This window comes from Aquarana catesbeiana, linkage group LG11, assembly GCF_042186555.1.
Source record: "Aquarana catesbeiana isolate 2022-GZ linkage group LG11, ASM4218655v1, whole genome shotgun sequence".
In the NCBI taxonomy this organism is placed as follows: domain Eukaryota; kingdom Metazoa; phylum Chordata; class Amphibia; order Anura; family Ranidae; genus Aquarana; species Aquarana catesbeiana.
Genome location: NC_133334.1, coordinates 218,104,863 through 218,176,547, shown reverse-complemented (window position 1 = coordinate 218,176,547; position 71,685 = coordinate 218,104,863). Strand labels below are relative to the sequence as shown.

The 71,685-nt window shown below is 42.2% G+C and overlaps 1 protein-coding gene, 3 long non-coding RNA genes and 10 other non-coding genes across 14 annotated transcripts in view; 1 reads left to right on the top strand and 13 right to left on the bottom strand.

The window, feature by feature from the left end:
- The window catches only part of LOC141112458 (uncharacterized), a 14,151-nt gene extending 11,210 nt beyond the window's left edge, over window positions 1-2,941 (bottom strand). Inside the window, exons 1-2 of the long non-coding RNA XR_012236604.1 lie at window positions 2,836-2,941; window positions 2,614-2,663 (exon numbers count right to left, since the gene is read on the bottom strand). This is a non-coding gene — a long non-coding RNA (uncharacterized lncRNA). The remainder of the gene's footprint in view (window positions 1-2,613; window positions 2,664-2,835) is intronic.
- An 11,150-nt stretch (window positions 2,942-14,091) lies between these two features.
- LOC141113091 (small nucleolar RNA SNORD31) lies at window positions 14,092-14,159 on the bottom strand. The gene has a single exon (XR_012236719.1). It is a non-coding gene; the product is annotated as a small nucleolar RNA SNORD31 (small nucleolar RNA).
- A 13,499-nt stretch (window positions 14,160-27,658) lies between these two features.
- Window positions 27,659-38,643, bottom strand: LOC141112457 (uncharacterized). The gene is made up of 7 exons (XR_012236602.1): window positions 38,422-38,643; window positions 38,059-38,106; window positions 37,844-37,869; window positions 31,655-31,698; window positions 31,068-31,129; window positions 30,800-30,829; window positions 27,659-27,896 (listed from the first exon to the last, which is right to left on the bottom strand). It is a non-coding gene; the product is annotated as an uncharacterized lncRNA (long non-coding RNA).
- LOC141113100 (small nucleolar RNA SNORD22) lies at window positions 27,964-28,089 on the bottom strand. The gene has a single exon (XR_012236727.1). It is a non-coding gene; the product is annotated as a small nucleolar RNA SNORD22 (small nucleolar RNA).
- Window positions 31,194-31,262, bottom strand: LOC141113089 (small nucleolar RNA SNORD30). Its single transcript, XR_012236717.1, has one exon. It is a non-coding gene; the product is annotated as a small nucleolar RNA SNORD30 (small nucleolar RNA).
- On the bottom strand, window positions 37,945-38,013 carry LOC141113093 (small nucleolar RNA SNORD31). The gene has a single exon (XR_012236721.1). It is a non-coding gene; the product is annotated as a small nucleolar RNA SNORD31 (small nucleolar RNA).
- Window positions 38,644-45,282: 6,639 nt separating the features above from the next.
- Window positions 45,283-55,875, bottom strand: LOC141112455 (uncharacterized). Its single transcript, XR_012236601.1, has 12 exons — window positions 55,791-55,875; window positions 54,689-54,713; window positions 51,605-51,644; window positions 51,377-51,426; window positions 49,735-49,782; window positions 49,505-49,544; window positions 49,144-49,191; window positions 48,928-48,953; window positions 48,706-48,749; window positions 48,133-48,194; window positions 47,860-47,889; window positions 45,283-45,517 (listed from the first exon to the last, which is right to left on the bottom strand). It is a non-coding gene; the product is annotated as an uncharacterized lncRNA (long non-coding RNA).
- Window positions 45,585-45,710, bottom strand: LOC141113098 (small nucleolar RNA SNORD22). The gene has a single exon (XR_012236726.1). It is a non-coding gene; the product is annotated as a small nucleolar RNA SNORD22 (small nucleolar RNA).
- Window positions 48,263-48,334, bottom strand: LOC141113090 (small nucleolar RNA SNORD30). The gene has a single exon (XR_012236718.1). It is a non-coding gene; the product is annotated as a small nucleolar RNA SNORD30 (small nucleolar RNA).
- LOC141113085 (small nucleolar RNA SNORD29) lies at window positions 48,817-48,882 on the bottom strand. The gene has a single exon (XR_012236715.1). It is a non-coding gene; the product is annotated as a small nucleolar RNA SNORD29 (small nucleolar RNA).
- On the bottom strand, window positions 49,030-49,098 carry LOC141113092 (small nucleolar RNA SNORD31). Its single transcript, XR_012236720.1, has one exon. It is a non-coding gene; the product is annotated as a small nucleolar RNA SNORD31 (small nucleolar RNA).
- LOC141113095 (small nucleolar RNA SNORD31) lies at window positions 49,282-49,349 on the bottom strand. Its single transcript, XR_012236723.1, has one exon. It is a non-coding gene; the product is annotated as a small nucleolar RNA SNORD31 (small nucleolar RNA).
- Window positions 54,548-54,618, bottom strand: LOC141113086 (small nucleolar RNA SNORD26). Its single transcript, XR_012236716.1, has one exon. It is a non-coding gene; the product is annotated as a small nucleolar RNA SNORD26 (small nucleolar RNA).
- A 7,645-nt stretch (window positions 55,876-63,520) lies between the features above and the next one.
- Window positions 63,521-71,685, top strand: part of LOC141112454 (amino acid transporter heavy chain SLC3A2-like) — a 16,792-nt gene continuing 8,627 nt past the window's right edge. Inside the window, exons 1-9 of the mRNA XM_073605315.1 lie at window positions 63,521-63,656; window positions 63,909-64,366; window positions 65,922-66,095; window positions 67,578-67,681; window positions 69,451-69,522; window positions 69,617-69,681; window positions 69,809-69,995; window positions 70,786-70,926; window positions 71,166-71,273. Of these exons, the coding sequence (XP_073461416.1) occupies window positions 63,937-64,366; window positions 65,922-66,095; window positions 67,578-67,681; window positions 69,451-69,522; window positions 69,617-69,681; window positions 69,809-69,995; window positions 70,786-70,926; window positions 71,166-71,273 (1,281 nt within the window). The 5' untranslated portion in view covers window positions 63,521-63,656; window positions 63,909-63,936. The remainder of the gene's footprint in view (window positions 63,657-63,908; window positions 64,367-65,921; window positions 66,096-67,577; window positions 67,682-69,450; window positions 69,523-69,616; window positions 69,682-69,808; window positions 69,996-70,785; window positions 70,927-71,165; window positions 71,274-71,685) is intronic.

Here is a 71,685-nt window from a genome sequence, read left to right as displayed (position 1 = left end):
TTTGGGGGTTCCAAGTAATTTTCTAGCAAAAAATATTGATTTTAACAGAAGTGTCAGAAAAATATATACACTTTAAGTGGTTAAACTTCCTGCATTTACACCTTGTTGAAAACTTGGCAGACTGCCCAGATTATTTAAACACAAGTTTATCCCTTTGATCTAAGAAGGAAGCTTAGTTACAATGTTTCAAGTTAAAAGAAAGGATCTGGGCATGCTGCCAAGTGAGCCAATAAAGTCTCTCCACATGTTTATATGAAAGAATCGGCAACCTCTGCAGGAGAGATAGTCAGGGGAGGTGAATGGAGATCAATTTTTTAACAATTGTGCAGCTCTAATGTCTTTTATTTTCTAATTGCTCCCACAGTTGATTTCTTCACACCAAGCTGCTTGCCTATTGCAGATTCAGTCTTCCCAGGCTGGTGCAGGTCTACAATTTTGTTTCTGGTGTCCTTCGACAGCTCTTTGGTCTTCACCATAGTGGAGTTTGGAGTGTGACTGTTTGAACTTGTAATCAGTATAAAAGACACCTGTCCACAACCTCAAACAGGTGCCATTAATACAGGTAATGAGTGGAGGACAGAAGATACATGTCTGGGAGCCAGAAATCTTGCTTGTTTGTAGGTGACCAAATACTTAATTTCCACCATAATTCGCCAATAAATTCTTTCACAAATCAGACAATGATTGTCTGGATTTGTTTCCACATGTTGTCTCTCATAGCTGAGGTAAACCTATGACGACAATTACAGGCCTCTCATCTTTAGGCGGGAGAACCTACGCAATTGGTGGCTGACTAAATACTTTATTGCCCCACTGTAGCTTTGTAATAGCAGCAAGTTAGCATTTTAACCTACACTCCATCAGAACTCCACCATGCTAGGAATATTCTTCAGAATATTTCAGACGAACAAGACTTAAGTCATCATTTGGAGCAAGACTGAACATACAAGCCTAGGGCAAGGTTTGGCAAGTTTCCATACATGTCAAATAGAATTTGCAGTACTGAACCAAGTATAGTGGCCAGAACTGAAGTATACATATTTAAACACCAACAGGTGCAAAAGTAGGACCTTCTGTCAAGCATATTAACAGGACATCTATAAAGAAATTGAAAGGGGCAGTTTTGCTGGTCTGTCATTCAGATTTACATGGTCCTATTCAAGAGCCTGTTACTGCTTTAGACCCCTAGAAATATTGGTCAAGTCTAGATTTATCCACCAAAACAATTTCATGGCAGAGAGCACCTGTTTGTTCACAAAACCAGATTAGGGCTCAGTTCACCAAGACTCACATTTCAGGTTATGGTTTTGCCACAGTGAAGATTTTGAGTCTAGAATTGATTTAAAGCAATTGTAAAGCCTGAATTGCCCTTCATTATATGTTCTATTTATCTGATCTGAGTAATGGTATTATTACAGAGCAGCTCCAATCCTTCAAAAGTCCCCTTGCTGGCACACCTGGCACCTCCCTACACAGGAAGCTTCCTAAGGCAGGCGTCTCAAACTGGTGGCTCTCCAGCTGATGCGAAACTACATGTCCCATGAGGCATTGCAAGGCTGACAGTTACAAGCATGAATCCGACAGGCAGAGGCATGATGGGACTTGTAGTTTCACAACAGCTGGAGGGCCACCAGTTTGGGACACCTGCCCTAAGAGGAGCACTTGTGAATGCATAATTCTGAGCCAGGCTGTTTGCATCCAGACTGCCTGGCTCAGCCCCACCCATGCTCAGGTTTTGACTGATGGCAGCAGGAGCCATGCCTGTGAGACAGGAGAGCGTCTTCACAGTGCACAGCACTAAACCAAGATCAGGCTGAGGTTGAATATTTAGGAGGCTGGAAGGTAAGCTACTAACATTTACATTAATGCAGAGAATGCATTAAAGTGAATATAAAAAAAAAAAAAAAACCCCACACACACTACCTTTACACCCTGGTCACACAGATCACGACATTGAAATCATGCTACCTCACTGGATGTAGCAGAATTTCAAAGTTGCATTTCAGTGCTACTTCAGGTGCAACTTGGACGACATCTGAGACACTTCATGCAGATTTCTATGTAAGTCACACCCGAACTAGCTAAAAGTAGTGCAGGAACTTTCAAAAATCGGTGTGACGCCAACGCACCTATTTGACTGCTTCCAACGCGAATAGGGTGCGATTTGAAAGGGTCAAATTGCAGTGTGACCAGGGGCATAGAACCACTTTATGGATGCAGAGGATACAATCCTATGTAACAGCGTGAGACAAGTCAGTAACTAATACTCACTACGTCATCAGCCATTACATTGTATGTTACAGCGCTTTTCATTATACACCATCTCTTGACCTCAATGTAATCCAGTAATCTAATCAAAGGCAGGAGTGGGTAGCATGTACCTAGTCAACTAATCGGTACCTGAGGCTGGAATTAAAAAAAGGTGCCTAGATTATCAGATGTGAAGCAGTGTTGTGTACCTTATTTAGCACATTTTACTGGTCAAAACTAGATTTTAGGTTCAGCTCTACCTCATAGTGACTGGGGGACTTGCTGTTCATTTCTACAAGCAAATATGCCCTCTCAAAAAGCCTTGTCGTAGCCACTTAAACATTGGCGAGTCATGACACCTACCCAATTGATGTAGTCTTTATTTTCACCATACATCAAAATGAAAAGGCACCCTGAGGAGAGAAACTAGTTAAGTGTTGAAATTTAAAACAGAATGAGGCCTTTCTAGTCTTTATCATCTCAAGACAAAAGGTTACATTCACAGGCAAGTCAGATATATGCTTGTCTAAATAGATCACTGATGACCACCACATTGTACCCTACATTCAAGTCTTTACTGCTCACCTGTAATGCCATGGGGAGCCATCTTCAGATCGTAGTAACCTTGAAGAATGTTAGAATGAATAAATGTAAGTTACCACATCTTAATCTGGTACAGATTAAACTGCTCAGACATGCAGTTTACATGTACATTACCTCCTGATAGTGCTCCTAGTCTACAGCAGTACAGGGATTAAAGTAGAACTATAAGCAACAACTCATTTTAGATAGCGTAAGGGAGGGTTGTAACCCCTGTGAGGTTTATTTTGTCCCATGGGGTGATTTCCCTTCACTTCCTGTCCCAAAGAACAAGTCCCCATTGGAAGATATTCCCCTCTATTACTTTCCTGGGGAGAACTCAAAATGTGGGATTCTCTGACTTTCATTGATAATTGTAAACAGAAGAAAGGTTGAATGGGGGCACAGACAGCAATAAAAACTGAGGTGTTCTAATCAAATCTCCCCTCTACACAAAATTAAAAAGTTGCCAATAGTTACAATTTAAGTTCTTACAGTATTCCAAGGTAAAGTTCTAAAAAACTGCATTTGAGCTAAAACAGCATGCAAAGGTCTCAAGGAAACATTAATGAACTAGAGAAAACCTGCAGAGATGCCTTCCAACATGGAGAATAGTAAGCCTATACCCACCTCCTGTGCATTCAATTCAGATAGGTTGTACAAGCTGGTTCCATGACAGATTAACCAGCCAGATACACTTAACTAGATTGTGGAAGGTATACTAAGCCCACATTCACACCAGTGACTTGTCATGTAATAAGTCGAACCCCATTGCCAGCAATGAAACTGTTCATATTGCATCAATGAAAAAGTTTCCTGCACTACTTTACTGATTTCATTGCGATTTGTACAGACTTCTGTTGAAGTACTAAATGCCTTCCCCTCAGTTTTTACGCAGGAAAAGGAGGGGTATACGAATCACGACAGTACTGTTAGTGACACATCACAGGACGTACCCTCGTGGCCAACAGAGGCCTGAGTCAAGACTAGATAAACCTAATACAAATAAGTCACCAGGATCGGACCGCTTACACCTGAGAGTCCTCAGAACTCAGTCAGGTTATAGCCAGACCATTGTTCATAATCTTTGCAGACAGCATATACACAGAAATTGTACCAGCTGATTAGAGAAAAGCCAATGTGGTACCAATATTCAAAAAAGGACAAATGCCTTTTAACTACAGGACAGTCAGCCTAACATCAATCATAGGTAAATTGGAGGGATAATAAAGGGACTATATCTAAAAAAAAAAAAAAAATCAGTAGTTAGCATGGGTTTACAAAAGGTTGTTCCTGCCAGACCAATTCCAACATTCTACGAGGAAGTGAGCTGCCATCTAGACAGGGGAAGGCCTGTGGATTTAGTGTACCTTGATTTTGCAAAAGCATTCGATAGTCACCCATAAGCGCTTAAATTACAAGCTGAGGTCTACAGGCATGGAACATAAGGTTTGTTCTTGGATTAAAAAACTGGTTACAGGGGAAGGGCCAAAGGGGACCAGTTCTTTAATATTTTTATAAATGATATAGGAGAAGGAAGGGATAAATAGCTGTTTTTGCAGATGACAAAATTAAGATGGGTAATAACTTCACATCAGGATATAGAAATTTTACATTAACCTCCCTGATGGTTTTCCCGAGTGTGGCTCGGGGTTAAATTTCAGTCCCATTAGCGGTAACCCCGAGCCACTCGGGATTACATTGCAGGATCCTGTTGCAGCTTTACTTACCTTGTCCCCAGGATCCTGCGATGTCCCCGCCATCTGCGGGCTCCATCCTCCTCCGAAGCCTCTGTGCCAGGCTCCGTTCCCTGCGAGCGTTGCGACCCACGGTGGTGGAGCCTGGCGGCAAATTCAAAAAAAATTTAAAAACCATAACATACAGTACTGTAATCTTACAGATTACAGTACTGTATGAAATTTTTTCACATTCCTTTTGTCCCCAGTGCTTTGGTCCATGCCGTGCATGCAGTTTTATGTTATATATACTGTTCTGCCTGGAAACTGGAGATTGTCCATAGCAACTAAAAAGTATCCCTTTACGTCAAAAGTGGTTTTAGACCAGCTAGAAAACAGCGATAGTAAATTAGAACACTTGCAGAATTGAGCGATAGTGAATCGTGTGGAAATTTTTTTTTTTTAATTATATTTATTATATTATAATTTATGTTTTTATGTTTCAAACTTCATCATACTCGGGATATCTACTAGACTCTTGTTTGGACAGATTTAAGTGTGTTATTGCTAAGAATTACAGGCCTACAATATAAAACGCCAAATTTCCATGCAAAATAATTGTACCGCTTTCAGCACCTAAAATCCGAAATAATCATACCGCCAGGGAGGTTAAGACCTGAACAAAATGGAGTGGAGAAATGTAAAAGTATGTACTGGGGGCGAAAAAAAAGGCAAACTACTCACTAGGGGGAGAACCTCTAGCGAATCAAGGATGGAGAAAGATCTGTCCTAGTAGATGACTGATTGAGCAATAGCATGCAATGTCAAGCTGCAGCTACCAAAGCCGGCAGATTAACATGCATAAAGGGGATATACTCCAGAGAAAATGATAATCCTACCACTTCATAAACTGGTAATACCACATCTGGAGTATTCTGTCCAGTTCTGATCACCAGTCCTCAGAAGGGATGTGCTGGAACGAGAGTCCAAAGAAGGGCAACAAAACTAATAAGGGGACTGATGGACCTCAAATATGAGGAAAGCCTACAAGCACTAAATGTATTCTCGCTGGAAAAAGGATGCTTGAGAGGAGATACGATAGCGATTTACAAATACCTCAATGGTGATCCCAGCATAGAAAAAAAATGTTTCTCAAGCAGTGCATGAGGACATGGGGCCACACAATGAGATTGGAGAAGTGGTTTAACCTTCAACTGCGCAGGGAGACATAACTTACCGTTACAACCCGAAGGTGACATATTTGGCCAGAGGGTTGTCCGAACATTCTCCGGTGCAGCTTAGCCTAAACCTACAAAAAACAAGTCTGCCTATACATTGGAAGTTGAACCCATTTTGGCTTCAATTGTTCGCGGACACAGAGAATATGCATATGAGAATTAAACATTTTTTCGAAGTCAAACTTTCAGCTGCACGTGGGGTGGTATGGGACGCCCTAAAAGCTTTTATTAGAGGGCTGTGTATAAAAGAAATTAGTACAATTAAAATTAGGAGCAAATGGGCTAGTGATGTTGCTCGCGAGGTGGATAAAGCAGAGGAATTATATCTGCGGAATCCCACACCTGAACATGAAAGGCAATGGACAGACGCACAGAAACTATACCGTACACTTACAACAAGCTAATGAAAGATTTTTCACATCCCAAAACATACTTTGAAGGGGAGAAAACTGGCCACATGTTGGCCATGATAGCTAGGTCACAACAGCCACCTCAAGTAATACATGGCATTACAACAGCGTCGACATTAACGGTCACTGACACACCCTCCATTCTGCAGTAGTTTTGCTCCTTATACTTTTATATACTCTTCTAAAGTCTCTTACCCCGTAGAGGAACTGACAATTCCTGGACTCAATTACATTACCCAAACTTCAGGAAATAGATCAAAATCTTTTAAATGCGCCTCTCACCCTTGAGGAACTGCAACTTGCACTAGCCACGTTCCCGAACTCAAAGGCCCCAGGTAACGATGGCCTACAATTGAATTATATAAAAAATTTGGAGGAATACTTCTACCAGAGTTACTCTGTACACTTAAGAGGCGTTTAATTTAGATTCCTTGCTGAGATCTATGTATGAAGCAGTGGTTCTATAGACCCATCTCACTTCTAAATACAGATTTGAAACTCCTCCCGAAAATTATCGCCATGAGGCTTTCAAAGGTGGTGTCTAAACTGGTACACCCGGATCAATCCGGCTTCATACCAAACAAGTCCACGGCAAATAATCTACGACGTCTCTATCTTAACATGCAAATACCCACCGATAATCAGGGACAAAGAACTATCCTTTCGTTAGATGCCGCTAAGGCGTTTGATAGCGTTGAGTGGGAATATTTATGGAAAGTACTGGAAAAACTTATAATTTCTTGGATTAAACTATTGTACAAAGTGCCAAAAGCCTGCATTAGGATTACCACATTATCACCCTCATTTGATTTACACAGGGGAACCCGACAGGGCTGCCCCCTATCGCCCTTACTTTTTGCCCTGGCCATTGGCAGCTGCCATACGGGGGAACCCAGAGATAGTTGGATTTAGGCGGGGTGAAATGGAAGATAAATTGGCACTCTATGCTGATGATGCACTTCTATTCCTAGGTAACATGTCCACCTCTTTGATTAAGCTCATGGAACTGATTCAAACATTCGGAAACTTTTCCGGATTTAAAATAAACTGGGACAAATACTACCCTTAGATCCCCTGACAGGGCCCCTGCCTCAAACAGCTGAGCAAATTAAAGTAGTGGATAAGTTCAAATATTTGGGCATAGTTATACACCCTAACTTGGATCAATATTATAAAGCTAAATATAGACCCACTCCTTAAAAGATTTAAAGAAAAAATGTCCAGCCGGACTAAGTTGCCCCTCTCCGTTGTCAGCAGGTGCAACTTGGTAAAGATGATCTGGAACCCACAACTACTGTATGCACTCCACAATGCTCCTCTATGGATCCCTATCCATGTGTTTAGGAAGTGAAATACTATCTAACATGCATTGATATGGAGGAAACAGGTTCCAAGGATTAAATTGGAAACCCTGCAGGAAGCAAAGGACTTGGGTGGATTGGCAGTTCCAAACCCATTTTACTATTTTATGGCGGCTCAGCTGCAACACCTAACGGGCTGGCTTTACCCTGAGTCCTCTGATCCTATTCGGAACATCATGCGCGCACAGCTGTCTGGAGGTGGGCTTGTGGAGTGCATAGAGGCGGGTGAACTGGGAGCTCTGACACAATACCCCACACTAATACTAATAGACAAAGTATGGAACAAAACCAAACAGCACCTGCAATACACAGGATACACAAATTGGTCACGCATATGGAATAACCGTAACTACCCAGAACTAAACAAACTTAAAAAATTTCTCCAATTGGTCAAGGAACGGAGAAAACTACATCCCACAATTATATTGTGGGGGGGTTCTCCAAGACTTCCAATCAGTACGCTCAGAATTTAATTTGCCAAATACCTAATTTTTCCAGTACCTACAGCTTAGGCATGCCATAGCGGCACAGGCCACAATATCCACCTGGGAGTTTAACTAGACCCGCGGTACCTACACAACTAATCATGTCATCATCCCGGCAGGGACAAATTTCCTCCATATATGGCTCTTTGTCATGTATCTAAAGCAATGACTGAATTGTAGAGCTAGATGGGGAGAAGACATAGGGGGAATTTCAGACGAAGAATGGAACACCATACTAGATAACGTACCTAAAGTGTCCATCTTCCTCTCAAAAACGTACCCAATTATTCACCATACATACCGCACACCTGAGAAGCTACACAAATGATCCATTATTCCCTCGATGCCTTATTGACAATGGTACACTTATTCACATATGCTTTGGAAATGCCAGAAATTACAGAGGTATTGGGCAGCAGTGATAAACACTATCAATTACATATGGAACATGAAACTTACAACTGACCCTAAAAATGTGTTTATTGGGATGGCTGGATGAGGAACAATACATGCCCCATACGTACATCGCCATTTTAAGGGTACTATATCTAGCTAGGAAACTTATTGCCAGACAATGGTTATCTACAACAACACCCACACGGGCAGAGTGGATTGCGTCTGTAAATGACTATTAGAGAACAACTCATGTACAAAGACCGAGGTAGCCCGAGAAAATTTGAGAATATATGGGATCCCTGGTTGGACACCCCTGGACTGGCTCCATTGCGCCTGGTCCACAATAGAATCCTAGGGGGCAGAACCATTTCATCAAATACACCATCTTACAATTTAACACCAAGGGGGATTTAATAGAGGAGAAAAACATCACCCCATTCATGCAATGGCTTTAGATGGGAAGTTGCTATGCAAATGATGGGTACTGCAGAGGTTGAACTGTATATAGTTTGTTTTGTCTGATGGTTAACGGGGGAAAAAAAAAAAAAAAAAAAAAAAAAAAAGTACACCACTCCCCACTGGTTAGGGGATGTTGGTACCCTACTCTGCTTGTTGGCCTTGTTGGGTCTGAGAGTAGAAAAAGGAGGAAAAATGAAAAATGACCCTTAGAAGACGCGCAGGATAAGTAACGAGATTAAGGAATCACATAGTAACTATCATACAAATATATCTATATTTTCAAATGTGAGGATTCGTTTGCCTTATAGAAAACATGGTAGACCGTTAAGTCATGTAATAATGATATTATATGTCCTCACAAACTATAGAATTTGATTTGTATGATGGAACGTTAACCGCTGTTGCTCTGTTATTTTGGTTATTTTCAATAAAAAAGATCTGATTTAAAAAAAAAAAAAAAAAAAAAAAAAAAACACTGCGCAGGGAATTTCACTGTCAAGGCAATAAGGATGTGGAACTCCCACGATTTGTGGTGTCAGCAGGGAGTATGAATATTTTTAAGACTCTTGGATGTGCATCTTAAACACAACACAGGGATATTGGAAATTAGACATTGGCACAAGTACACCTACACAGGTTGAACTGAATGTACTATTGTCTTTATTCAACCTTACCTACTAGGTCACAATGAAATCAGCAGTGCAAATTGCACTGATGTGCGGCTTTGAAATCATACTGAAGTCGATAGCAAAGCCACACTGGTGTGAACCAGGGCTTACGCTTACAAAAATCACATGACCAGAGGAACCTTCTAAACGTCAATAGCATGTATGAGTTGTGCTGTAAAAGCTGCTGAAGATTAACTTTTTGAATATTAGGCAATTATATGGCTGCAGTTTACTAAACAGGGATGAAAACCGACAGACATGTCTTGGATGGTGTGACTTCTTATTACAGCTGCCACTCAGCCAGTGAAGTCATCTCCACTGTCAATACAGACAGTTCAAGTCTATCATCCTCGTGGCAGGGCTACTTACACATTGACTAGAGACCTTGTCACCTCAAAATAGAACACCAACCAATTCTGCTACACATGGCTGGCACCTAAAAGAGGAAGAAATATGAAAACTTTATACACCAATTACATTTACTAGCCTTGCCATCAGCTGTTGCTCAGCCAAAAGCCGTCATTGGAGAATTCTCAGAACAAGTCTGTGATAAGTCATCGACAAGACAAGGACTGCACCCTCCACACGGCCCACACCCAGCCATGTGCTCAGTCAGCAAGGGAAAGCATGGCAGAGACCCACACCCAATCACGAAGACAAAGCCCACCCAGTAATAAGACAAAGGGTGACATGCCATGAGCTTAGAAATCCTCACGTCACGAGCCCAGTGAAAGAACTGATTTTTATTTAAATCATGAATGCCATTTAGCTTCCACCCATTAGTGTCCAGGAAGAATTAGAATAGACTAACAAGCTAAATACAAAAGCTGATTGTCTCAGAACAGTTGCTCTCGTTTTAATAACAACCAATATTTCTCTCCTGGAAGGCAATGCTTTGTGAATAAAGGCACAGAAGAATGACAGTCCATCTATTTGCAGATCACATTGCATTCTGAAGACTACTAGTCTAGTGAATAACCCATGGGAGGTGGTGGGATAGTAATCACAGGCTAGGTTCACATGCAGGCACACAGGTACATCAGCTCATTCATTTAAGTGGTCTGCTATACCCAGGGGAAATACAGAAAAGTCTGCAGGCCTCTTAAAAGTGCACTGCATGGAACCACAGTGCTGCACCAACATACAAAGTCACACCGCACAAACACAGGGGTGACGATGAGGGCAACAGATACAGAGCATCATGTTTTGGGATCATGCACACACACATTCCCAACCCACACGCATTACCCACAGCTCCTAGGAGGGGGTCCAGCATTACTAGATGACTGGTTACAGCAAGAACATGAGGCACACAACTACAGGTAATCACACTGATGCCCATCTAAGCTTCACCATCTCACCCCTTCCTCCCATCACACTGGATCCCATATCCCCCCTTCCTTTTATCACACATTGGAAGCTCTGCAGATGACAGCTGGGAAATGGGGAGACGTCACCCATAGAGTTCCTATAGTGCTTCTGTTAGCCACCTGCCTCCACAGCAAAGCCACCACTGAAAGCTCAGTGCAGGACCGGACCTGCTTCAAAAGCTATGTATATCGATTGCTTTACAGGGATAGGTTAGTCAGTAGATGCGTTGGGGTGAATTTAAAGTGGCATTAAAAGGCTTTTAAAAAAGTCACTTACCTGCTTTTGTGTGAGTAGCCCCGATGCTCTTCAGGTCCCCTGCTAGCACTTATGGCCCCTCCCTCATGGCAAGTGCTAAAGCTCAGCTCCACCCCCTCTTGGCTCACTGGCTATGATTGGCAGGAGCCAATGGCTCCTACAGCTGTCTCTGCCAACGAGGAGAGTCCCCAGAGAGCCAAGACTTGTGCCCATTGCTGGATCTTGATGGTGCTTAAGTATTTGGAGGCACCTGCTGCAGAGAGGTTTTTACTTTGATGCATGAATGCAAAAAAGGACCTTGAATCGTTACCACTTCAAACACTGAAGGATGAATTAAAAAAAAAAAAAAATCTTAAATCAAGGGCACAGCGTTGGAAGCTACGATATCACAGCCTAAACCACACATCAAGCCATTACCAAGAAGCAGGACCATCACTGTCTAGTTTGACCCCCATCTCAGCAGAGCCAGTGCTGTGGACATGAATGGAAACAGGGAGCTGAAGCTCGACTGCCCCATAGCAAGCTGCTTGCCTTGACAGGGGGCACTTGACAGGAGGGAGTGGGCCAGGAGCAGCAAAGAGGGACCTGAGAAGATCAGGTCCCAAGCCTTAAACTGGTTCACATATGCAAATCAGATGCGTTTTGAAACCCATCTGATTCACATAACATGTGAAAACAGACATGTTTGCAATGGAGCTGGTGGTTCACATGTCCAGGACGGCTGCAGTCAGTTTTTGAAATTACTGTCAGATTAGGTTTGGTTCAGGTGCGCATTCAAGTGAACAAAGCTGAACTGGACTCCTTTCAAAAGTGACTGCAACTACAGTTGGCATGCATGAGCCTAGTTTAACATTTTGCAAAAAAGCACCTTGAACATACTAGACACTACTGTACACAGCAGGCATGGAGGATTTGGTGTTTTTGCATAATTCTTTACTTTGTATAGCCTTAGGCAAATCACTTGTTATCCTGTTGCAATAAGGTTGGCCTTAGATCTTGCCAGTAACAGCACTTTAAGCCAACAATGCTAGCCACTGCTTTGAAATCAGAAACCCTGGTCAGCTGGCATGTTCAGACCCAATATGTAGAAGCCCAGCAGTCAAGGCAGACTTAACACTACTGCCAACTGTAAAGCAGTGTCACATCACTGCCAGCCTAAAACTACTGGTAGGGATCTCCCAAGTGGATTCATACATTTGCACATGGTGCAATTAGGCAGAATGACTGCGTGCAAACGTAATCCAGTTTTCAAGTCTTACCTTAAACCAAATTTTCCTCCAATTGAAAGCTGAAAAAAGTGAAATATGTAAAACACATGTCTTTACAAAAACCAGTCTGACTACTGATAAAGGGGATCTCTTCAGCATAGCGACAATCCTTGTCACAGCCAGCAGAATGCCAGCTCAGGATATAGTGGATGATTCATCACTGTGTCCCCCAAAAATTTCTCTGTTAATAAACTGTTGGGGCATGTTAACCTATTTTTGCCCTATTCACATCACATATTTAAGGTGTATACCTTCTTCCATGTCATGTCTTCTCCAGTTCTGGCCATCCCCATGTAGTACCAACCATCGATACCTAATAAAGATTTAGCAGGTCAGACATTGCAACATCAAGCAAAGCAAGAATACAAAGCCAAATTTTTAAACAAATAAGGTCTCAGCAGAACTTCAGACGAACGAGATTCCAAGAGATAAATCATCAGTTTTTTTTTTTTTTTTAAATTCTCTTTATTATTTTAATAGGTTTACAGAGACAGAACCTTGGGGCATTCCCCGGCTCAAAAAGTACCATGTAAATCGGTACCCAACAACAGGTTATCTGCCTATTACATTGCTGTTTGACAGAAAAACAGATAAAATACAAAACAAAAGCTAAAATACAAAACAAAAACTAGATATTACTGCTCAACCACTCCAATTGGAGAGATTATGAAAAGGAGAATGTGCAACTCGTCTTCGATGAAAGTGGGATTTCCCAAGAGGGGATAAATCATCAGTTTTAAGAAAGTTTATACACTAGCTTTTCTACACTGTCATGAGCAAAGCCTTCATACAACTACCAGCTATGCAAACCAGTTTATGCACTTTTACACAAGCATTTAGCTGATCCCCTTACCCGAGGCAGTTGGACCCACTGCTACACAAGACCACCAACTAGAGATTTGTAGGCAACACTGAAGCCCCATTCCATAAATGGGTTGTATTGATCACTGGGAAGCAGTGGTAACATCTACTAAGTAAATTACAGCACCTCTACAAAGTTGCAGATCAATTGTTCAGATGTGCAGTCAAGTATTGCAATGTCTATTTCTCAGGTTACCTAGTTTTACACTCAATGCTAGCATTTTATAGTCAACTGAAGTTTTCCCCATTTTGCCATCACTTCACCTACCATTAATTTCCTTCAAGAGATCTGCAAATCCATTTGAGACCCTGAAATCAAAAATATTCAGTTGAACTTTTTATAAAAAGACACAAACCACATCTTTACAGTAGCTACTGCTCAGTTCGAAGAGTTTCATTGTTTTTTCAAAGTGAGCTAGTATGACTCATCACTGCAATGAACCCCAACTCCACATGCCCCCCAAAAATTGAATTTTACTTACCCCACAGGATGGAGCAGCTTCATTTTCTGTGAAGAGAAAGATATCTTTAGGACAGGGAAAGGATTTTAGAGGACCTCTTTAGACAAACTCAATATATTACTCAGTCACAGAATATATTACTCAATCACTAAATATGAGACTGGGGTGGGTAAGATGTCATCACAAAATACTAAAACGTACAATATTTGAACCTGGAGCAAGGTTACTCAACTTACCTGTACATAAAACCCATTCGGTGTCACCATTCAGAGTTTGACTGTCAGAAACTCCCAGCAAGTGTACATATGTAAAGCAGTTTATAGCCTAAATTTTAGAGCACATCCCTTAATGTAGGCTAATCAGAACAAACCACTCAGTCACCAAACATCAGACTGGGGCGGTAAGGAGTCATCATAAAGTCAATTATGCTCAGTATCACATTTCTGCTAAAGTTATTTCAGTTCATTAGCTGTGTAGCTTCTAGGATAGGCCAACTCCATAAGCTTTCAGCAATTTTATTGCAAATATGAGCAAATGCAGCTTTAGGGTCAAAGTAACAATTAGTTAAAATACTGCATTTACCTGTCTCATACCATCAAGGTCTTCTTCAGGCCGCAGAGATCTGTAACAAATGCATAGTTAAGTTAAAGGGGTTGTAAAGGTTTATGTTTTTTCACCTGAATGCATACTAAAAAACATCTTACGATCACTGGCCCCCCCATTTTACTTACTTGAGCCCTGAAAAGTCCTGCGCCGCGAACGCGCTCTTCCCGGCTCTTCATTGGATAGATTGATAACAGCACAGCCATTGGCTCACGCTGCTGTCAATAAAAATCCAATGACGCAAGGGCGGGGCCGAGTCCTGTAGTCGGCAGCTATGGATGCTGACTACAGGACTCGTGATCGCGCCCGCAAGGTAACCCCCCTTGGGAAAGAGCTTCCCAGAGGGGGTTATCAGAAGCGGGGAGGAGCCGAGACAGAAGACGAGGAACTGGGCCACTGCAAAATGAGCTGCACAGTGGAGGTAGGTATGACGTGTTTAGTAATATATATATATATATATATATATATATATATATATATAATTTTCGAACCTTTAGTGTCACTAAGTGTGCAAAGCCAAGCTTGCTGTACCTTGGTACATTTGGTATGATCAGGGCTTTGGTGACTATCTGCCAAGAGACTTTGGTCGTCCATACACTTAGGTTAAAGCTTTCATCCTTTCAGACCAGAAGCACTTTAAAAAAAAAAACACACAACATGCAGCAGACCGTGCCTACCTTGATTTATCCCACTGAAATCTTGTCTTCATATGTTCCACCGTGTTTAACCTGTGAACACAGGGCCATTAGCTTTGTAATAGCAGCAACAAGTTACCATTTTAACCTACACTCCATCAGAACTCCACCATGCTAGGAATATTCTTCAGAATATTTCAGACGAACGAGACTTTCAAGTCATCATTTGGAGCAAGACTGAACATACAAGCCTAGGGGGGCAAGGTTTGGAAAGTTTCCATACAAAGAACTAGTGTCCCCATTGGAAGATATTCTCCTTACTTTGCTGGGGACAAATCAAAATTTGGGATTCTGACATTCAATGATAATTGTAAACAGGAGAAAGGTTGAATGGGGGCACAGACAGCAATAAAAACAGGTGTCCTAATCACCTGCCTCTACACAAAATTAAAAAGCTGCAATTTAAGTTCTTACAGTATTCCAAGGTAAAGTTCTAAATAACTGCATTAGAGCTAAAACAGCATGCAAATGGTCCCTAGTACACGTTAATGAACTTGAGAAAATCTGCAGATATGCCTTCCATCATGGAGAATAGTAAGCCTATACCCACCTCCTGTGCATTCAATTCACAGATTGGTTGTATAAACTGGTTTCATGACAGATTGACCAGCCAGATACACTTAACTAGATTATGGAAGGTATACTAATGCCACTTACACATGAGCGGACTTTACGGCAGACTTTACCCGGCGGACTTTGACGTACTTTACGGCGGACTTTCTGAATGAACGGACTTGCCTACACACAATCCACCAAAGTCCGTCGAATTCGTACGTGATGACGTATGACCGGACTAAAACAAGGAAGTTCATAGCCAGTAGCCAATAGCTGCCCTAGCGTGGCTTTATGTCCGTCGAACTAGCATACAGACGGCGGAATTTTCGACTGGACTCGATTTCGACGGATTAATTTAAAACATGTTTCAAATCTAAGTCCGTCCAACTTTTGAGAAAACAGTCCGCTGGAGCCCACACACGATCGAATTGTCCGACCAAATCCCGTCCGCCGGGCAAAGTCATACATTTGCACATAGTGCAATTAGGCAGAATGACTGCGTGTAAACGTAATCCAGTTTTCAAGTCTTACCTTAAACCAAATTTTCCTCCAGTTGAAAGCTGAAAAAGTGAAATATGTAAAACACATGTCTTTACAAAAAAAAAAAAAGTGACTACAGATAAAGGGGATCTCTTCAGCATAGCGACAATCCTTGTCACAGCCAGCAGAATGCCAGCTCAGGTATAGTGGATGATTCATCACTGTGTCCCCCACAAGTTTCAGTGTTAATAAACTGTTGGAGCATGTTAACCTATTTTTGCCCTATTCACATCACATATCCACTTGCCGACCGCCGCACGACTATATACGTCGGCAGAATGGCACGGGCAGGCAAAAGGACGTGTATGTACGTCCTTGCCTGCCCGCGGGTGGGGGGTCCGATCGGACCCCCCCCCGGTGCCTGCGGCGGTCGGCAAATCTTCTCCGGCGATCGGAGGTGAGGGGGAGGCCATCCATTCGTGGCCCCCCCCTCGCGATCGCTCTCAGCCAATGGCATCATTTCCCTGCCTCTGTATTGTACACAGAGGCAGAGGAAATGATGTCATCTCTCCTCGGCTCGGTATTTTCCGTTCCGGGCCGAGGAGAGAAGACTGCAATGTAAGTGCACAACACACACACACACAGTAGAACATGCCAGGCACACAAAACACCCCGATCCCCCCCCCGATCGCCCCCCGATCCCCCCCCAATCACCCCCCCCCTGTCACAAACTGACACCAAGCAGGTTTTTTTTTTTTTTTTTTTTTTTTTTTTCTGATTACTGCATGGTGTCAGTTTGTGACAGTTACAGTGTTAGGGCAGTGAGTGTTAGGCCCCCTGTAGGTCTAGGGTACCCCCCTAACCCCCCCTAATAAAGTTTTAACCCCTTGATCACCCCCTGTCACCAGTGTCGCTAAGCGATCATTTTTCTGATCGCTGTATTAGTGTCGCTGGTGACGCTAGTTAGGGACGTAAATATTTAGGTTCACCGTCAGCGTTTTATAGCGACAGGGACCCCCATATACTACCTAATAAATGTTTTAACCCCTTGATTGCCCCCTAGTTAACCCTTTCACCACTGATCACCGTATAAGTGTTACGGGTGACGCTGGTTAGTTTGTTTATTTTTTATAGTGTCAGGGCACCCGCCGTTTATTACCGAATAAAGATTTAGCCCCCTGATCACCCGACGGTGATATGCGTCGCCCCAGGCAGCGTCAGATTAGCGCCAGTACCGCTAACACCCACGCACGCAGCATACGCCTCCCTTAGTGGTATAGTATCTGTACAGATCAATATCTGATCCGATCAGATCTATACTAGCGTCCCCAGCAGTTTAGGGTTCCCAAAAACACAGTGTTAGCGGGATCAGCCCAGATACCTGCTAGCACCTGCATTTTGCCCCTCCGCCCAGCTCGGCCCAGCCCACCCAAGTGCAGTATCGATCGATCACTGTCACTTACAAAACACTAAACGCATAACTGCAGCGTTCGCAGAGTCAGGCCTGATCCCTGCGATCGCTAACAGTTTTTTTGGTAGCATTTTGGTGAAATGGCAAGCACCAGCCCCAGGCAGCGTCAGGTTAGTGCCAGTACCGCTAACACCCACGCACGCACCGTACACCTCCCTTAGTGTATAGTATCTGAACGGATCAATATCTGATCCGATCAGATCTATACTAGCGTCCCCAGCAGTTTAGGGTTCCCAAAAACGCAGTGTTAGCGGGATCAACCCAGATACCTGCTAGCACCTGTGTTTTGCCCCTCCGCCCGCCCCAGCCCAGCCCACCCAAGTGCAGTATCGATCGATCACTGTCACTTACAAAACACTAAACGCATAACTGCAGCGTTCGCAGAGTCAGGCCTGATCCCTGCGATCGCTAACAGTTTTTTTTGGTAGCGTTTTGGTGAACTGGCAAGCACCAGCCCCAGGCAGCGTCAGGTTAGTGCCAGTAGCGCTAACACCCACGCACGCACCGTACACCTCCCTTAGTGGTATAGTATCTGAACTGATCAATATCTGATCCGATCAGATCTATACTGGCGTCCCCAGCAGTTTAGGGTTCCCAAAAACGCAGTGTTAGCGGGATCAACCCAGATACCTGCTAGCACCTGCGTTTTGCCCCTCCGCCCGGCCCAGCCCAGCCCACCCAAGTGCAGTATCGATCGATCACTGTCACTTACAAAACACTAAATGCATAACTGCAGCGTTCGCAGAGTCAGGCCTGATCCCTGCGATCGTTAACAGTTTTTTTGGTAGCGTTTTGGTGAACTGGCAAGCGCCAGCGGCCTAGTACACCCCGGTCGTAGTCAAACCAGCACTGCAGTAACACTTGGTGACGTGGCGAGTCCCATAAGTGCAGTTCAAGCTGGTGAGGTGGCAAGCACAAATAGTGTCCCGCTGCCACCAAGAAGACAAACACAGGCCCGTCATGCCCATAGTGCCCTTCCTGCTGCATTCGCCAATCCTAATTGGGAACCCACCACTTCTGCAGCGCCCGTACTTCCCCCATTCACATCCCCAACCAAATGCAGTCGGCTGCATGAGAGGCATTTTTATGTCCTCCCGAGTACCCCTACCCAACGAACCCCCCCAAAAAAGATGTTGTGTCTGCAGCAAGTGCGGATATAGGCGTGACACCCGCTATTATTGTCCCTCCTGTCCTGACAATCCTGGTCTTTGCATTGGTGAATGTTTTGAACGCTACCATTCACTAGTTGAGTATTAGCGTAGGGTACAGCATTGCACAGACTAGGACACACTTTCACAGGGTCTCCCAAGATGCCATCGCATTTTGAGAGACCCGAACCTGGAACCGGTTACAGTTATAAAAGTTACAGTTACAAAAAAAGTGTAAAAAAAAAAAAAAAAAAAAAAAAACACAAACAAAAATATAAAATAAAAAATAATAGTTGTAGTTTTATTGTTCTCTCTCTATTCTCTCTCTCTCTCTCTATTCTCTCTATTGTTCTGCTCTTTTTTACTGTATTCTATTCTGCAATGTTTTATTGTTATTATGTTTTATCATGTTTGCTTTTCAGGTCTGCAATTTTTTATACTTTACCGTTTACTGTGCTTTATTGTTAACCATTTTTTTGTCTTCAGGTACGCCATTCACGACTTTGAGTGGTTATACCAGAATGCCTGCAGGTTTAGGTATCATCTTGGTATCATTCTTTTCAGCCAGCGGTCGGCTTTCATGTAAAAGCAATCCTAGCGGCTAATTAGCCTCTAGACTGCTTTTACAAGCAGTGGGAGAGAATGCCCCCCCCCCCCCACCGTCTTCCGTGTTTTTCTCTGGCTCTCCTGTCTCAACAGGGAACCTGAGAATGCAGCTGGTGATTCAACCAGCTGACCATAGAGCTGATCAGAGACCAGAGTGGCTCCAAACATCTCTATGGCCTAAGAAACCGGAAGCTACGAGCATTTTATGACTTAGATTTCGCCGGATGTAAATAGCGCCATTGGGAAATTGGGAAAGCATTTTATCATACCGATCTTGGTGTGGTCAGATGCTTTGAGGGCAGAGGAGAAATCTAGGGTCTAATAGACCCCAATTTTTTCAAAAAAGAGTACCTGTCACTACCTATTGCTATCATAGGGGATATTTACATTCCCTGAGATAACAATAAAAATGATTAAAAAAAAAAAAAAAAATGAAAGGAACAGTTTTAAAATAAGATAAAAAAGCAAAAAAATAATAAAGAAAAAAAAAAAAAAAAAAAAAAGCACCCCTGTCCCCCCTGCTCTCGCGCTAAGGCGAACGCAAGCGTCGGTCTGGCGTCAAATGTAAACAGCAATTGCACCATGCATGTGAGGTATCACCGCGACGGTCAGATCGAGGGCAGTAATTTTAGCAGTAGACCTCCTCTGTAAATCTAAAGTGGTAACCTGTAAAGGCTTTTAAAGGCTTTTAAAAATGTATTTATTTTGTTGTCACTGCACGTTTGTGCGCAATTGTAAAGCATGTCATGTTTGGTATCCATGTACTCGGCCTAAGATCATCTTTTTTATTTCATCAAATATTTGGGCAATATAGTGTGTTTTAGTGCATTAAAATGTAAAAAAGTGTGTTTTTTCCCCAAAAAATGCGTTTGAAAAATCGCTGCGCAAATACTGTGTGAAAAAAAAAAATGAAACACCCACCATTTTAATCTGTAGGGCATTTGCTTTAAAAAAATATATAATGTGTGGGGGTTCAAAGTAATTTTCTTGCAAAAAAAAAATAATTTTTTCATGTAATCAAAAAGTGTCAGAAAGGGCTTTGTCTTCAAGTGGTTAGAAGAGTGGGTGATGTGTGACATAAGCTTCTAAATGTTGTGCATAAAATGCCAGGACAGTTCAAACCCCCCCAAATGACCCCATTTTGGAAAGTAGACACCCCAAGCTATTTGCTGAGAGGCATGTCGAGTCCATGGAATATTTTATATTGTGACACAAGTTGCGGGAAAGAGACAAATTATTTTTTTTTTTTTTTTTTTTTTGCACAAAGTTGTCACTAAATTATATATTGCTCAAACATGCCATGGGAATATGTGAAATTACACCCCAAAATACATTCTGTTGCTTCTCCTGAGTACGGGGATACCACATGTGTGAGACTTTTTGGGAGCCTAGCCACGTATGGGACCCCGAAAACCAAGCACCGCCTTCAGGCTTTCTAAGGGCGTAAATTTTTGATTTCACTCTTCACTGCCTATCACAGTCTCGGAGGCCATGGAATGCCCAGGTGGCACAAACCCCCCCCAAATGACCCCATTTTGGAAAGTAGACACCCCAAGCTATTTGCTGAGAGGTATAGTGAGTATTTTGCAGACCTCACTTTTTGTCACAAAGTTTTGAAAATTAAAAAAAGAAAAAAAAATTTTTTTTTTTGTCTTTCTTCATTTTCAAAAACAAATGAGAGCTGCAAAATACTCACCATGCCTCTCAGCAAATAGCTTGGGGTGTCTACTTTCCAAAATGGGGTCATTTGGGGGGGTTTGTGCCACCTGGGCATTCCATGGCCTCCGAAACTGTGATAGGCAGTGAAGAGTGAAATCAAAAATGTACACCCTTAGAAATCCTGAAGGCGGTGATTGGTTTTCGGGGTCCCGTACGCGGCTAGGCTCCTAAAAAGTCCCACACATGTGGTATCCCCGTACTCAAGAGAAGCAGCAGAATGTATTTTGGGGTGCAATTCCACATATGCCCATGACCTGTGTGAGCAATATATCATTTAGTGACAACTTTGTGCAAAAAAAAAACAAATAAAAAAATAAATTGTCACTTTCCCGCAACTTGTGTCAAAATATAAAATATTCCATGGACTCAACATGCCTCTCAGCAAATAGCTTGGGGTGTCTACTTTCCAAAATGGGGTCATTTGGGGGAGGTTTGTGCCATCTGGGCATTTTATGGCCTTCAAAACTGTGATAGGTAGTGAGGAGTAAAATCAAAAATGTACGCCCTTAGAAATCCTGAAGGCAGTGATTGGTTTTCGGGGCCCCGTATGCGGCTAGGCTCCCAAAAAGTCCCACACATGTGGTATCCCCATACTCAGGAGAAGCAGCTAAATGTATTTTGGGGTGCAATTCCACATATGCCCATGGCCTGTGTGAGCAATATATCATTTAGTGACAACTTTTTGTAATTTTTTTTTTTTTTTTTTTTTTTTTTCATTATTCAATCACTTGGGACAAAAAAAATGAATATTCAATGGGCTCAACATGCCTCTCAGCAATTTCCTTGGGGTGTCTACTTTCCAAAATGGGGTCATTTGTGGGGGTTTTGTACTGCCCTGTCATTTTAGCACCTCAAGAAATGACATAGGCAGTCATAAATTAAAGACTGTGTAAATTCCAGAAAATGTACCCTAGTTTGTAGGTGCTATAACTTTTGCGCAAACCAATAAATATACACTTATTGACATTTTTTTTACCAAAGACATGTGGCCAAATACATTTTGGCCTAAATGTATGACTAAAATTGAGTTTATTGGATTTTTTTTAGAACAAAAAGTAGAAAATATCATTTTTTTTCAAAATTTTCGGTCTTTTTCCGTGTATAGCGCAAAAAATAAAAACGGCAGAGGTGATCAAATACCATCAAAAGAAAGCTCTATTTGTGGGAAGAAAAGGACGCAAATTTCGTTTGGTTACAGCATTGCATGACCGCGCAATTAGCAGTTAAAGCGACGCAGTGCCAAATTGTAAAAAGTGCTCTGGTCAGGAAGGGGGTAAATCCTTCCGGGGCTGAAGTGGATATTTAACCACTTCCGGACCGCCGCACGACGATGTACGTCCAAACTTTGAAGGGGGATACCGTTATGGCAGCAGCTAGCTGCCATAACCCCGGTATCCCCGTTTTCGTGCGGCGGCCGGCTTTCTGATAAAAGTGGTCCCTGCGGCAGATTCGCCGCGAGATCACTTATCGGTGGCGGGAGAGGGACCCCCCCCGCAATCCTGTGCCCATCCGCCGCTTACCGGAGCCGTCGGTAGCGGCGGAGGTGATCGCATCCGTCTCCGTCCTGTGCCTGGAGACGAGGGAGGCTAAGATGGCGCCCACTCGTCTCCATGACACTGCTGGGCGGAAGCGATGTCAAAACGTCACTTCTACCCACGTCTCTTAAAGGCATATTTTTTTAAATGACTTTTTTCATTGCATTTTAGTGTAAATATGAGATCTGAGGTCTTTTTGACCCCAGATCTCATATTTAAGAGGTCCTGTCATACATTTTTCACACCTACCCAATTGATGTCTTCATTTTCACCATACATCAAAATGAAGAGGCACCCTGAGGAGAGAGAAACTAGTTAAGTGTTGAAATTAAAAAACAGAAGCAGGCCTTTCTAGTCTATCATCTCAGAACAAAAGGTTACATTCACTGACAAGTCAGATATATGCTTGTCTATATAGATCATCACTGATGACAACCACATTGTACCCTACATTCTAGTCTTTACTGCTCACCTGTAACGCTGTGGGGAGCCATCTTCAGATCGTAGCAACCCTGAAGAATGCCAGAATGAATAAATGTAAGTTACATCTTAATCTGGTACACATCAGCAGAAAGCTGCTCAGACATGCAGTTTATATGTACATTAATCCCTGTACTGCTGTAGACTAGGGGCAGTATCAGGAGGTAAAGTAGAACGATAAGCAACTAATTTTAGATAGCATAAGGGAGGGTTGTAATCCCCGTAATATTTGTCTTTGTCCCATGGGGAGATTTCCCTTCACTAATGTCTTTCCCTTCACTTAACTAATGTCCCCATTGGAATATATTCCCCTCTATTACTGTGCTGGGGACAACTCAAAATTTGGGATTCTCTGACTTTCAATAATTGTAAACAGGAGAAAGGAAGACAGGGGCACAGACAGCAATAAAAACTGACAGGTCTCCCCACTACACAAAATAAAAAAAAAAAAAAAAAAAAAAAAAAGTTACAAGTTCCTACAGTATTTCAAGGTAAAGTTCTAAATAACTGCATTAGAGCTAAAACAGCATGCAAGGTCCCTAGGACACAATGAACTAGAGAAAATCTGCAGAGATGCCTTCCAACATGAATAGTAAGCCTATACCCACCTCCTATGCATTCAATTCGCAGATGGGCTGTATAAGCTGGTTTCATGACAGACTGACCAGCCAGATACACCTAGATTATAGAAGGTATACTAAGCCCCCATTCACACCAGTGACTTGTCATGCAGTAAGTCGCACCCCATTGCCAGCAATGAAACTGTTCATATTGCATGAAAGTTTCCTGCACTACTTTACTGATTTCATAGCGAATTGCACAGACTTCTGTTGAAGTACTAAACACCTTCCCCCTCAGTTTTTACGCAGGTAAAGGAGGGGAATACAAACCGCAACAGTACTGTTAGTTACATCACTGGTCGTACCCTCGTGGCCAACAGAGGCCGGAGTCAAGACTAGATAAACTTCATACAAATAAGTCACCAGGACCTGATGGCTTACCCCTGAGAGTCCTCAGAACTCAGTCAGGTTATAGCCAGACCATTGTTCATAATCTTTGCAGACAGCATATAACAGGAATTGTACCAGCTGACTGGCTTTTCTCCAATGTGGTACCAACCAATATTCAAAAAAGGACAGAAATGCCTGGAAACTACAGGACAGTCAACCTAACATCAATCGTAGGTAAATTGGGGGGGGGGGGGGGGGGATAAGGGACTATATAAAATAAAAAAAAAAAAAAAACAGCATGGGTTTACGAAAGGTTGTCCCTGCCAGACCAATTCCAACATTCTACAATGAAGTGAGCTGCCATCTAGACAGGGGAAGGCCTGTGGATTTAGTGTACCTGGATTTTACAAAAGCGTTCGATAGTCCCCCCCCCCCATAAGCACTTCAGTTACAAGCTGAGGTCTGTAGGCATGGACCATAAGGTTTGTTCTTGGCTTAAAAAACTGGTTACCGGGGAAGGGCCAAAGGGTGGCGATAAATGACATGTACTAGGACTAGTCTGGAGTGGTAAGTGGGGTACCCCAAGGTTCTGTTTTGGGACCAGTTCTTTAATATTTTCATAAATGATATAGGAGGATGGGATAAATAGCTGTTTTTGCAGATGACAAAATTAAGCAGGGGAATAACTTCACATCAGGATATAGAAATTTTACATTAAGACCTGAACAAAATAATGGAGTGGAGAAGTATAAAGTATGCACTGGGGCAAAACTACTCACTAGGGGGAGAGCCTTTGGGGAATCAAGGATGGAGAAAGATCTGTCCTAGTAGATGACCGATTAAGCAATAGCATGCAATGTCAATCTGCAGCTACCAAAGCCAGCAGATCAACATGCATAAAAGGAATACACTCCAGAGAAAACAATCCTACCACTTTATAAACTGGTTTAGATCACATCTGGAGTATTCTGTCCAATTCTGATGACCAGTCCTCAGAAGGGATGTGCTGGAACGAGAGTCCAAAGAGGGGCAACAAAACTAATTAGGGGACTGATGGGCCTCAAAAAAAAAAAAAAGAACGCCTAAACACTAAACGTATTCTTGCTGCAAAAACAATGCGAGAGGAGATACGATAGCAATTTACAAATACCTCAATGGTGATCCCAGCATAGGAGAAAGTGTATTAGTCTCAAGCAGTGCAAGATGACATAGGGTCACAAGGAGATTGGAGAAGGGGTTTAACCTTAAACTGCACAGGGGGATTTCACTGTCAGGGCAATGGTGCCAGCAAGGAGTATGAATAATTTTAAGAGCCTCTTGGATGTGCATCTTAAACACAAAAAAAAAAAAAAACACAGGGATATGGGAAATAAGACATTGGCACAAGTATACCTACACAGGTTGAACTGGACGGACTATTGTCTATTCAACCTTACCCACTAGGTCACAATGAAATCAGCAGTGCAAATTGCACTGATGTGCGGCTTTGAAATCTTACTGAAGTCAATATCAAAGCCACACTGGTGTGAACCAGGGCTTACCCTTACAAAATCACATGACCAGAGGAACCTTCTAAACCAACGTCAATAGCATGTATGAGTTGTGCTGTAAAGGTGGCTGAAGATCAACTTTTTGAATATTAGGCAAAAGCAAACAGGCAATTATATGGCTGCAGGTTACTAAACAGGGATGAAAACCCAGACATGTCTTAGATGGAGTGACTTCGTATTACAGCTGCCACTCAGCCAGTTATGTCTTCTCCACTGTCAATACAGAAAGTTCAAGTCTATCATCCTTATGGCAGGGCTACTTCTATTTTGATGTGACAAGGTCTCTAGTCAATGTATAACACTTACCAATTCTGCTACACATGGCTGGCACCTAAAAAAGTTAAATATGAAAACTTTACACCAATTACATTTACTAGCCTTGCCATCAGCTGTTGCTCAGACAAAAGCGGTCGTCTGACTTATCACGGACTTGTTCTGAGAATTCTCCAAGACAAGGACTGACTGCACCCTCCACCTGGCCCACACCCAGCCATGTGCTCAGTCAGCAAGGGAAAGCATGAAAGAGACCCACACCCAACCAAGACAAAGCCCACCCAATAATAAGACAAAGGGTGACATGCCACGAGCTTAGGAATCCTCACGAGCCCAGTGAAAGAACAGATTTTTTTAAATCATGAATGCCATTTAGGGTCCAGGAAGAATTAGAATAGACCAACAAGCTAAAGACAAAATCCGAGTCTCAGAACAAAGTTGCTCTCGTTTTGATAAGCCCCACCAATATTTCTCTCCAGGAATGCAATGCTTTGTGAATAAAGGCACAGAAGAATGAGTCCACCTATTTGCAGATCACATTGCATTCTGAAGACTACTAGTCTAGTGAATAGCCCATGGGAGGTAGTGGGATAGTAACCACCAGCTAGGTTCACATGCAGGCACACCAGCTCATTCATTTAAGTGGTCTGCTGTACCCAGGAGAAACAGAAAAGTCTCCAAGCCTCTTAAAAATGCACTGCATGGAACCACCATACAAAGTCACACCGCACAAACACAAGGGGTGATAATGCATGAGGGCAACAGATAGGGAGCAGCATGTTTTGGGATCATGTGCACATTCCCAACCCACAGCTCCTAGGAGGGGTCCAGCATATACCCAGGGGAAATACAGAAAAGTCCGCAGGCCTCTTAAAAATGCACTGCATGGAACCACAGTGCTGCACCACCATACAAAGTCACACCGCACAAACACAGGGGCGACGATGAGGGCAACAGATACAGAGCATCATGTTTTGGGATCATGTACACACACATTCCCAACCCACACGCATTACCCACAGCTCCTAGGAGGGGGTCCAGCATTACTAGATGACTGGTTACAGCAAGAACACAGGGCACACAACTACAGGTAATTACACTGATGCCTAGCTAAGCTTTGCCATCTCCCCCTTCCTTCTATCACATGGTGGAAGCTGCAGATGAGACAGCTGACACCAGCTGGGAAATGTCACCAATAGAGTTCCTATGTTGCTTCTTAGCCATCTCCTCTGCACCTGCCTCCACAGCAAAGCCACTGCTAAAAGCTCAGTGCAGGACCAGACCTGCTTCAAAAGCTATGTATAGTGATTTTACAGGGTTAGATAGGTTAGTCTGTAGATGTGTTGGGGAGAACCTTAAAGTGGCATTAAAAGGCTTTTAAAAAAAAAAAAAAGTCACTTACCTGCTTTGTGCAGAGCAGCCCCAATGCTCTTCAGGTCCCCTGCTAGCACTCATGGCAAGTGCCATGGCTCAGCCCCACCTCTTGGCTCACTGGCTGTGAATGGCAGGAGCCATTGGCTCCTACAGCTGTCTGTCAATGGAGAGTCCCCAGAAAGCCAAGACTTGTGCCCATTGCTGGATTATGGTGGTGCTCAAGTATTTGGGGCTGCCTTCTGCAGAGATTTTCACTTTGATGCATGAAGGAAAAAAAAACAAAAACCCTTGAACCTTTACCACTTCAAAACACTGAAGGATGAATTTACAGAAGACAATCAAGGGCACAGCGTTGGAAGCTACCATCAGCCTAAATCAAGCCATCACCCAGAAGCAGGACCACCACTGTCTAGTTTGACCCCATCTCAGAGCCAGTGCTGAGAAATTTGAGAAAAGAAAACAAACAATGATCCACACCCAATTGTTATGAAAATATTTTTATTTTACTACATTATCATAAACAGAAGCCACGCTAGTCCAATCAATGTTAAGGTGCGACAGTGCCAAGGATGCACTACAAAGACAATCTGGAGGTTTGAGCTGATGAGTTCAAAACATCACCGTTGAGCAAGATTGGTCTCAGGCTGGAAAGGTAAGCACAGCGCTTTTGTAATTTTATTGAAGGTCTTCACAATGCTCCTTTACAAGTTCCTCTGAACCTACAAAAAGAATACCATTACAAATCTTGCATGCTTAAACAGTATGTAACATTGCTTCAGAAGTCAATCTCCTCAGACTGTTCCATCAGGAACAGGTTATCCATCTTCTCCAGCTGACTACACCAGTGGGTTCACCTTTTCAGGTTCTGGTGGAGATCAGCTGGTCAGACATGTGAAGGTTTCATCCTTACGGATCGTTCAGATACAAAGCCCTTGCTGCCATCCTCCACAGCTCCTAGAGCTGGACGATTCTGGCCAAAATGAGAACCACTATTTTTTGCTTAGAACAAAGATCACGATTCTCACAATTGTGGTGTAACGTCTTTCACATTATATATAAACAAAAAAAAAAAAAAGTTTGTGCTAATACTGTTTTAATGAATTATATATTTTCTTAGAAAAAAGCATTTGAAAGACTGCTGTGCAAATAGTGTGACAAAATATTGCAACAAGCGCAAGTATATTCTCTAGGGTCTGTTAAAGGATGTTTGGGGGTTTAAAGTAATTTTCCAGGAAAAAAAAAAAACTATTTTAACTTGTAAGCAACAGAAAAAGGATTAGTCTTTAAGTGGTTAAACTGACTTCAGTTAGACTGAAGTAAATTCCTTTGATCTAAAAGTACCAAGTGTTACATTTCTCTTTGTCTCCAGCTAAGAATTGGTGATAAACTTGGCTTTTTGACAGCTGTCAGCAGTGAGCAGAGAACTCTGCACTGCATTAGGAAAATGTGTTAAGATTGTGGTGGGGTACAATCACAAGTGATTTGTTAATGATCATGCAGCTCTATCAGCTGGCCAGCAAAAATACATGAAAATTCAGTGTTTGGTTTGAGGCACAAGCATGTTGCAAAATCGGCTAAATAGCCTAGCTCAAATCTTTAGAGTTGTAAAGGCAAAAGGTTTTTTTATCTAAATGCATTAAGATAAAAAGCCTCCCGTGTGTAGGAGCCTCCCCAGCATGTATTTACCTGAGCCTCATCTGTCCACAAGTCCCTTGGCCATCTGGGACTTTTGATTGGCTGAGACAGCAGCGGTGCCATTGGCGCCTACTGCTGTCAAGGTCAGTTAGCCAATCAGGAGGGGGGGTGGTCGAACAGCATATCTGAATGGACACAGGGAGTTGAAGCTTGGCTCCCCCATAGCAAGCTGCTTGCTGTGGGGACACTTGACAGGGAGGGGCCAGGAACAACAAAGAGGGACCTGAGAAGATCAGGTCCCAAGCCTTAAAGTGGCTCATATGCAAAGTTTTGAATCCCATCTGATTCACATAACATGTAAGACAGACCTGTTGGCAATGGAGCTGGTGGTTCACACATGTCCAGGAAAGCTGCAGTCAGTTTTTCAAAATACTGTCATATTAGGTTCAGGTGCGCATTCAAGTGAACAAAGCTGAACCCCTTTTAAAAAGTGACTGCCAATTACAGTTGGCATGCGTGAGCCTAGTTTAACACTTTGCAAACCACCCCCCAGCACATGTTCAAGTTAAGCCCTTGGACATTCAACTAGACTGCTCCAGACAGCTGATCATGCCACATCAGCATTTTGTCATTGCACAGTCTACTTATGGATATTTTTTTTGTGCAGTCATGTTTAGACAGTGCACCTTTGAGGGATTGAAATTGATGTTAGATGTCTTTTGGGCTCCAAATGAGTTTCTTCTGAATGCCATTTTAGTAGGTGTAGTTGATGCATGGCCAGACTTAAATGAGAAGTTTTTGCAATACTGCATTTTTACTAGGAGGCTACAAAGCATTGCAACATGTAATCAGCAGATTACAGATGCGGTCTCAGGTTCCTGTAGACTGACTGCTTGTACAGGCAGTTACACGACAGGAAGCATCAAACTACCTAGAGCACCATCAGCTGCAAAGCCTGTTGGTACTTTTAGTTCTCCCATTCAGTACTCAACTACACAGCCAGATGTACTGCTGCAACATGTTACACCCCAAGTTTTGGGTTTACCATGTTAAACAAGGTGAACCCCTTAAGCTATGGTTAAACGTTTGTGGCCACGTGGATTTCAAAAAGCATCTTGAACATACTAGTTAAGACACTACTGTACACAGCATGGCCAGAGGATTTAGTATTTTTGCATAATTCTTTACTGTGTACAGCCTTAGGCAAATCACTTGTGATCCTGTTACAATAAGGTTGGCCTTAGATCTTGTCAGTTAACAGCACTTGTTTTAAGCCAATGCTAGCCACTGCTTTGAAATCAGAAACCCTGGTCAGCTGTCATGTGCTTTCCAGCCATTATGCCACCTATCAGGTATAAAGGGAGCATGTTCAGACCCAATATGTACAAGCCCAACAGTCAAGGCAGACATAAAGGGGTTGTAAAGGTAAAAGTTCTCACCTTAATGCATTAAGGTGAAAAAACTTCCGACAATACCGCTGCCCCCAGCCCCCCCGTTTTACTTACCTGACCCCTCGAAAGTCCCGTGCTCACTCCCGACATCCATTTCGCCGCTCAGCCTGGCTACAGTGGATGGATTGAAAGCAGCACAGCCATTGGCTTGCGCTGCTGTCAATCACATCCAATGATGCGGCGCGCCGGGGGCGGGGCCAAGTGATACAGTGAGCGGCTATAGCCGCCAGCTGTATCACAGGAGCACGCCCGCAAGAACCACCATGCGAGGGAGCTCGCATTAAGGTGGTGAGTCCTTGCTGGGAGGAGCTGAAACAGCCGCCGAGGGACCCCAGAAGACCAGGTTCGGGCCACTCTGTGCAAAACGAGCTGCACAGTGAAGGTAAGTATAACATGTTTGTTATAAAAAAAAAAAAAAAAAAAAAATTATCTTTACAACCCCTTTAACACTACTCCCAAGTGGATTCATACGTTTGCACATGGTGCAATTAGGCAAAATTACTGCATGTAAAAGTAACCCAGTTTTCAAGTCTTACCTTAAAACAAAACTTTCCTCCAGTTGAAAGCTGAAAAGCAAAGTGAAATATGTTAAAAACATGTCTTTACAAAAACCAGTCTGACTACAGCTAAAGGGGGATCTCTTCAGTATAGCGACAATCCTTGTCACAGCCAGCAGAATGCCAGCTCAGGGTATAGTGGATGATTCATCACTGTGTCCCCCACAAGTTTCTCAGTGTTAATAACTGTTGGGGAGCATGTTAACCTATTTTCGCCCTATTCACATCACATATTTAAGGTGTATACCTTCATAAGTGTCATGTCTCCTCCAGTTCTGGCTATCCCCATGTAGTACCAACCATCGATACCTAAGATTTAGCAGGTCAGACATTGCAACATCAAGCAAAGCAAGAATACAAAGCCAAATTTTTAAACTGTCAGTTATAAGGTCTCATCAGAATTTCAGACGAACGAGATTCCAAGAGATAAATCATCATCAGTTTTAAGAAAGTTTCTACACTAGCTCATCTACACTCATGAGCAAAGCCTCCATACAAACAACTGGCTATGCAATTGTGGCAATTACCCTCAACCAGTTTATGCACTTTTCCACAAGCATTTAGCTGATGCCAAGGCAGTTGGACCCACTGCTACACAACACCCAAACTAGAGATTTGTAGGCAATGCTGAAGCCCCATTCCATAAATGGGTTGTATTGATCACTGGGAAGCAGTGGTAGCATCTACTATTTAAAACGCCTCTACAAAGTTGCAGATTAATTGTTCAGAGGTGCAGTCAAGTATTGCAATGTCTACTCCTCAGGTTACCTAGTTTTACACAATGCTAGAATTGAAATCAACTGAAGTTTCCCGTTTTACTACCACTTCACCTACCATTAATTTCCTTCAAGAGATCTGCAAATCCATATTCCGAGAACCTGCAATCAAAAATATTCAGTTGAACTTTCTATAAGAACACAAAACCCCACATCTTTACAGTAGCTACTGCTCAGGAGTTCGAAGAGTCATTTTTTTCAAAGTGAGCTAGTATGACTAATCACTGCAGTGAACCCCAACTCCAGCTGCCCCCCAAAAACAGGATTTTTAAAACAGCTTACCTGTAAAATCCTTTTCTTTGAAGTACATCAGGGGACACAGAGCCATAGTAATTACTATGTGGGATGTCCCATAGCAATGGCAACTGAAGGGAGGGAGGCAATAAAAAGGTAGGGCATTAAGAGGCCAGAGGACTTCTACTACAGCCTGTAGTACACTATGCCCAAAGGCAATATCCTCATGACCTTTTACATCGATTTGATAGAATCTGGTAAATGTATGGACTGAAGACCAAGCTGCAGCCCTGCAGATCTGAGCCACAGAGGCCGAGTAACGCACCGCCCATGAGGCGCCAACAGCCCTGGCGGAATGCGTTTTAACATGAAAAGGAGGAACCTTCTTCCTCAGACACTAAGATTGAACAATCACTTGACAAATCCATTTGGGGATGTTAAATTTCGATGCTGCTTGTCCTCTTTTAGGACCTTCTGGCAGTACAAACAAAATATCTGTTTTTGCGAATCTGAGCGTTTTCCTAACTGCTCTTACTACATCAAGGGAATGTAATGCCTTCTTTCCCTTAGATCGAGACTCTGGGGAAAAAAGGCAGAATAATATCTTGGTTCAAATGAGAACCGGTCATCACTTTCGCTCGGCTGATCCCCACTGAGCAGGAAGATGACAGGTCCGTCGCTGCACACTGTGCAGCGATGGACCTGTCAGAGCGCCGCTCTCCCCTACGGGGGATCGGACGACGGACCGTAGAGTCCGTCGTCACCGATCCGATAACGGATGGAAAAGTAGGTTTCTCCTCCGTTACACTTTTTCGGATCGGATGTCAGCGGACGTTCATCCGCTGACATCCGCTATTCCATAGGGAAACACGTATGTCCGTTTTTCATCCGATTACGGAAGGATGAAAAACAGACATACGGCTCGTCCGTGTGAAAGAGCCCTAAGGGAGGTGTCAGGATTTTTGTGAATACCCGTGATGCAGTGGCTAGACCAAATGGCAGAACCACAAACTGAAAATGGCGATTTTCTACTTCGAAGTGTAGAAATTTCTGATGAACGGGAAATTTTGGTACGTGGAGATATGCATGTTTGATATCAATTGATGCCAGAACTCTCCTTGCAAAATGGAGACCACCGATCAGATTGACTCCATGCGAAAGCACCAGATATTTAAGTACCGGTTCAGATCTTTGAGATCTAAAATGGGTCTTACCTCCCCGTTTGGTTTTGGAACCATAATAAAAAAGGTTTGAATAAAAACCCTGAACTCTGTTTCTCTAAGGGAACCTCTGATATCACCTCTGGAAATAAGATGATCCAGAGCTAAAAAAATGAGACTTCTTTCCTCTGGATTTCTGTAAACATTTGACTTTAGAAAACGAGGAAACAGGAACTCTAGTTTGTAACCTAGAGAAACTGAGGAAGCCCATCTGTCCTGACATTGTTCCTGCCAGATTTGAAAATTGCAGAAGCCTTCTCCCCCACCCGAGCGAGCAGGGGTGCTCCCTCATAAGGAGGCCTTAGCATTTTGCTTTGTCAGGCTTTCTGCCCCAAAACCTCTTCTGGCCCTGGGACTATCCCTGAGGTCTACCTCTTGAGCTTGACGGTGAAGGCCGTCGAGACTGCCTAGGGGCAAATGCCCTTGGTACTGAGAGGAAGCCTGCTAAGAGAGAAAATGTTTGAACTTTTTACTGGCAAAAAAAGAGAACTTTTCCCATTAGAAATCCTTTGGATATATTTATCCAGATAGTCTCCAATAACCGTTCACAATGAAAAGGGAAACTGGCTAGGAGCTTTTACATGGTGCTTCGGCTGACCAATTTTACCAGCCACAGGACTCTGTATGTACTAGTCCCAGCATAAGCCGTGAGGCTTAAATGATACAATTTATCATCGCATCCACCATAAAACATAGTGCATCTGATACGCTAGCCCATTGCTGGGCCTGCTGATCAGGAAGATTCTTAAGTATCTCTACAAACTGATCCTTTATGGACTGAGACCCCAATTGCCGTAAGAATCGGTTGCGCTACTGAACTTGCCAGAGACATTGTTCTTAGCAGAAGTTTCACCTCCTTATAGAATTCTACCTCCATAGATACACCTTTTTGAAGGAAAAAAAACAGCTTATCCAGGTGTTCCGAGGTGATTGCAGCTGTTGTGAATTCATGAAGAAATATATTTTATATTTCCTGGCAGAAACATGAGAGATGCTTAGGCCTCAAGAAGCAGATGAACTGTTGCCCTTTGAGACCTTTAGGACAAAATGGACGTTCATGTTTGACCAAGTCTTTCTCTACTTCTTCAAATATTGAAGACTTTTACAAGCATGTATTGTAAGGAAAACTGTTGGAACAAAAAACTGCTCTCGTCACAAAACAAGGAGATATTTACATGGTATTGTGAATAAACAAAAGCTGCCACAGGACACAAGATTATACAGACAATTCTCGCCTAGAGATAACCTCACCTGGCTACACTTATTGTGTGCAAGTGGTGGACTGTTTAAATAGCTAACACCTTGGCTAACAAAACTCATTGTATGAACTTTTAGGATGGTTTAGACAAACAAGTCATTTCTAAACACCCAGTGGGAATGTTCAAGGTCCATCTCAACTCGTTAGAGAGTTGAATATTGTGCCAGTCAAAAATATTTTAAAGTATCGATAAGGTTATTATAAGTCATTTTAAACTATGACATTGTAGGTCACAGAGACATTATAATGTTGGCATCTGCGGACCCAAAAACTTTGCTATGAAGAAAATGTATATGGAAGTGTGATTTTATAAGTAGAAGTGTTTTAAGAAACTAATTAGTATGAGGAAAAACATATAATCATGATTATAATTATATAAGATTGTAGCCTATGCTTAGATAATCAAATATTCAGTGGAGATACCAGAAGTTATACAGGTATCCATATAATCATTTTTATGTAGTATTCATGAAATATATAACAATGTTTGTATTTCCTAGATAGACCAGTCTGTATAGACATACATTTATAGAGACATATATATGTAACCAGTTTATGTAATAGTGATTAATCAAGATTATACTGAGTGTATTTTACATTAGACCGATTACCAGAATATTTAAAAGTATATACTATCCTTACCATTATACACATTATGAAAATAGAATGTATTAACTTAAAGGATGGACTCAAAACACATGTGAGACACCTGGTGGTTGAAGGTGGTATTATTTGAACTCACTAAATTTCCAGAGGAGGTTAATAATTAAGTCTCCTAACCCAATGGGAAGTGAGCCACGTCCTTTTGGGCAGAGCCATTATAATTTTTATGGTCTTATTATGTGAAATGGTATTTAGAGGCAAGTAAGATGGCAGAAAGGGAGACACAGGAGGAGGAGGAAGAGAGCTCAGGGGGAGAGCTCAGGGATCCACCCTGAGGGGGGACACTGGGAGACACAGACTCCCAGACTGACACTCATGCACCATGCATGAATACATATCTTTACATTCATGAAGATTCCTCAACACCTAATACTTAGAACTCGGAGGTCATAAGTAGTAAATCCTCTTTAGGAGTATCCATTTTGAAACTACGGCAGCCATCTTAACTCTGGTAACCAGCCAATAGGAACTGTAGCCATCCTGGAATGGGTAATTATGTCATGTTGATTTTATCTTGTATGTTCTCTCAAATATTGATATGTTCTCTCAAATATTGATGTATTGAATATTATACAGTTGATAATCATTCTCCCGAATCAATAACCGCCTTGTAGATTTTTCTCTAAAGATTCAAATTTTTCATAATATTTTTCTTTTTGCATAGTTGCCACATTTATTGACAAAACAAACGTCTAATTTATTTCACAATTTTAACCACTTACTTACCTGCAGCAAAGTAACGGTTGCACGTGTGAAATACAGACGTTCTGTTTAATTGTCAAGTTCACAAGGTTATTGATTCTACCGAGAAGTTATCATGGTGGTATTAGGTCAAAGGGACGGTATGCCCATTTTTGCAAGTGTTTATTGATTTTCAAGACGTTCATGTAACTCAATCGGTATCTTAATTTCATGTGATTATTCGTGTTTGTTTACCAATAAATTTCTATTTCGTATGACCACACGTCTCCGTGAATAAGTTTCACAAGCATAGACTGCGTCAGATTGATTTTGTATGTTAAAAATTACTCAATGATAATTGTTGGTGGGAAACCTGTCCTTAAAAAGGCACAACTTATTTTGACTGAATATTCACGACACAGCCTTAATTGCTGCAACCTCCCATCTGAGTATATCAGCTTTTTTAGCCATGAATAGGAAAAGCGTCCCCAGACAGGGAAGGTTAGTGATCCCAACCTGACTGCACTACAGGCAGCAAAAGGGTTAAACTAACCAATCTAGTGAGGGAGTGTACCAGAAATGTGAGATTACTCCCTCCATACTAGGATCCTCAGAAGAGGATATATTAGCATTTTCCAGGTCTCTTTGGAAGACTTTCCTGATCCCCTGCCCCTTGCACCTCAAAATAAGGGTCCTGAGCACTGGATGGGGACCCGCTATGATTAAACCCACTATGGAAAGTGATCATAGCATCAAATCTTTTCCACTAGAAATGGTAAAAGAAAAAACCTCCTGTGTGATATATATATATACAGGGGCTGAAGTGTTCAGCGCTGCTGCAACACCAGTCTCCCCTGACGGCTCATTCTGACCGACCGCATCACTCAGAGGAAGACATTTTGGTCATGGATTTAGGTTGTTGTAAAACACTCGGACCCTTCGAACCCTTTGTGGATTTCCTGGTCCTTCCACTCAGCCTTAATGTACAATAAACAGAGGCAATACCAAAAGGAATGCATACACTGCTAGGTTATAGTCCAGCCATATAATGCTGCTATTAATGCCCAGCCTGAAGCAATAATAATGTGTCAAGGGAAATGCCTGTGTCACCAAACCTGAAACAATGCCACCTCTTTGCTCATGTCCCTCCACAGCAGGCACACAGTGTGCTTTTAAACACTTCCTCCACGTGTTCCTGGCGTCTGAGAACGCCGATGCGGTTAGCCCCGCCCCCCCTGCGTTGCCTATGGCTCTGCCATCCTTTCAAAAAAAGGACGGGATTTCCCACGCAAGCGCCAGACTACAGGTACCTTCGGACCTAAAGCCAGACCGGCGAGGGGGGGTAAAAAAGCTGCCAGGCGGCCGCAGCGTTTCTTTCCCCAAGAGTATCTGGGCTTAAAACCGCCCTGAGGGGGAGATCCCAGCATAGGGACCACTAACGGGGAGACAATTCACCCCCTTTCTTACCGTAGGATCTGCTGTTTTGGCCGGAGAAGGAGGAAGTGTTCGCTCCTGACACAGCGACTGTTTCCAGCATGAGGTGGTGAGTGCTCAACACAGCCCCCAGTGGTGACACAGGCATGACAACATTATTCAGTTAGAGACTTTACATGAAAAAATTTTTAGAAAAAGTCTCCACTTACCTTTTCCCCGCCGCAGGGTTTTCTGTGGTAAAACCATCAGACCCAATCTTCACCCTTCACGATGGGCTCCGTAAAACCTTCAGGAACAGGGGAACCTTGAGGTATCCCACAATCCTGGACCTGCAACAGCACCCTGCCAGTAAAAAAAACTTTACTGGCCTTACTACCAAAAGTACTGGATCCCAGGGTCCAGCTCTCTAGAAAGAAGCATTTGCAAGCAAAAAAAAACCTAGTTTCTTCAGATATGAGGCCCGGGTACCATTCAACCTGGCCTGAAAGACACACTGAATGGATCCGTCAGCATGGCTAGCCCCAGCAGGGATTGTTCCAGTGGAGCTCAGCACAGCACATCTTTACTCGTGACCAACACCTTAGACACTGGCGAAAAAACTGAATACTCCCAGTAGTGGGAGGGGTTATATAGGGAGTGCACTTTTTAATTTAGGGCGTGCCAGTGTCCATCACCTGAAGGTGGCCTATAACCCACATAGTAATTACTATGGCTCTGTGTCCCCTGATGTATGAAAAGAAAATAGAAGTTTACTTACCCCACAGGATGGAGCCCTTTCATTTTCTGTGAAGAGAAAGATAACTTTAGGACGGGGGAAGGGATTTTAGAAGACCTCTTTAAACAAACTCAATAGATTACTCAGTCACAGAATATACCACTCAGTCACTAAATATCAGACTGGGGCGGTAAGATGTCATCACAAAATACTAAAACGTCCAGTATTTGAACCTGGAGCAAGGTCACTCAGCTTACCTGTACATAAAACCCAGTTGGTGTCGCTATTCAGAGTGCCAGGTATACCTACAGGGAAAATTTTGACAGTCAAACTCCCAGCAAGTGTACATATGTAAAGCAGTTTATAGCCTAAATTTCAGAGCATATCCCTTAATGTGGGCCATCAAAAAAAAAAAACTCAGTCACTAAACATCAGACTGGGGCGGTAAGGAGTCATCATAAAGTCAATTATGCTCAGTATGACATTTCTGCCAGTTATTTCAGTTCATTAGCTGTGTAGCTTCTAGGATAGGCCAGCTTCCAGCAATTTTAGTGCAAATATGAGAAACTCAAATGCCGATTTAGGGTCAAAGTAACAATAAGTTAAAACACTGCATTTACCGGTCTCATACCATCAAGGTCTTCTCTAGGCCACAAAGATTTGTAACACAAATGCATAGTTAAGTTAAGTGTGCAAAGCCAAGCTTGCTGTATCTTGGTACATCTGGTCTGATCAGGGCTTTGGTGACTATCTGCCATGAGACTTTTGTCGTCCATATATTTAGGTTAAAGCTTTCATCCTTTCAGACCAGAAGCACTTAAAAAAAAAACCAACATGCAGCAGACCGTGGCTACCTTGATTTATCCCACTGAAATCTTGCCTTCATGTTCCACCGTGTTTAACCTGTGAACACAGGGCCATTAGCTTTGTAATAGCAGCAACAAGTTAGCATTTTAACCTACACTCCATCAGAACTCCACCATGCTAGGAATATTCTTCAGATTATTTCAGACGAACAAGACTTTCAAGTCATCATTTGGAGCAAGACTGAACATACAAGCCTAGGGCAAGGTTTGGCAAGTTTCCATACATGTCAAATAGAATTTGCAGTACTGAACCAAGTATAATGGCCAGAGCTGAAGTATATTTAAACACCAATAGGGGCAAAAGGAGCTTCTGCCAAGGATTAACTGGATATCTATAAATTGAAAGGGGCAGTTTCCTGGTCTGCCATTCAGATTTACATGGTCCTATGCAAGAGCCTGTTACTGCTTTAGACCTAGAAATATTTGTCAAGTCTAGCTTTAGCCACCAAAACAATTTCATGCCAGAAAGCACCTGTTTGTTCACAAAATCAGATTAGGGGTCAATTCACCAAGACTCACATTTCAGGTTATGGTTTTGCCATAGTGAAGATTTTGAGTCTAGAATTGCTTTAAAGCAATTGTTAATCCTGAATTGCCCTTCATTACATGTTTTATTTATCTGATCTGTGTACTGGTATTAATACAGAGCAGCTCCAATCCTCTTCATAGGTCCCCTGCTGACACCTGGCTCCTCTCTAAACAGGAAGATACTCCCTAAGGGGAGCACTTGTGCAAACAATTCTGTTTACATCCAGATAGATTGCCTGGCTCTGCCCTACCCATGCCCAGATTTTGGGTGACAGTAGCAGCCAATGGTTCCTGCTGCCAAGCCTGTGAGACAAGAGAAGAGCTCCTTCACAGTGCACAGCACCAGACCAAGATCAGGCCGAGGTTGAGTATTTAGGGGGGCTAGAAGGGACGCTACTAACATTTAGTTTAAAGCAGAGAATGCATTAAGGTTGTATAAAAAAACCCACCACCTTTACACCCTGGTCACAACATGAAATCATGCTACCTCACTTGATGTAGCACGATTTCAAAGTAGCAATTCAGTGCTACTTCATGCAGATTGCACCTGAAGTCTCAGATGTCTTCCAAGTCATACCTGAACTAGCTAAAAGTAGTGCAGGAACTACTTTAAAAACGGTGCGACGCCAACGCACCTATTTGACTGCTTTCAATGCAAATAGGGTGCAACTTAAAAAACTCAAATTGCAGAGTGACCAGGGACTACTACAGGAACCACTATGGATGCAGAGGATACAATCCTATGTATCCGTGTGACACAAGTCAGTAACTAAAGTAGCACTCGCTACTCCATCTATTATAGAGCTTTTCATATACACCATCCCTTGACCTCAATGTGATGCAGTAATCTAATCAAAAGGCAGGGGTGTGTGGCATGTACCCAGTAAGCTAACCGGTACCTGGAGGTTGAAATTAAAAAGGTGCCTAGAATAGCAGATGTGAAGCAGTGTTGTACAAAAAAAAACAAAAAAACAAACACAACCCATTTTACTGGTCAAAACTAAATTTTAGGTTCAGCTCTACTTCATAGTGACTGCAGGACTTGCTGTTCCATTTCTACAAGCAAATATTACCCTCAAAAGCCTTGTTGAGTCATGACACCTACCCAATTGATGTAGTCTTCATTTTCACCATACATCAAAATGAAGAGGCACCCTGAGGAGAGAGAAACTAGTTAAGTGTTGAAATTAAAAACAGAAGCAAGCCTTTCTAGCCTTCATCTCAGAACAAAAAAAAGATTACATTCACTGACAAGTCAGATATATGCTTGTCTATATAGATCACTGATGACCACCACATTGTACCCTACATTCCAGTCTTTACTGCTCACCTGTAATGCTGTGGGGAGCCATCTTCATATCGTAGCAACCCTGAAGAATGCCAGAATGAATAAACGTAAGTTACATCTTAATCTGGTACACATTAGCAGAAAGCTGCTCAGACATGCAGTTTACAAGTATGTACATTAATCCCTGTACTGCTGTAGACTAGGGGCACTATCAGGAGGTAAAGTAGAACTATAATCAACTCATTTTAGATAGCATAAGGGAGGGTTGTAACCCCTGTGGAGGTTTACATTTGCCTTTGTCCCATTGGGCGATTTCCCTTCACAAAGAACTAATGTCCCCATTGGAATATATTCCCCTCTATTACTGTGCTGGGAACAACTCAAAATTTGGGATTCTGACTTTCAATAATTGTAAACAGGAGAAAGGAAGACAGGGGGCACAGACAGCAATACAAACTGACAGGTGTTCTAACCAATATCCCCACTACACAAAAAAAAAAAAAAAAAAAAGTTACAAGTTCCTACAGTATTTCAAGTTAAAGTTCTAAATAACTGCATTAGAGCTAAAACAGCATGCAAGGTCCCTAGGACACATTAATGAACTAGAAAAAATCTGCAGAGATGCCTTCCAACATGGAGAATAGTAAGCCTATACCCACCTCCTATGCATTCAATTCGCAGATGGGCTGTATAAGCTGGTTTCATGACAGATTGACCAGCGAGATAAACCTAGATTATAGAAGGTATACTAAGCATACATTCCTACCAGTGACTTGTCATGCAGTAAGTCGCACCCCATTGCCAGCAATGAAACTGTTCATATTGCATCAATGAAAGTTTCCTGCACTACTTTACTGATTTCATAGCGAATTGCACAGACTTCTGTTGAAGTACTAAACACCTTCCCCCTCAGTTTTTACACAGGAAAAGGAGGGGTATACCAACCGCAACGGTACGGTTAGTGACATCACAGGACGTACCCTCGTGGCCAACACAGGCCGGAGTCAAGACTAAACTTCATACAAATAAGTCACCAGGACAGGATGGATTACCTCCGAGAATCCTCAACTCAGTCAGGTTATAGCCAGACCATTGTTCATAATCTTTACAGACAGCATATAACAGGAATTGTACCAGCTGATTGGAGAAAAGCCAATGTGGTACCAACCAATAATCAAAAAAGGACAGAAATGCCTGGAAACTACAGGACAGTCAACACATCAATTGTAGGAAAAATTGGAGGGGATAAGGGACTAGATCAAAAAAAAAAAAAAAAAAAAAAAAAAAGGTAGTTAGCATGGGTTTACGAAAGGTTGTCCCTGCCAGACCAATACCAACATTCTACAAGGAAGTGCGCTACCATCTAGACAGGGGAAGGCCTGTCAATTTAGTGTACCTGGATTTTACAAAAGCGTTCGATAAGTGCTTATGGGGGGACTAAATTACAAGCTGAGGTCTGTAGGCATGGACCATAAGGTTTGTTCTTGGATTAAAAAGCTGGTTACAGGGGGAAGGGCCAAAGGGTGGCGATAAATGACATGTACTAGGACTAGTCTGGAGTGGTGGGGTACCCCAAGGTTCTGTCTTGGGACCAGTTCTTTAATATTTTCATAAATGATATAGGAGGATGGGATAAATAGCTGTTTTCGCAGATGACAAAAGCAGGGGAATAACTTTACATCAGGATATAGAAATTTTACATTACGACCTGAACAAAATAATGGAGCGGAGAAATGTTAAATATGCACTGGTGGAAAAAAAAAAAAAAAAACTACTCACTAGGGGGGGAGCCTTTGGGAAAATCAAGGATGGAGAAAGATCTGTACTAGTAGATGACTGATTAAGCAATAGCATGCAATGTCACTGAAGCTACCAAAGGCAGATCAACATGCATAAAGGGAATATACTCCAGAGAAAACAATCCTACCACTTTATAAACTGGTTTAGATCACATCTGGAGTATTCTGTCCAGTTATCAGAAGGGATGTGCTGGAACAAGAGTCCAAAGAAGGGTAACAAAACTAAGGGGACTGATGGGCCTCAACACTAAATGTATTCTTGCTGCAAAAACGATGCTTGAGGAGATATGATAGCAATTTACAAATACCTCAATGGTGATCTCAGCATAGGAGAAAAAGTGTATTAGCCTCAAGCAGTGCAAGATAAAAAGGGCCACACAATGAGATTGGAGAAGTGGTTTAACCCTAAACTGCACAGGGGGATTTCACTGTCAGGGCAATGGTGTCAGCAAGGAGTATGAATATTTTTAATAGACTCTTGGATGTGCATCTTAAACACAAAACACAGGGATATGGGAAATTAGACATTGGCACACAGGTTGAACTGGACAGACTATTGTCTATTCAACCTTACCCACTAGATCACAATTAAATCAGCAGTGCAAATTGCACTGATGTGCGGCTTTGAAATCTTACTGAAGTTAATACAAAAAGCCACACTGGTGTGAACCAGGGCTTACTCTTACAAAATCACATGACCAGAGGAACCTTCTAAACTAACGTCAATAGCATGTATGAGTTGTGCTGTAAAGGTGGCTGAAGATCAACTTTTTGAATATTAGGCAAAAGCAAACAGGCAATTATATGGCTGCAGGTTACTAAACAGGGATGAAAACCCAGACATGTCTTAGATGGAGTGACTTTGTATTACAGCTGCCACTCAGCCAGTGATTTCTTCACTGTCAATACAGAAAGTTCAAGTCTATCATCCTTATGGCAGGCTACTTATACATTGACTAGAGACCTTGTCACATCAAAATAGAACACTTACCAATTCTGCTACACATGGCTGGCACCTAAAAAAGGTAAATATGAAAACTTTAAACACCATTTACTAGCCTTGCCATCAGCTGTTGCTCAGACAAAAGCTGTCAGAGAATTCTCAGAACAAGTCTGTGATAAGTCAGACAAGGACTGCACCCTCCACCTGGCCAAAACCCAGCCATGAGCTCAGTCAGCAAGGTAAAGCATGAAAGAGACCCACACCCAACCACCAAGACAAAGCCCACCCAGTAAGACAAAGGGTGACATGCCATGAGCTTAGGAATCCTCACAAGCCCAGTGAAAAAAGATTTTTTATAATCATGAATGCCATTTAGCATCCACCCATTAGTGTCCAGGAAGAATTAGAATAGACCAACAAGCTAAAGACAAAAGCTGAGAGTCTCAGAACAAAGTTGCTCTTGTTTTGATAAGCCCCACCAATATTTCTCTCCTGGAATGCAATGCTTTGTGAATAAAGGCACAGAAGAATGAGTCCTATTTGCAGATCACATTGCATTCTGAAGACTACTAGTCTAGTGAATAGCCCATGGGAGGTAGTGGGATAGTAACCACCAGCTAGGTTCACATGCAGGCACACCAGCTCATAAGTGGTCTGCTATACCCAGGAGAAACAAAAGTCTCCAAGCCTCTTAAAAAATGCACTGCATGGAACCATACAAAGTCACACTGCACAAGCACAAGGGGTGATAATGCATGAGGACAACAGATATGAAGCAGCATGTTTTGGGATCATGCGCACATTCCCAACCCACAGCTCCTAGGAGGTGTCCAGCATTACTGATTACAGCAAGAACACAGGGCACACAACTACAGGTAATTACACTGATGCCTAGCCAAGCTTTGCCATCTCCCCCTTCCTTCTATCACATGGTGGAAGCTGCAGATGAGACAGCTGACACCAGCTGGGAAATGGGGATCACCCATAGAGTTCCTATCTTGCTTCTTAGCCATCTCCTCTGCACCTGCCTCCACAGCAAAGCCACTGCTGAAAGCTCAGTGCAGGACCAGACCCGCTGCAAAAGCTATGTAGTGATTTTACAGGGTTAGATAGGCTAGTCTGTAGATGTGTTGGGGAGAACATTAAAGTGGCATTAAAAGGCTTTAAAAAGTCACTTACCTGCTTTGTGCAGAGTAGCCCCAATACTCTTCAGGGCCCCTGCTAGCACTCATGGCAAGTTCCATGGCTCAGCCCCACCTCTTGGCTCACTGGCTGTGATTGGCAGGAGCCATTGGCTCCTACAGCTGTCTCTGCCAATGGAGAGTCCCCAGAAAGCCAAGAATTGTGCCCATTGCTGGATTGTGATGGTGCTCAAGTATTTGGGGCTGCCTTCTGCAGAGATTTTCACTTTGATGCATGAAGGGAAAAAAAAAAAAAACCCTTGAACCTTTACCACTTCAAAACACTGAAGGATGAATTTACAGAAGACAATCAAGGGCACAGCGTTGGAAGCTACCATCAGCCTAAATCAAGCCATCACCCAGAAGCAGGACCCACCACTGTCTTGTTTGACCCCATCTCAGAGCCAGTGCTGTGGACCCCTAGCCCCCCCCCCTATCTATGTTTAGAACCCCTCAGGCAAATTGATGCCCTGCTGTTTCACCTTTACAGTACTAGCCCAATCCTTGTGTTCCTCCTTCCCCTGGTAGTACCAGTGTAGAATCAAATGGCAAGGTACCTCTTGGCTGAAGATTGGCCTCATCCTTTAGGACAAGTTGCATATTACAGCCAGGTGAATCTGTTTGACTAAACGAGTGACTCATATCCATCCCCAGCAGATCAGCTTCTTATCTTTTCAGTTGTGCTAGCACAAGAGGTTTTTGGGAGCCTTTAGATTGTGTTCATAGATTACAGTTCACAACATTCATAATCTCAAATACCCATGTTGTACTTGGTTATTCAAGTGCCCTCTTGACTCAAATTGAGAAGTTTTTTTATGTAGGCTTACAAGTGAACAAAAACTTGAGAAAAGAAAACAAACGATGATCCACACCCAATTGTTATGAAAATATTTTTATTTTACTACATTATCATAAACAGAAGCCAAGCTAGTCCAATCGATGTTAAGGTGCGACAGTGCCAAGGATGCACTACAAAGACAATCTGGAGGTTTGAGCTGATGAGTTCAAAACATCACCGTTGATCAAGATTGGTCTCAGGCTGGAAAGGTAAGCACAGCGATTTTGTAATATTGAAGGTCTTCACAATGCTCCTTTACAAGTTCCTCTGAACCTACAAAAAGAATATCATTACAAATCTTGCATGCTTAAACAGTATGTAACATTGCTTCAGAAGTCAATCCCCTCAGACTGTTCCATCAGGAACAGGTTATCCATCTTCTCCAGCTGACTACACCAGTGGGTTCACCTTTTCAGGTTCTGGTGGAGATCAGCTGGTCGGACATGTGAAGGTTTCATCCTTAGGGATCGTTCAGATACAAAGCCCTTGCTGCCATCCTCCACAGCTCCTAGAGCTGGACGATTCTGGCCAAAATGAGAATCACTATTTTTTGCTTAGAATAAAGATCACAATTCTCACAATTGTGGTGTAAATGTCTTTCACGTTATATAAAACAAAAAGTTTGTGCTAACTTTGTTTTAATGAATTAAATATTTTTTTGGAAAAAAGCATTTGAAAGATTGCTGTGCAAATAGTGTGACAAAATATTGCAACAACCGCAAGTATATTCTCTAGGGTCTGTTAAAGGATGTTCGGGAGTTTAAATTCTCCAGAAAAAACTATTTTGCCTTTTAAGCAACAGAAAAAGGATTAGTCTTTAAGTGGTTAAACTGACTTTTACAGACTGAAGTAAATTCCTTTGATCTAAAAGTACCAAGTGTTACATTTCTCTTTATCTCCAGCTAAGAATTGGTGATAAACTTGGCTTTTTGACAGCTGTCAGCAGTGAGCAGAGAACTCTGCACTGCATTAGGAAAACGTGTTAAGATTGTGGTGGGGTACAATCACAAGTGATTTTTTTTTAACGATCATGCAGCTCTATCAGCTGGCCAGCAAAAATACATGAAAATTCAGTGTTTGGTTTGAGGCACAAGCATGTTGCAAATCGGCTAAATAGCCTAGCTCAAATCTTTAGAGTTGTAAAGGCAAAAGGTTTATCTTAATGCATTAAGATAAAAAGCCTCCCCAGCATGTATTTACCTGAGCCTCATCTGTCCACAAGTCCCTTGGCCATCTGGGACTTCTGATTGGCTGAGACATCAGCGGTGCCATTGGCCAACTGACCTTGACAGCAGTAGGCGCCTATCAGGAGGGGGGGTGTCAAACAGCATGTCTGAATGGACACCGGGAGCTGAAGCTCAGCTGCCCCATAGCAAGCTGCTTGCTGTGGGGACACTTGACAGGGAGGGGCCAGGAGCAGCAAAGAGGGCCCAAGCCATAAAGTGGCTCGTATGCAAAGTTTTGAATCCCATCTGATTCACATAACATGTAACAGACCTGTTTGCAATGGAGCTGGTGGTTCACACATGTCCAGGAAAGCTGCAGTCAGTTTTTCAAAATACTGTCAGATTAGGTTCAGGTGCGCATTCAAGTGAACAAAGCTGAACCCTTTTTAAAAAGTGACTGCCAACTACAGTTGGCATGCATGAGTCTAGTTTAACACTCTGCAAACCACCCCCCCAGCACATGCTCAAGTTAAGCCCTTGGACATTCAACTAGACTGCTCCAGCCAGCTGATCATGCCACATCAGCATTCTGTCATTGCACGGTCTACTTATGGATTTTTTTTTTGTGCAGTCACGTTTAGACAGTGCACCTTTGAGGGATTGAAATTGATGTAAGATGTCTTTTGGGCTCCAAGTGCGTTTCTTCTGAATGCCATTTTAGTAGGTGTAGTTGATGTATGGCCAGACTTAAATGAGAAGTTTTTGCAATACTGCATTTTTACTAGGAGGCTACAAAGCATTGCAACATGTAATCAGCAGATTACAGATGCAGTCTCAGGTTCCTGCAGACTGTTTGCTTGTACAGGCAGTTACACGACAGGAAGCATCAAACTACCTAGAGCACCATCAGCTGCAAAGCCTGTTGGTACTTTTAGTTCTCCCATTCAGTACTCAACTACACAGCCAGATGTGCTGCTGCAACATGGTAAACCCAAAACTTGGGGTGTAACATGTTAAAGGTGAACCTCTTAAGCTATGGTTAAATGTTTATGGCCATGTGGATTTCAAAAAGCATCTTGAACATACTAGTTAAGACACTACTGTACACAGCAGGCACAGAGGATTTAGTATTTTTTGCATAATTCTTTACTGTGTACAGCCTTCAGCAAATCACTTGTGATCCTGTTGCAATAAGGATGGCCTTAGATCTTGTCAGTAAAAGCCAATGCTAGCCACCACTTTGAAATCAGAAAGCCTGGTCAGCTGTCATGTGCTTTCCAGCCATTATGCCACCTATCAGGTATATAGGAAGCATGTTCAGACCCAATATGTACAAGCCCAGCAGTCAAGGCAGACATAACACTACTCCCAAGTGGATTCATACATTTGCACATGGTGCAATTAGGCAGAATGACTGCATGTAAATGTAACCCAGTTTTCAAGTCTTACCTTAAAAGACAACTTTCCTCCAGTTGAAAGCTGAAAAGCAAAGTAAAAGATGTTAAACACACGTCTTTACAAAAACCAGTCTGACTCTACAGCTAAAGGGGAATCTCTTCAGTATAGCGACGATCCTTGTCACAGCCAGCAGAATGCCAGCTCAGGGTATAGTGGATGATTCATCACTGTGTCCCCCACAAGTTTCTCAGTGTTAATAATAAACTGTTAGGGAGCATGTTAACCTATTTTTCCCTATTCATATCACATATTTAAGGTGTATACCTTCATACGTGTCATGTCTTCTCCAGTTCTGGCCATTCCCATGTAGTACCATCCATTGATACCTAATAGAGATTTAGCAGGTCAGACATTGCAACATCAAGCAAAGCAAGAATACAAAGCCAAATTTTTAAACTGTCAGTTATAATAAGGTCTCATCAGAATTTCAGACGAACGAGATTCCAAGAGATAAATCATCATCAGTTTTAAGAAAGTTTCTACACTAGCTCATCTACACTCATGAGCAAAGCCTCCATACAAACAACTGGCTATGCAATTGTGGCAATTACCCTCAACCAGTTTATGCACTTTTACACAAGCATTTAGCTGATCCCAAGGCAGTTGGACCCACTGCTACACAACACCCCAACTAGAGATTTGTAGGCAATGCTGAAGCCCCATTCCATAAATGGGTTGTATTGATCACTGGGAAGCAGTGGTGGCATCTACTAATTACAGCGCCTCTACAAAGTTGCAGATTAATTGTTCAGAGGTGCAGTCAAGTATTGCAATGTCTACTCCTCAGGTTACCTAGTTTTACACTGAAGTTTCCCGTTTTACTACCACTTCACCTACCATTAATTTCCTTCAAGAGATCTGCAAATCCATATTCTGAGAGCCTGCAATAAAAAATATTTAGTTGAACCTTCTATAAGAACACAAAAACCCCACATCTTTACAGTAGCTACTGCTCAGGAGTTCAAAGAGTTTCATTATTTTTTCAAAGTGAGCTAGTATGACTCATCACTGCAGTGAACCCCAACTACAGCTGCCCCCCAAAAATAGAAGTTTACTTACCCCACAGGATGGAGCAGTTTCATTTTCTGTGAAGAGAAAAGATAACTTTAGGACAGTGAAGGGATTTTAGAAGACCTCTTTAAAACAAACTCAATATATTACTCAGTCACAGAATATACCACTCAGTCACTAAATATCAGACTGGGGCGGTAAGATGTCATCACAAAATACTAAAATGTCCAGTATTTGAACCTGGAGCAAGGTCACTCAACTTACCTGTACATAAAACCCAGTTGGTGTCGCCATTCAGAGTGCCAGGTATAACTACAGGGAAAATTGACAGTCAAACTCCCAGCAAGTGTACATATGTAAAGCAGTTTATAGCCTAAATTTCAGAGCACATCCCTTAATGTGGGCTATCAGAAAAAAACCACTCAGTCACCAAACATCAGACTGGGGCGGTAAGGAGTCATCATAAAGTCAATTATGCTCAGTATCACATTTCTGCCAGTTATTTCAGTTCATTAGCTGTGAAGCTTCTAGGATAGGCTAGCTTCCAGTAATTTTATTGCAAATATGAGCAACTCAAATGCCGATTTAGGGTCAAAGTAACAATAAGTTAAAATACTGCGTTTACCTGTCTCATACCATCAAGGTCTTCTCCAGGCCACAAAGATCTGTAACACAAATGCATAGTTAAGTTAAGTGTGCAAAGCCAAGCTTGCTGTATCTTGGTACATCTGGTCTGATCAGGGCTTTGGTGACTATCTGCCATGAGACTTTTGTCGTCCATATATTTAGGTTAAAGCTTTCATCCTTTCAGACCAGAAGCACTAAAAAAAAAAACATGCAGTAGACCGTGCCTACCTTGCTTTATCCTACTGAAATCTTGCCTTCATATGTTCCGTGTTTAACCTGTGAACACAGGGCCATTAGCTTTGTAATAGCAGCAACAAGTTAGCATTTTAACCTACACTCCATCAGAACTCCACCATGCTAGGAATATTCTTCAGATTATTTCAGACGAACGAGACTTTCAAGTCATCATTTGGAGCAAGACTGAACATACAAGCCTAGGGCAAGGTTTGGCAAGTTTCCATACATGTCAAATAGAATTTGCAGTACTGAACCAAGTATAATGGCCAGAGCTGAAGTATACATATTTAAACACCAATAGGGGCAAAAGGAGCTTCTGCCAAGGATTAACTGGATATCTATAAATTGAAAGGGGCCGTTTGCTGGTCTGCCATTCAGATTTACATGGTCCTATGCAAGAGCCTGTTGCTGCTTTAGACCCTTAGAAATATTTGTCAAGTCTAGCTTTAGCCACCAAAACAATTTCATGGCAGAAAACACCTGTTTGTTCACAAAACCAGATAAGGGGTCAGTTCACCAAAACTCACATTTCAGGTTATGGTATTGCCATAGTGAAGATTTTGAGTCTAGAATTGCTTTAAAGCAATTGTAAAGCCTGAATTGCCCTTCATTACACGTTTTATTTATCTGATCTGTGTACTGGTATTAATACAGAGCAGCTCCAATCCTCTTCACAGGTCCCCACCTGGCTCCTCCCCAAACAGGAAGCTACTCCCTAAGGGGAGCCCTTGTGCAAACTTAATTCTGAGCCAGGCTGTTTGCATCCAGATAGATTGCCTGGCTCTGCCCCACCCATGCTCAGATTTTGGGTGACAGCAGCCAATGGCTCCTGCTGCCAAGCCTGCGAGATAGAAAAGAGCTCGTTCACAGCACCAGACCAAGATCAGGCCGAGGTTGAGTATTTAGGGGGTTGGAAGGGAAGCTACTAGTTTAAAGCAGAGAAAGCATTAAGGGGAAAAAAAAAAAAAAAAAAAAAAAAAAAAAACACACACACACCTTTACACCCTGGTCACGACATGAAATCATGCTACTTCACTTGATGTAGCATGATTTCAAAGTAGCAATTCAGTGCTACTTCATGCAGATTGCACCTGAAGTCTCAGATGTCTTCCAAGTTATACCTGAACTAGCTAAAAGTAGTGCAGGAACTACTTTAAAAAAACGGTGCGACACCAACGCACCTATTTGACTGCTTTCAATGCAGATAATGGGGTGCAACTTGAAACTCAAATTGCAGAGTGACCAGGGACTACTACTACAGGAAGCACTATGGATGCAGAGGATACAATCCTATGTATCCGTGTGATAACAAGTCAGTAACTAATGTAGCACTCACTACTCCATCTATTAGAGAGCTTTTCATATACACCATCTCTTGGCCTCAATGTGATCCAGTAATCTAATGGCAGGGGTGTGTGGCATGCACCCAGTAAGCTACAGTACCTGAGGTTGAAAAAAAAGTGCCTAGAATAGAAGATGTGAACCAGTGTTGTGCTAAAAAAGTACACAACCCATTTTACTGGTCAACACTAAATTTTAGGTTCAGCTATACTTCATAGTGACTGCAGGACTTGCTGTTCATTTCTACAAGCAAACATTGCCCTCAAAAGCCTTGTTGAGTCACGACACCTACCCAATTGATGTAGTCTTCATTTTCACCATACATCAAAATGAAGAGGCACCCTGAGGAGAGAGAAACTTTTTAAGTGTTGAAATTAAAAAACAGAAGCAGGCCTTTCTAGCCTTTATCATCTCAGAACAAAAGATTACATTCACTGACAAGTCAGATATATGCTTGTCTATATAGATCATCACTGATGACCACCACACTGTACCCTACATTCTAGTCTTTACTGCTCACCTGTAATGCTGTGGGGAGCCATCTTCAGATCGTAGCAACCCTGAAGAAAGCAAAAATGAATAAATGTAAGTTGCCACATCTTAACCAGGTACACATTAGCAGAAAGCTGCTCAGACATGCAGTTTACAAGTATGTACAATACTTCCTGATAGTGCTTCTAGTCTACAGCAGTACAGGAATTAAAGTAGAATTATAAGCAACAACTCCTTTTAGATAGCACAAGGGAGGGTTGTAAGGTTTAATTTTTGTCTTTGTGACTTGGAGTGAAGGGAAGGGAAATCTCCCCATGGGACAAAACTAGTGTTCCCATTGGAAGATTTTCCCCTCTAATACTTTGTTGGGGACAACTCAAAATTTGGGATTTTGACTTTCAATGATAAAATTGTAAACAGAAGGTTTATTGCTGTGCCTCATTCAGCCTGAAAGATGTTATAGTAAATCTCCTCTACAAAACTAAAAAGTTGCCAATAATTAATTTAAATTCCTACAGTAACTAATAAACTATTAACTAGACTGGAAAGTATACTAAGCCCCCATTCACACCAGTGTAATGTGTCATACCATTTGACAGTTCAAAATCGCATGACAAGTCACTCCATAGCCAGCAATGGAACTTCATATCACAGCGATGAAATAGGTTCCTGCACTACTTTGATTTCATTGCGAAATGCAGACTTCTGTTAATGACTTTCTGAATGGCTCGTGTACATTAGGGCAGCAGGTTGGGTCACCTGCACAAATTGCCACACATTGTCTCCTTTAAGAGCCATAGCAGGTGCTCACCTACTGCCTGGCAACCGGTGCGATGTCCGCCGGCCACCCACAATCGCTGGCAAGAGCCAGAATAGGGATTTGTGTATGTAAACAAATCCCCACTCTGATAGGAACAGCAGATGTATCTCCTAATTACTGTCTCCTACAGTCAGTACAATGCCCCCAGTTAGAAACACAAGGAAACACATGTAGCCTCCCTGGCGGTATGATCATGTCAGATTTGTGTCTCAAAGAGGTACAGTTTTGCATAGAAATTTGGCATTTTATAGTGTAGGCCTGTAATTAGCAAGAACACACTTAAATCTGTCCAAACAAGAGTCTAGTAGATATCCCAGGTATGATAAAGTTTGAAACAATCATAAATATAATTATAATAAACTAGTATATAAAATATTTCCCCACAATTCACTATTTCTCAACTCTGCAGGTGTTCTAGTTTAGAATTGCTGTTTTATAGCTGGTGTCATCCTTCAGCAAGGTTCTTATGTTCATTCCTGTATATGCTAATGGTATGTATAATACACATTGTAATATTGCCATCTAGTGGCTCTTTTACATACTTAGTACCTGTGAATAATTTACTGAAGGTAGGTAGAGATTGTTGCTTAAATGCCCCTGTAGTTTCCCATAATTCCACTGGTCTATACCATGAGGTCTGAGAGACAGCCCCCAGTAGCCATCTTCCCCAGAGGACTCCACACCCATTCAGATGCACAATGCTAATATCAGCCTAATGGAAACATCGCCGGTATGTTCATATCCCTTTCCCTAGTTAGACTAGTGTGTTAGGACTGTATATTTGTATACTTATTGTATGTCATCTTATTTTTACTCTAACTTCCCTGCAATAAAAGTTAGAGAAAAAAAAAAAAAAAAAAAAAAAAAAAAAAGGACCTTGCACCTGCCTCAATGAGTTAAGGGAGGAGAGTTAGCCGTCTAATTATACCTCAGCCACGTATAGTGAGGGCAGAATGGCTGGTCTAACAGCTTTTCATGTAAAGGGACACTTTAGTTGCTATGGACAATCTCAAGTTTCCAGGCAGAAAGAACAGTATACACCAGGGATATGCAATTAGCGGACCTCCAGCTGTTGTATAGCAAGACTCTAAGCCACAAGCTTGACACCCAGTGACAGAGCATAATGGGACTTGTAGTTTTGCAACAGCTGGAGGTCCGCTAATTGCATATCTCTGGTATACACTATAAACCTGCATGCAGGGCACTGGACACAAGGGATGTGAAATTTCATACAGTAATGTAACCTGTAAGATTACAGTGTACTGTGTTATGAATTTTCCATTTTTAAATTTGCCGCCGAGCTCCGCCCCCGTGTGTCACAATGCTCGCAGGGAACAGAGCCCGGCATCGTGGCAAAGTACACAGCAGTCAGACATCGCAGGATCCTGGGGACAAGGTAACTAACCTGCACCAAGATACTGCAATGTAATCCTGAGTGTGGCTAGGGGTTACTGCTAATGGTATTGAAATTTAACCCTGAGCCACACTAGGGATGACTGCCAGGGAGGTTAATCCCTAGTGTTAACCCATTTCCTGACAGTGACATTTACACAGTAATCAGTGCACTGATCACTGTATAATGGTCACAAAAAACAAAACATGCCTACTGCAATTTTTACCAAAAATATGAATACATATTGACCTAAACTGATATACATTTGTTTTTAAAAATTGTTTTGGTTATTATAGCAAAAAGGTTAATGTTTGTCAAAATTGTCTGTTTATAGCTCAAAATATAACCGCAGAGCTGATCAAATACCAGCAAAAGAAAACCATTTGTGGGGAAAACATCAATTTTGTTTGGGTAGTGTCGCACGACAGCACAATTGTCAGTTAAAGCAACAGTGCTGTATTGCAAAAATGGCCTCATTAAGGGGGCAAATCCTGTTGGGGCTGAAGTGGTAAAATGAAGTGCAAATTGCACTGATGTGCAGCTTGAAATTATACTAAAGCAGCTCGATAACGAAGCCACATTGATGTGAACCAGGGACCTTCTAAACTAACAACAACATGCATCATAGATGTGCTGTAAAAGCTGAAGATCAACTTTTTGGAAATTAGGCCAAATCAAACAGGCAATTGTGTGCTGCAGTTTACTGAAGAGGGATGAAAATCCAGAAGTCTTGGATGGAGTGACTTTGTATTACAGCTGCCACTCAGCCAGTGAGGTTATCTCCACTGCCAATACAGAAAGAGAGAGTTCAAGTCTATCATCCTCGTGGCAGGGCTACTTGTACATTGACTAGACCTTGTCACCTCAACAAAAAAGACACTTTAAAATAGAACACTTACCAATTCTGCTACACATAACTGGCACCTAAGAAAAAAAAAAAAAAAAAAAAAAAAAGGCTTTAATATACACTAATAAAACGAAAATTTTACTAGCCTTGCCATCAGGTGTTGCTCAGAGACAAAAGCTGTCCTCAAAGAATTCTCAGAACAGGTCTGTGATAAGTCTCATCATTGACACAAGACAAGGACTACACCCTCCACCCGGCCCACACCCAGCCATGTGCTCACCAGCAAGGCAAAGCATGGCAGAGGCCCACACCCAACATACCATAACTAACACAAAGCCCACCAGGTAATATGAAAAAAAGGGTGACAGGCCATGAGCTTAGAGCGTTTACAGAGAAAGAACATGATGTTTATTTAAATCATGCATTCCATTAAGCTCTCACCCATTAGTGTCCAGGGAAAATTAGGACAATCTAACAGGCTGAAGACAAAAACCGATCGCTTCTTAGAAGACAGTTGGTCTCGATTTGACCCCCATCCCAAGATTTTTCTCCTGGAATGCAATGCTTTGTGAATGGAGGGTCAGAAGAACAGCCCCATAGGACTAGTCTATGGACTAGTGAATAGCCCATGGGAGGTGGAGGGATAGTAATCACAGGCTAGGATCACATTACATGCAGGCACATCAGCTCATTTAAATGGTCTGCTGTACCCAGGAGAATCGCAGGGAAAAGGACCAAGCGTCTTAAAACATTGCATGGAACCACACAGTGCTGCACCACCATAGAGCACACACAGGGGTGAAGCATGAGGGGGGGGGGGGGCATTAAGAATTGGTAAAGTAGCAGCACGTTTCAGGACTATGTCTAATTATGTACATTCCCAACCCATATTACACTCAGCTCGTAGGAGGGCTCCAGCATTACTGATTACAGTAATAACATGAGGCACACTTCACTACAGGTAATCACACTGATGCTGCATGCCCGTCTAAGCTTCACCATCCCCCCGTCCTCCACTGCACATCGCTCTCCTCATTCTGCATAAAAAGCTCCATATGAGGAGTGGAGGCCCAGCAGGCAGAGAACCCCGCTCCCCAGGACGCCACGTGTGTGAGGCCCAGGAAAGCCCGGATGCTTTCTCCTTCCCCTCTTACCTCCAAAGCAAGAAGGTCAGACGAAATGGCCGATTCCAGGCGGGACGGAGGCTTAAATAGCAGAACGGGACACGCAATGCCCTCTGGGAATGATCCTGCGCACGCGCACATGGTACCCCGCGTTCCTGTACCGGATTTCCGGCTTTTTTTTTTTTTTTTTGTAAGGCGTGGTCTCTGCGCTGTTCTCGGGTTATGTGATAAGTAGGAAGTGTGCTTTAGTGCAATGAGATAGAAATCCACTGATATTTGTCTGTCTTTATCTGCCAAGCTATGTAGTGTAAACATGGCACAGAGGAAGGATTTTTATTTATCGCTTGTAAATGCAGACAGCTGTACTTGTAAAAAAAAAAAAACACTGAAATTGCACCCAGATAGGGTTGCCACCTAATCCCTTTAAAACTGAACACATATGAATTACACAGGTTCTGTGGCTGATTAAGGTGGTAATTAAACTCACGCGGTGCCTTATCTGCATTAAGCCTCAGAACCTGTGTAATTCATATGTGTTTGGGTTTAAAGGGATGAGGTGGCAACCTTACACCCGGATCGCATGCAGATGTGGTTTCTATGGGGCCAAAATTCACTGAAATCGTACCAGAGTAGCACAGGACCCTTTTCCAAAATTGGCTAATGCTGAGTCGCATTGATATGAACTGGCACTAATATAATGTGATTTCTCTTGTCATGCGATTCTGTGTAACTCAAATCACATCTGAAACTGCACCAGTGTGAACTGAGACGTCAGTTTTTCAGCATGTGTTCTGCAAGGGCACCAACAAAAAATCAATTGTTCCCTATGTGTCCTGTTCACACCACAATACTGGGATCACATGATAATTTTTTTCTACGCAGAAATCTGCGACATGTATGCAGTTTTCTGCACGAGAAAAAAACTGCCATGACATCAACATTGGTGTGAATAGGGCACATAACTGACAAGCATGAAAACTGATGTCTCTGCAAGTGAAATCTGCATGGTTTTCCATCAGTTTTCATGTACATATGGTGTGACCGAGCCCTGAAGAATGGGTTCACACTACTTGCACCTCAAAGTCGTGCAACTTCGCATTGCGACTTTGCCCGCTCATAACAATACAGAGTGTGGCACAATTCCTTTTCCTTCTACACTGATGTGCTTTTCCATTACTTCTGTGTTTTCCTATGGTGTTGTATGGAGTTTAGCCGTCACCCTGGCTAGGTGGACATTGTGCTTTGGAAGGAGATTTTGAGCTGCAGGGATGGGCTGAGCCACAAGAACACACTGGGACTGGGAGTGGAGTATAGGGTTAAAAAAACCTTCTGAAGTCGCATTAAGTTGCAGCCAAATTCGTTTTGATAAGACAAAGATACAACTTCCTTGTGACTTTTGTGATTTTACCTTTGCAGTCTATGGCACTTAAGTCACACCAAAGACACTGAAAATCAGTGCAGGAACTTTGCAATAGCGCAACTGTATACCTGAGTATAGCAGCACACAGCAATTCACGTCTATGGGCTCTTAAACCTGGACACCAAAAACACCACATTATTAGGCATTCAGACTTTTTTTTTTTTTTTACTGATCTAAATGCAGCCCATTGTTTTTAATGGGCCTGTACACACAGGTGCATAAACCCGCACTGTGTTTAGATCAGTAAAAAAACAAAGAAAAATCTGCGTTGCAGAGCAACATTTTACACGCATGAGTGTATATATGCGTACATCACACCCATTTGCCAAAATACAGCTAGAAGAATTTTACACATATGTGCACATACAGTGCCTTGAAAAAGTATTCATACCCCTTGAAATGTTCCACATTTTGTCATGTTACAACCAAAAACATAAATGTTTTTTACTGGGATTTTATGTGATAGACCAACACAAAGTGGCACATAATTGTGAAGTGGAAGGAAAATTATAAATGGTTTTCAATTTTTTTTACAAATGAATCTGTGAAAAGTGTGACGTGCATTTGTATTCAGCCCCCCTGAGTCAATACTTTGAACCACCTTTTGCTGCAATTACAGCTGCAAGTCTTTTTAGGGATGTCTTAACCAGATTTGCACATCTAGAGTGACATTTTTTGCCCATTCTTCTTTGCAAAATAACTCAAGCTCTGTCAGATTGGATGGAGAGTGTCTGCGAACAGCAATTTTCACATCTTGCCACAGATTCTCAATTGGATTTAGGACTGGACTTTGACTGGGCCATTTTAACACATGAATATGCTTTGATCTAAACCATTCCATTGTAGCTCTGACTGTATGTTTAGGGTTGTTGTCCTGCTGGAAGGCAAACCTCTGCCCGTCTCAAGTCTTTTGCAGACTCAAACAGGTTTTCTTCTAAGATTGCCCTGTATTTGGCTCCATCCATCTTCCCATCAACTCTGACCAGCTTTGCTGTCCTTGCTGAAGAAAAGCATCCCCACAACATGATGCTCCCACCACCATGTTTCACGGTGGAGATGGTGTGGTCAGGGTGAGCAGTGTTAGATTTCCTCCACACATAACATTTTGCTTTTAGGTCAAAAAGTTAAATTATGGTCTCATCTGACCAGAGCACCTTCTTCCACATGTTTGCTGTGTCCCCCACATGGCTACTCGCAAACTGCAAATGGGACTTCTTATGGCTTTATTTCAACAATGGCTTTCTTCTTGCTACTCTTTCATAAAGGCCAGATTTGTGGAGTACACGACTAATAGTTGTCCTGTGGACAGATTCTCCCACCTGAGCTGTGGATCTCTGCAGCTCCTCCAGAGTTACCATGGGCCTCTTGGCTGCTTCTCTGATTAATGCTCTCCTTGCCGGGCCTTTCAGTTTAGGTGGACAGCCATGTCTTGGTAGGTTTGCAGTTGTGCCATACGCATTCCATTTTCCGATGATGGATTGAACAGAGCTCCATGGCATGTTCAAAGCTTGGGATATTTTTTTAGAACCTAGCCCCGCTTCAAACTTCTTCACAACTTTCTCCCAGACCTGTCTGGTGTGCTCCTTAGCCTTCTTGATGCTGTTTGTTCACTAAGGTTTTCTAACAAACCTCTGAGGGCTGCATTTATACTGAGATTACATTACAGACAAGTGGACTCTGTTAACTAATTAGGTGACTTCTGCAGGCAATTGGTTCTATTTGATTTGAGTTAGAGGTATCAGAGTAAAGGGGGCTGAATACAAATGCACATCATACTTTTCACATATTTATTGTAAACATTTTTGAAATCTATTTATTATTTTCCTTCCACTTCACAATTATGTGCCACTTTGTGTTGGTCTATCACATAAAATCCCATTAAAATACATTTACGTTTTTGGTTGTAACTTAACAAAATGTGGAAAATTTAAAGGGGTATGAATATTTTTCAAGGCACTGTACTGTATACGCATGTACTATACAGTCCATCCCCACATTTTTATGTAGGAATTGTCTGCCAGGAATATCTGATGTTCTTACATGAGGACCATATGCAAGGAACCTATGGGAGGCTGGACACTGCACCGGCGGAGGAAGGACACAATCCTTTACGTTGAACAGGCTCAGTCACCTGTAGGCAGGTTGCCTACTGTGTTTAGTTAACTAGCTTGGCTGCCCAGGTCAGGGGGAAGAGGTTAATGTTTTTGCCACTCTCTCTGATCGTGTTTGCGGGCTTTCTGGCCTCCCTTCCCCTGATATATAAAAGGGGAGAGGTTCTGGTCCCAAGAGCATGGGAGAGGGAACGGGAACAATTACAGAACCTTACTGGGACCTGTGGTCCATCTCAGGAACACCAACTCATTCGGACCCCATAACAATGAACACTTCCACTCTGGATTCTCCAACTATGGACTACACCCTTAAGGACTTTACCTGTGTAAGTATGTTGGGGCAGCCGCAATTAGAATTAGATAGGGAAAGGACGTTTTACCCAGTTGCATACAGTGTTATGCTAGGTCCTCAGTAAAGTTATTTCAACTGAGCCTTGTCTGAAGTTATTCAAGGGGTGCATGTTGGGCCTTGGCGCGTTCCTAAAGAACCTGGGTCTATAAAAGCACTATCGGGTATGTGTAACACCACTACAAAAGGTTAACTCAGCAAAGGCAAAGAAGAGGAGGTGGTTGTCATGGGTAACCGAAAGGAAGAACAGCAATATCAACCAGCCATTTGGAATGGTAACTGGTTAAGTGACAGGTCCTCCGGTAGCGAGGGTGTCTCTCCTTTGACTCCCTCCCCTGCTGTCTGTCTCCTCCGGTCAACAGGAGCAGACTAGCATTGCGGAGATCTAAGGTCTGATCACTAGCTACAGGGAAGAAAGAGTTAATGACCATGCATGGGGCCTGCTATGTCCTTGGTGGGACCTCATTCTGTTACTGGGAGTGAGGTAGCAGAGGTACGCTGGACTGGTGGAGTGGGCGAAGGATCTGCACATCCTTCCTAATGCAAAACATACATCGGTTACAAGTGTGTAGTGTCATGGGACAAAACATCTTAGGCCCCTTTCACGCGGGCTTTCCGATCAGGTCCGCCTGTCAGTTTTTCAGGTGGACCTGATCGGACCTTCCATTCACTCCTATGGGGCAGCGGATGTCAGCGGTGTCATGACCCTGATGCCCCGTACACATGATCGGATTTTCCGACAACAAATGTTGGATGTGAGCTTGTCCGACCGTGTGTATGCTCCATCGAACATTTGTTGTCGGGCTTTCCGCCAACTAATGTTGGCTAGCGGGTTCTCAAATTTTCAGCCAACAAATGTTTGTTGTCGGACTTTCCGATCGTGTGTACACAAGTCAGTCGGACAAAAGTCCACGCATGCTCGGAATCAAGTACAAGCCGGAAGCGCTCGGTCTTGTAAAACTAGCGTTTGTAATGGAGATATCACGTACGTCTTGTACGTCACTACGTTCGTAATTGTTGGCCAACATTTGTGTAACCGGGTATGCAAGACAAGTTGGAGCCAACATCCTTTGAACAAAAATCCACGGTTTTGTTGTTGGAAAGTCTGATCGTGTGTATGGAGCATAACACATACCTCCCAACTTTTTAAGATGGAAACGAGGGACAACTATTAGCAAGAGTATGCCGGCATATGACACACCCCCTGCTACACCCTTTAAAGGAGGATTATACAAAAAAGTTATTAGTTAAACCCACAAGTGCTTTTTATTTTTATTTTTTTTTTAACCCTTCTATCTTTTTATACTGGCTTTTGAAATTTACAAATACTCAATTTAGAAACTGGATGAAAGGTTTAGCACTGGGAAACACTTTTTTGAAAGATAAATAGTGCATTTTATATACAACTATATAGACCAGACCAAAATGAGGGACAAATGAGGAGGAAAGAGGGACAGGGGGACGTTATTCCAAATCAAGGACAGTCCCTCAAAATAAGGGACAGTTGGGAGCTATGTCTTACAGAAGATCTTGGTACATTATTGCTGCACACAAGTGGCTCATCTGAGCCAGGGGCTGCCTTAAAGTGATACTAAACACACACTGTTTAAAGCGGAGTTTCGCGGAAAATTTTTTTTTAGATGTCAGCAGCTGCAAATACTGCAGCTGCTGACTTTTAAAATAAGGACACTTACCTGTCCCGGGGTCCAGCTATGTCGGGACCCGAGACCGAACCGTCCCTTGGTCTCGGGTGCTGCCGCTGCCATTCTCACTGAGGGAATCAGGAAGTGAAGTGGTGCGGCTTCACTGCCCGGTTCCCTACTGGTCCCCGTTGTGTTGTGGGAACGGTGTATTTCCCACAACACGACGGGGTGGGCGGGGGTTTTGCGGCTAGCTGCGGCTAGCTATTCCCGGAAGTGGGTGCAGATACCTGTATTATACAGGTATCTGCACCCCCCTCTCCCCTGAAAGGTGCCAATTGTGACACCGGAGGGGGGGAGGAATCCGATGAGCAGAAGTTCCACTTTAGGGTAGAACTCCGCTTTAATTTATATTGACCATTCTATTTCTGTTTGTGGATGATGGCACTGTAATTATTTTATTAAAAAAAAAATCAAAAGTACCCTTTTCTTAATTGATATACAGATGTCACATGACCCAGATCTTTCCCAGCCTGTCTGCAGGGAAACATAAGCAGGAGAATCTTCTAGTCCTCTGCTGCTTTTCACACGTTCAAAAGAAAAAAAAAAGCCTTAGGAATACAGAGTAAAATAAATAAAATCATTAAATTGTATTAAATTGCCATACAAATATATATTTGAGATTAAATCTTTTTTATTTTGAGGAAATACTGTAACACAGTGTGGGCAGGTTTATGCCAGTCACAGGCTGTGTCACACCCCTCCAGCCTGTGTCTTAGGATAAGAGGGAGGTGAAGCCTCCATTAATCTACATGTAATATCCCACCCCCATTGTGTTTAGCTGGTTAGTGGGCATGGAGGAGGAGGGAAGGTAAGAGTGGGCTGTCATTTACTACTGTGTATATGCCCACATTTGTGACTCTATAGTCACATGGGCTGCTCAGATGTGATAGGGGGAAATGCTCAGCCTAGAAACTCACTGAAAACTGAGCATGTGCAGAGTTGCTACCACAGCTGCAAAATCCCTGGCTGAATTGGGAACATGAACAGTAGGTGGAGATAGAAAGCAGCAGGATCAACCTGTTTTTTTTTTGGAGAATACAGAAAACGAATCTCATCATGACTGAATGAGTATGAACAGCATTTACAGTAATACAGCATTTATTGATAGTTTTTTAGGATGTGGGTTTAATGACACTTTAATGTTTGATTCTTCGAGTAACCGCAGGCTCCGCCTGGTTCTGGGCAAAGGTGAGCACGCCTTCGGACATGGTGTTACTCCCTGCTGCACGGGCGCAGTAGACCCCGCCCACACACCCATGTGCAAGGACAAGCAGCCCTGTTTCAGGCTTGAAAGGTTAGTTGTGATTCACCACCTTTCAACCTTTCACATTGCAGAGAGGGCAATTGTGACCGGTCTTTATTACAGGAGGCTCGTGTACACAGGCAAAGTTTCAAATTGGATTACTGCACAGACCTGGAAAAAATACCCAAAGCAACCCAAGATTCCAAGAATAAAGCCTAGTACACACTAATAGTTTTTTTTTCAATCAACCCAGCGGACTGAATGAAAAAAAAAACTGACAGCTCAGTTCCGAGCCCCTGTACTAACAATCCAATGTTAGTACAGCATTCTCCCCTGCTGTGCTATTGTGTTCTGATAGGGGGACCACAGGGCACCCCCGCTAGAACACTCTGGTCAGCGCTCTCAGCTATTTGCTGAGACCGCTGATTGGGAGCTGGTCGGCATACCTTTTTCGGTCATGCCCCTTCGACAGAAGCCAGCCGAACGGCCGAATGCGATGCTGATGAATGTGCATGTTTTAATGAATTGCACCCAAACCTACAGGTCTGAATGGGACCTAAGGGCCAATTACACTGGACAAGCATTGATATATTTCAGATGCATAGGTTTACAATGTTGAATGATCTGCTTTTGAACTGACTTAAATCATGAAAACGCAGCTTGCAGGATTTTTTTCAACATTGCAGTGCAATATAGGGGTGAAAATGGCCCTTTTTAGGAACACTGGATTTTCTCCTTCCCTAAAACATATGACAAAATGTATGACAAGGCATCCATGTGAATGAGCAGAAATAAAAAGGACTGTTAAATGTCATTATTATTATTTTTAGTGGCTTATATTCCATCCTGTGCTTATGGTCTGCTTTAAGTTATAAATTCTTTTTTTCTTTTTTTACTGTAGTCTATTTCTTGGTCTTGTATGTATTTTGCAATATATTTCGGTCCCCCCTTAGGAGAACAAAGAGGCTGTGCCTGCAGTAAAGGGAGGGGCAGAAGATCTATTTAAATGGCAGTCATTCAAAGATAGCAGTCTGGTCCCCGACAGCTGGCAGAGAACATAGCAGAAACTGGTGAGATAGCTCTAATTAATTGTTTGTTTTTGTTAGATAAATGCTATATCTTACAGGATTTTGAAAATCCATAGTTGATCTTACAGTATTTAGAAAATCCATAGTTGATCTTACAGTATTTAGAAAACCCATAGTTGAACATATACATACATTCTCTATAATATCTATAATAATACTGTCTTTATATAGCAGTATGCTATTGTATCAGTGATGCACTGTATATATTACGTTACATTCTCTTTATTTTTCTAGCTTGTTAGCTTGATCAGCCACATTAGACATGACACAAGATACAGCCCTAGACATGAAGGACGTGGAGCTGAATGAGATTGACCCAGAGAAGCAACCTATGGCCACAGGGGCCGGTGACCCTTTAGTTGAAGAAGGCCATGAAAAAAATGGTGTTAAAATTAAACTGGCGGATGAAGATGATGACAATAACAAGGCTTGTAAATTTACTGGCCTGTCCAAGGAAGAGCTTCTGAAAGTGACCAACACCCCAGGGTGGGTGACAGTCCGTTGGGCTCTTCTGGTCCTGTTCTGGCTAGGCTGGTTAGGAATGCTGGCCGGGGCAGTGGTTATCATTGTCCAAGCTCCCCGCTGTCGTCCTTTACCTGTGATGGAGTGGTGGAACAAGGGACCTCTTTATCAGCTAGGAGACCCTGACACCTTCCAAGATTCAAATGCTGATGGAGTTGGTGATATTGCTGGTGAGTAGAAAAAAAAACATTACAGTGATTTTTAGCAGTAAGGGATGATTAGGAATAATTCATGTGAAGATTGGACATATGTATTTCTTCAGGATCTTAGACCTTTTCTAATGTAAGTGGGCAATTGACTGCTTTAGTGCTTGTGCTGGATTACCACTGAACTAATTATACTCAGGTATCCGTCCAAAATATGTATTTAGCTCATATACGTCTTAACCTTGTGCTACTGGTCTACTATTGTATGAGAGACACAGAATCAAAATATGTATTTAGCTCATATACGTCTTAACCTTGTGCTACTGGTCTACTATTGTATGAGAGACACAGAATCACAGGATTGCATCAGAAGACCTGGCATATTAGAGGAAGTTCTGTACCAGTCTGAGCTGGTTTTGAAAATATATTGCATTAGCTTCATTATAGTGTACTTATCATTCTTAGGAAATCATGTGAATTATATGCAAATCTCCATTGTGAAGACTGACATTTACATGAAATATAAGGTTCAATCACGGCATATATTTTTGTGTTGTTAATATGCTAGTCATGCTAGCCACAAAGGACAGATATTCAAATTGGCACAATATTAAATGTTTAAAATGGTAAAAAAAAAAGTACACCTCTAAACATCTCATATGGTACATTTATTGTAAAATGCTTAGTATTACTACGCCTGCATGGAAACTTTACCTGCTGTCTTTACTTTTGAAAATATGAGGTGCCTGCCTGTTATATTTATCCAATGGCTTCATTATTTGTCACGGCATGCAGTGAAAGTTTTGAGTCTTAAGACAGTCAAGCAGCTAGAATTTTCAGTGGATAGTCATCAATGGAAACCTTCTTATTTTATCAGTAATTTTTTTTTTAAGTTAGGAGATGTGCAATAAGTGAAAAATAATAAATAAACAGACATATTTATCTAATTGCTGCAACATCGGGCCAATGCTGTAACTGTCCCCCGCCAACTCAAAGACCAAGAACGGGGTGATCATATGACCGCTGATTGCTCAGTTTCTTGGTCTTCAGTGAGCAGAGAAGAATCAGTCTCCACTCTGCACTCTGCCCCTCCAGTGCTCACCGGAATGCCTGGCAGGAGTGGGGGCGAGAACGGCTGGCTCAGGCTCTCACTAGTGTGCTGAGAGGCTGAACCAGCTGCCAATTGGGAATCTTGGTAGATCCCAACATTTGTGTTGATTCTCTCAGAGTCTGGAGTGGCTCTGCATTGTTAGCCGACAATGGGTTTTAGTAAAAGTACTGTAAGTGCACGCCTGTGACCAATAAGAGAAGTATAACCAGAAAAAGGTTTGGCTTTATATTAATAGATCATTAGAACCCTGGTAACTGGAGAGAAGTGACTGAATCTATTGGTCACACATTAGTCCAGTGTTTGCATTTCTTTAAGACGTGTGAAGGTTTCAGGTATCCCAGATATGCTGAAACTTATAGCTGTACTGTGGTATATTGGTAGATGTGTGCTAGAGTTTGGGGCTTAGGAGTGCACACGATCATAACTAGTCAAGCAAAGCTCTAATTCTTACATTTTTACTTTGTTTAGGTATACAAGAGCGCCTGGATTCCCTCGGCACCCTTAAGGTGAAAGGCCTGGTGATTGGACCCCTGCATACTACTTCTGCAGACAAACTTTCAGATACTAAGCTTAAAGAAATTGATCGCAAATATGGCACAATGGAAGACTTTACAAAGTTGTTAGAGGCAGCCCATAAGAAGAGTGAGTATGATTTGAATTATTATACGCAACAGATATGCAGTGTCCTTCCATAAGAGTTAAGGGTTTAAAAGAAGTATTGTATATGACATCTTTACATTGCTGAAGCAGCCATTTTAGCGTAGCACCCCTAATTGTCCTTACATTTTTTTTTCACAACAGACTTATTAAGGAATTTAACTATCTGGATTTTATTTAGGTAAAAGGCAATTAGAAAATCCCAGTAATCCTCTTTCATATAACGCAAGAAGTATGTAACCAGCACACCAAGGATCTCCAGAATGGGTCCAAAGCTTTATTCAGAGATCACATCATGGTTACAATAGCAATATTTCGGAGTCTTGCAGGACCCTTTCACCAGGAATGTGCCTTGGACTCTTTCTGGAGATCCTTGGTGTGCTGGTAACCTACTTCTTGCCTTGAATGTCTTTGGTTTCCAGCTGGTTGGTCACTGCAGCACTCATTTACAGCCAAGTTCAGCAATGTGTGCATTGGGAATATTGTACTTGAACTCTCATATTTGACTTTCATATAACCACTCTACAGCTGAAATCTTCTTGCTAATGGATAACTGCCCTAAAAATTTGCACTGTTATTAAAGGAGAAGGCCAGCCTGAGCTTTTTAGGCTGGGCTTCTCCTCTGGGTCACAGGAGTGCAATCCGTTTTGCACTCCTGTGACCCGTTTTCAGCAGAGAGCGGTCTGAAGTTGAGGCAGCGCATCATCCCGACTTCCAAGTCTGAGCATGGAGAAGCAGAGAGGAGAGACGCTGACTTACAGTCAGCAGCTCTCCTCTCGGGGATCTGTAAAAACTGAGCCATCGGCGATGTTCGGTGGCTCGTTTCTCAGTGCAGAGATGGCGGGGGACAGATGCAGCATCGTACTGATGCTGCATCCACATAGGTAAGTATGAATCTTTAAAAAAAAAAAAAAAAACATACTTCTCTTTTAAATATTGTCCATATACCTCATGCTCCAATTAAAAATAACACTATGATAAATTATTAGTTTTTTATAATTACTGTATTTCCCCACAAACTAGTTGTCTGTCTCCTCTGGGTAAAACTAAACTGAAGGCAAAACTTGTTATGATTCATTTTAGAGTATAACTTCTGACAGGTGTTTTTTTTTTTGGAGTGAGAGGAAATCCTTCCAAAGTGAGGGAAATCCCTGGTAGCCACCAGGGTCATCAGAACTAGTGTCCCCACTGGAGGATTTCCCCTTTGTTCTTGTTTTGGTGACCACTCACAAATTGTGATTTTTATTTCACTTTCTTTGATAATGGTCACCCAGGAAAACAGAGAGGGTGAATCTCTTTAACAGGGGCACAAATGGTAATAACAACCTGATTAATATTCCAAAAAATCTCAACTCTGTCTAAACTTATAAAAGGGTTGACTTCAGTTATATTTTAAGATGATCTATAAAAGACAGCCCAGCAGCTGACATAATCAACAGATCTTTCTTACATTTTTCTTTTTGTCAGGTATTCAGATTGTTTTGGATCTCACTCCAAACTACCGTGGCAGCAATGTTTGGTTTAATTACAGTGTGACAGCACCAGATAGCGAATTGCTGAACCAAATTAAGGTGAGCTTCATTGCTTGTGGACTTTACTATTTTAAAATCTATTTCCCTATTACTACAGAACTCTGCGTTTATATTGTGCCAATAGTGTAGCATAAAAGGACCCCGCAGGGGTGGTTGCCCTGAGAGCTAAATTCTTAGGGGTGGGGGGGGGGATATGACGGTCTCCTTTTTCTTATCTGACTTCACTGATTAAGGCGGAAACTTGGACATGGTGATTGAACAAACAGCAATGATAGTGCACAGGGTGATGGAGGAGACTGTCAGAGCCATGTTCTAAAAATAAGGAAGTAGCAGACGGGGAGGAGCAGTGCTATCACCTCCCTGATCCACGCATGCACCCATAGACACACACCTTGTGTCACCCTCCAGCTGCCTGCCTGCTTGCCTGTACTGTATATCTGACACACATATATACAATCCAATGAGAGCTGCAAACATCCATGGTATTTTATTGATAAAATTGATTTATAGCAAAATAGAGCCATTGCGTTTCAGGGACCAAACAACCTCCCCTTTCATCAGGGCTTAATAATTCTGACTGTGCTTAAACCAACTCAGGTAAGCAGATACCAAATAAAACTACACTGTGATTTACTGCCTGGAACGTTTCAGGAGAGCAGGTTATACCAGTGTTGGTGAATGCAGCAAGCCTTTGGCTTAACCTGCCCTCCTGAAACTTTCCAAGCAGTAGATCACAGTGCATTTTTTTAGTATCTGCTCATCTGAGTCCATTCAAGCACAGCCAAAATTCTTAAAGGATAAGGTCACTTTTCTGTAAAAAATTATAAATGCACGTATTTTTGCAGAATAAAAATGTACTTTTTCCTACAGGAGCCCACAGGGGGGGGCCGCAATGTCAGGATCCTGCAGACACATCCTCCAGCTTTCTTGCCCTTACCTCTGTACAGGCTGTTAGAAAGCTGTAGGAGGTTTCAGTGGACTACGAGGGCACTCGTCAGAGATCTTGCAGTCTATTGAGAACCTCAGGATGTCTGCTGCGGTAGAAGACGGGATTTGTAGTTTGTTCATTAACAGATTTCTGTAAATGAATAGTGTGGCTGTGCTGGGGAGGAGATCCTCCACGTGCTGTCACATGGGAAGGGGTGAGGGGGGTCAGCGGGGCAAATATTGCAACATGTTACATATGGTTGTACCATGTAACTTGTTCCAAGGGTGAACATAGTCTTTAAGCCCTGATGAAGGTGGAGTGTATTTGGTCCCCAAAATGCGTTGGGTTTTTTCTGCTTTGAATTGACTTTATCACTAAATTATCTTGGACTCTTGGATGTTGGCGCTCTCATTGGATTGTATGTGTGTAGATTCTCAACTCTGGGTCCTTTCCCTCTTTCCTGAGAGTGGTTTCCATTTTGTGAAGTGCTGTCAAATAGAAGCCAATATGCCCAGTGACAATTGCAGTGACCCTTAGAAAATCCGAATCCATCGCCCTGTTTGTTCTTGTGTTTGTGTCTGACACAAGACAGGAACTAAGTGGGGAATTTCTCAGTGTCACTGTACCAAATCCATGTCTTTCTTCATTCATGTTCTTTTCAGTCCATAGGGAATAGTTACATCTTATACATTCCGGTGGAAGGAACTCAGGAAGGGCTAACAGTCCACAGGTTAGAGGGTGCAATACTTGTCTTGCCCCAGTCACTGGCGACTCAGGCTATGCCGCTGTATTGTGCCACTTTTTTTAATTGTTATTAAAACATAGTCATATATTGCAGAAAGAGCTGTTTATTTTAAAAAACACCATGTTCTTTTTGTAGGAAGCCATGACCTTCTGGCTTGATTTTGGCGTTGGAGGAATTCATTTCAATGGGATCGAGAACATAGATAATGTACGTAAAAATTTGCATTTCACTGACAAAAAAATTAAAGTTTTCTTTTTTGTTTTTTCTTTGCTGATGTTTAATCATATGTCTGATATTGCAGCCAGGCGAGGTTCTTGAAGAACTGAGGAACATTACTACCAACCATAGCTCAGATGGGAAAGCAAGGTGAATAGCATACCTAATTCTTCCTGTGCTATTGGCAGCCTTTGTCTGACCATATCCTGCTTATTTTAGCTGTATTTTGGTTAGCTTTATAGCTATTATTTTAATGTTTCATCTTTCATCTTGACAGGGTGCTGCTTGCCTCAGCTAATGACCCTCACAGTGACAACGTTCTAACAATTCTAAATGACACTGCTAAAGGCATGTTAACTGCACGCTATCTGATCCACAAGGACAACTCAAGTGACAGCTCTCTAGGAGAGCGCATCAAGCAGTACCAACAGGTTGCCAGTGAACAGGACAGGATCCTCTGGATGGTAAGGGCAGCTTTAGTAGCAGGGTATTGGAGAGGCAATGGATGCAATTATATACACAAAAGCAAAAAAGCTAAAAATAAAAGTGTTTATTTCATCAGAAACAAACTGGTGTTCTTGTATGCTGCAACACAGTTGTAGCGCACAAAAAATGAATAACCTTTTATCCCATATTTTTTTCCATATGGTGCTGTGTAATGTACTGTATAATCTTTTAGATCAAGGAGAGTATAAGCAATGCAGAACACTTTTCTGACACTCATGTAATAGTTTATTTTGCTTTTCTTTTGTAGAGAAAATGCAGGACCTTAGTAAATAGCAATCAAAGATCTTGCCTTTCATATTGTAAAATGTACTGAAATGCCACATGAAATATATCTGCATATTGGGTGGGAAAGAATTATTGACCTGTTCCAATCAATTTGTACCCTTATATTATCCATGCTAGTCAATGGTTCATACAATAAAGGATTTGAAGAAGTGATGCAACAATTTAGAAATGTATTTAGAGATAGGAATGGCCATAGACCTCTGACATTGGACTGAAAAGTTCCAAAAGCACCATGGTTCACAGGCTGTGGTATTTTATCTAAAATTCAGTAAGCTGATTTGTAAGACAGAAGATAAAGGGTTCTTTCAAGTGTAATATTTTACAAATGATCAGAAGCCCGTGTATTATGGGTTCTTTGTCTCTAGAACCTTTGCCAGCACATTATAAATCCTGCATATTGATTATTACAAATACCTATCCATGATGTTTAAGACAAGTCATGTGTTAAATTCTTCCCCACAGGTCAGACCACGGCTGGGACACATGGCCTCTGCGGTGCACGAGAATCTGCTGCGTGTTTACCAGCTGCTGCTTTTCACTCTTCAGGGCACACCTCTTACTTTGTATGGGGATGAAATTGGACTCAAAGACTTGCCTGGACAAGTAGGTCATTTTTGTACAACCACTTGTGACTTTTATTAGTGTTTTTTCCTGTTTATACGTTCTGTTCCTTACTAAAGTCAAGCAGCAGAAGGCAGACTATGTCTTGCTCATTATTATTAACTGTTATGAACTCTGCCATGAGAAAGATTAATTTGAAATGATGTGGGAATATATCCTAAGATGGTAACGTGTGTAGATTTCAAAGAATACTCTATCTCTGACATCTTCTCTCCCCTCAGCCTGCAGACAGTTCTCCATACATGCAGTGGGATGATAGCATAAACTATGGATTTTCTAATGGATCACCAGAAAGGAACTCAACTGTCAATGAGAACATCACATTTAAGGTGAGATTTGAGGTAAAATTAAAGGTGGATAAACTAGTTAAAATACTCATAGATATGAAATGTTCAATCCGTGATCTGAGCATTGGTAGAGAAATAAACAATTTAGACAGGTTAGCTATCCTGCAGCAGTCCTATACATTAGGGACCATAATTTTATCTGCCATGCAGAGGGGTGCACAGCTAACATTGATACTGTATTACAGTTGGATTTATAAAATCAGCATTCCAAAAAGAAACCAAGAAACCTCAAAGGTCCCCAAATACTGTATATTGAGATTCAATCATACAAAATGCCATGAAGTAAAGTGCAAAGAACAAGGATATGTATTCATATTCCCATCTGGACCCCTTTCCCAGGTGACAGACATGCGTATGCCTAGCTAACATGGCCCCCCCCAACAAGGCCCCTCCC